This window comes from Lupinus angustifolius, chromosome LG01 (genome assembly GCF_001865875.1).
Source record: "Lupinus angustifolius cultivar Tanjil chromosome LG01, LupAngTanjil_v1.0, whole genome shotgun sequence".
NCBI lineage: Eukaryota > Viridiplantae > Streptophyta > Magnoliopsida > Fabales > Fabaceae > Lupinus > Lupinus angustifolius.
In genome coordinates, this window is record NC_032009.1 from 33,145,764 (window position 1) to 33,217,852 (window position 72,089).

The 72,089-nt window shown below is 31.5% G+C and overlaps 4 protein-coding genes across 5 annotated transcripts; 3 read left to right on the forward strand and 1 right to left on the reverse strand.

Annotated features, from left to right (window-relative positions):
- On the forward strand, positions 24,803 to 25,612 carry LOC109337006. The gene has a single exon (XM_019573889.1). It carries the CDS (start codon positions 24,803 to 24,805, stop codon positions 25,610 to 25,612), a length of 810 nt encoding a protein of 269 aa, XP_019429434.1.
- LOC109337070 lies at positions 41,658 to 42,467 on the forward strand. Its single transcript, XM_019573976.1, has one exon. It carries the CDS (start codon positions 41,658 to 41,660, stop codon positions 42,465 to 42,467), a length of 810 nt encoding a protein of 269 aa, XP_019429521.1.
- LOC109337142 lies at positions 46,770 to 47,579 on the forward strand. Its single transcript, XM_019574077.1, has one exon. It carries the CDS (start codon positions 46,770 to 46,772, stop codon positions 47,577 to 47,579), a length of 810 nt encoding a protein of 269 aa, XP_019429622.1.
- On the reverse strand, positions 57,122 to 60,355 carry LOC109361289 (probable trehalose-phosphate phosphatase J). Of its 2 annotated transcripts, none has more exons than XM_019606719.1 (12): positions 60,238 to 60,355; positions 59,894 to 60,144; positions 59,661 to 59,801; positions 59,468 to 59,539; positions 59,263 to 59,355; positions 59,100 to 59,162; positions 58,881 to 58,982; positions 58,703 to 58,780; positions 58,364 to 58,433; positions 57,959 to 58,029; positions 57,722 to 57,814; positions 57,122 to 57,497 (listed from the first exon to the last, which is right to left on the reverse strand). In XM_019606719.1, the coding sequence occupies exons 2-12, from the start codon at positions 60,137 to 60,139 to the stop codon at positions 57,435 to 57,437; spliced, it is 1,092 nt and encodes a 363-aa protein (XP_019462264.1). In that variant the 5' UTR covers positions 60,140 to 60,144; positions 60,238 to 60,355; the 3' UTR covers positions 57,122 to 57,434. The 2 variants fall into 2 exon arrangements, with proteins under 2 accessions (XP_019462264.1, XP_019462255.1); XM_019606710.1 differs by having other exon boundaries at positions 60,217 to 60,355.

Sequence of the window (72,089 nt, forward strand, 5' to 3'; positions counted from 1 at the left end):
GAAGCTCCGCTAGTAGTTGGGCCTACTTTTGGATAATTTGGCCTTGAGTTTGGACCAGGTAGAGGAGTTATTGGGTGGTGGGTGCTTCTGGGGTGATGTTTGGAGGATGACTTTGGCTAGCTTGAAGAGATGGTTGCACTATTGCTGGAGGTTCAATGGAAGGGGTGTCATGATTCGGGTTGGGTGGTTCTGCGTGGCTAGGTGGTTGAGCTTGGTTACGGGTGGTCGCCATGTTGTAGGTAAGCCAGAGACGGTGCCAATGTTCTTTAGTGTTAAGAGTGGATTATCGGGAGCTGAGGATGGATGGTCAAAAGTTGAAGATGGATGGTCGGAAGAGTATGTCCGGTGTAGTGTAGGAAAACAGGTAACTTGGTCGGATGATCTTCTGGCCCCACCAGGGGAGGTACCTGAAAAGGTTCTCCGACGATCAAGTTAATAGAGTATTCTAGAGAGAGAAAACGAGTAAATAAGAGAGAAGTTAGAGCAATAAATGTAGCAATAAATGAGAGGATGATAGATTGAATTATACTCTCTGTGTGATCTCTTCTATTTATAAATATTAGAAAATGCTGAGATGACATCTGGTCATTGGTCAGCATCTAACGGGTGTGAGGGATGCACTCTGGTCGTCCTTACTTGACCTGCAGATCTGTCCTTGTCAATTTGTCGGGGCAGGTAGAATGTTAAGGCGGCGTGACAGGTGGTCTATGGTCTGACACTAATAGTGAGCCAGCGGGGCATTAAATGTTATGTCAAATGTGCATTAAATAACATGTCAGATATTTTAATGTTGTGTCAGGAGCATTTGTTGCATATGTCATGGGTAGATCCATCTAGGCGAATGACAGGGACATGTGGAGTACTGCGCGAGATGTTCGGGTAAAAAAATGGGACAGGTCAAGGATGCTGCGCTAATAGATTCTTTTGAGGTTGGAGGTCCGGGTGAGACCGGACTGGATCAGTCATATATATTTTTTTTATTAATTTCATTTTGAAAATTTTAAAATAATTCTTAAATTTACAAATAAATCAGGTCTCTTTACAAAAATTTAATTGTAACTTGACATTTCCATATCAATGACTATTTTAACATATATGTAATTTTTAAAGCGGGTACTTATATAAATTTATAAGATATCTTTACTCAATCTTTTATTGATATATCTTTAATTTAATCCTGCCATTTATGATTTATGCAGGTCACGGGTACGTGCCACCAATGAACGTGTAGATCTAGAAGTTATTCACGTGTGAGGTTTAGCTGGCGTGAGGTTATTTGAACTCAATATAATATTTTTAGTTTGAGCATATAATAGAATGTAACTGTATTAAAATTTGGTGGAGAATACTTATCAGCTTCATGATCTTACTTGGCTCAAAACTGACTTTATTTTGGTATCCATTGAAGCATATATTCTGTTTCTAAAAATGTGTTACTCTATCTGTTATTTTTTTGATTAATCAAAAAACTATTTTATTATTAAATTTTAAATATATATTTTTCTATCAATTCCAACAAGTACCATATAAAATGACAATTCTTTTGATACAACTCTCATTACTCTTTCATGATTATGGTTGTCACATATGTAATAACCTATAAAAAGAGAATGTAATATTTTGTGTATTATCCATGTGAAAATAATAGTTATATTATATACTATTCATTTAAATTATTTTTTTAAAAGAGTTAATAATGATTAAATATAAATAATGAAAGAGTAGTAATAATATATAGAATTCTATCGTACATACTTTCTTTTCTCTAAAAAAAGTAGTGTGTTTTTTATTTGTTGGGTTGCTGTTTTATTGTTGAAAAAGGCATGTGTATTTGTATTAGTCAATATGAGTACCTCATGCGCAATTTATTTAAATACTAATTAAATGGCGTAAGATGCTCCTCCATGTGAAAATCAATACCTTATTTTAAAAATATTATATTCTCCCAAAAATAAGTCTACCAAACCTCATAATTATGTCATTTTCTACCTTATAAAGTTGACACGTGTGGACTTAAAATGAGACATAAGTTTTCTAATGTTAGAAGAATTTTGAGACTTGGTTTAGAATAATATGAACTACTCATTTATTTGCTTTAGTAAATTAAATTATTATCAATGAAGTAGTTGTCAACCATTTTGATCAACAATTCATTTAAAAAACAAATTAACATTGACCTAATTATCAACAGATTTTAGTCTAAGTGATAAGCAAGATTGGGTTGAATAGTTGAGCAGTTTCTGCAAGAAGTTTGAGCCCGGGAAAGGTACCCCAATTGGGCTTTTGCCAAAAAGAAAAGATATCTATAAGAGAAAAATTCAACAATTTCAAACGATATTAGTGGGACTCAAAATGTGTAGAGAACACATGTTTAAGAAAAAAGAAATAATGTGATCATTAGAATAAAGATAGACAATTACATGTACAACAAGGTCTTCAAAGATAGCTCAAAAATCAAATATCAACTCTTTGTATATATTGATTGCATATTCTTAATATTGCAAGATGAATATGATCACAATGCACTATAGAACAGCTTGATGTGCAATGACTCATATTCTCTAGATAACAGTAATACAAGTTATGAGCTTGAGCTGATGTAAAAGGATTGAGGTAGATGACTATGTATATTTATGTTATGTAAACCTAATATAAGAAGGAGAACAATAGCTAAACACAAATTCTAATTCTCTAATACATAGTAGTAATTTCTCAACGTTCTCAATGACGTAGACTCAATTGATCGAACCTCGTTACCAAATCCCTTGTGTTATTATCTTTTTCCTAATCTCTTTTACTCTTTGGTTGTTTGCTTGTTTCCACCAATTGGTATCAGATGGCTCTTAACCCATGTGCCAAATTCGAGGTGGGAAAGTTTGATGGAACTAATAATTTTGGATTGTGGCAAAGGAGGGTTAAGGATGTGTTGGCTCAACAAAGTCTAACAAAGGTGTTGCGTGAGAATAAATTAATGGTATGGACCAACTGGATTGGGAAGAGAGTTGAAGGAGAAGGCTACAAGAACCATATAGCTATGTCTATCAGATGATGTGATGTATCATGTTATGAATTTGACGTCATCAACAGAGGTATGTTAGACATTAGAGAAACGATTCATGTCCAAGTCTCTAACAAATAAGCTGTATTTGAAACAAAGACTATATGGCCTGAAGATGCAGGAGGGTGTTGATTTGCAAAAACATCTCAACACTTTTAATCAAGTGATCAATGACTTGCAGAAACTTGATGTGAAGGTTGATGATGAGGACAAAGCAATAATATTACTGTGTTCTTTGCCAAATTCCTATGAACGATTGGTGACAATATTGATGTACGGACAAGATTCAATCAAACTAGATGAGATCACATCTACACTTCTGTCACACACTCAAAGAAGACAAAATGCAGGGGAAGGGTCTTAAAGTGATGATCTGTATGTGAAATGTAGCCAAACGTGTGGGAGGAGACAAGGCAAAGGAGGTCATTCCAAAGGAAATTTTTTTCCAGGGGAAGGACACTAGTAGAGTGCTTTAAGTGCAAAAAAAGTAGGCATTACAAAAAGGATTGTCCTAATGAACGGAGTCCTACCAAGCCGATGAGGAAAGATGAAGTATCTATATATGCAAATATTGCATAGAAAGATGACTCTGGTTACAAGAGTGAAGTTGATCTAATATATGTATCATCAAATTATAGTGTAGATGAGTGGATACTTGACATGGTTGTTCCCACCATATGATGTCAAACAAAGAATGGTTCACCACATACAGGGCAGACAATTTTGGTTTCATGTATTTAGAAATAATAAAGCATGTGGAATTATTGGCATGAGAGAAATCAGAATTGTGATAGATGATGATGTAGTGAAGACGTTATGTAAGGTTAGACACATACCAGATTTGAAGAAGAATTTGATTTCTTTAGGGACATTGCAGACAAAAGGATTTAACTATAAAGATGATGGAGATGTTGATATTCTTCAAGTATGCAAAGGTGCTCTGACTATGATGAAGGATAAGAGGACTATTGGGAACACTTACAAGCTATCATGGAGAAGAGTTGTAGGTGCAGTTGTTGGAGTGGCTGAAGAGATTTCAGTAGATTCAGACTATGGTGCTACAAAATTATGGCACATGCGTATGGATCATATTAGTATGCATGACTTGACACAACTATGCAAAAGAGGACTGTTGAGGGGAGCCAACAAATGCAAGCTTGATTTGTGCAAGTATTATGTGCTTAGGAAACAAACACGACTTAGTTTCAAGGTTAACCAACACATGAGTCGGGGCATTTTAGACTATGTCCACATTAATGTATAGGGACCCACTAGGGAACCATCCCTAGGAGGTTCTAAATATTATGTTACCTTCGTTGATGACTTTTCTCATAAGATATGAGTATATTTTCTGAAGCATAAGTCAAAAGTCTTTGCCAAGTCCAAAGTTTGGAAGGTAAGCTAGAGAACCAGACTGGTAGAAAAATCAAATACATGAGGTCAAACAATGACATGGAGTACAAAGACTCACAATTTCAGAAATTCTGTGAGGTACATTACATTCAGAGGCACTTTTCAGTGAAGAACACTCCTTAGTAGAATGGTGTTGTAGATAGGATGAATAAAACTCTTACAGAGAGGGATAGATGTGTGAGACTAAATGCTGGACTTTCCAAAGGATTTTTGGGAGTGACACTTAGTATGGCATGCTATGTCATCAATAGATCACCACATGCTTCATTGGATGGTAAAGTTGTAGAAGAAGTATTGACATGTAACCCAGTCAATTATAATATGTTACACATATGTGGTTGTCTTGCTTATATACATGTACATAGTAATGAACGACCTAAACTTGATCCTAAGTCAAAGAGGTGTATCTTTATTGGATATACCAAAGGTGTGAAATGGGTTCAAGTTCTAGGATCTAGTTTCCATAAAAGTGGTGTTTAGCAGAGATGTAGTGTTTGATGAAGATTCCATGCTGAAACAATAGGCTTTGACAGAGGTGCCCATGCCAAATGGAGACACTTTGTGATCAAATACGATTCCAATGAGTAATGAAACAGTTCAGGTGAATAAAGTTAAGGAACCATGCACTAGTTCAAGTCAAGAACATGATGATTCTCAGGCGGAGAGTACAGGTGTGCATGAGTATCTACTTGCTAGAGACATGGACATACATCCTACCAAACCTCTAGAGATATGGCTTTGAGGATATGATTTCAGTTGCTCTCCATATCAATTTAAGATATCCATGTAGCTTTCAAGAGGCTATAAACAGACAGGAGAAATAACAATGGATGAGTGTCATGATGGATGATGGAGGAGATGGAGTCTCTACACAAAAACCAAATTGGGAACTTGTTCCATTGCCCCCAGGCAAGCATGCTATTGGGTGCAAGTGGGTGTACAAGAGGAAGCCAAAAGTATTAGAAAATGATGAGGAAAAGTTCAAGGCTAGTCTTATACAAAAAATGTATTTATAGCAGAAAGGGATCAACTACAATGAGATTTTTTCCCAGTGGTGAGACACACTTCTATCAGGGTAGTGCTTGCCTTAGTTGTCAGTCGGGATATGCACTTAGAACAAATGGATCTGAAGACTGTCTTTCTCCATGGTGAATTAGAGAAGAAAATTTACATGATACAGTCAGAAGGGTTGAGTGCAAGTGGATAGAGTCACCTAGTTTGCAAGTTGAAGAAGTATCTATATGGGTTGAAGTAGTCTCCCAAACTGTGAGTATGATTGTTGTATTTATGTGAGAAGTCTTGATGATGGTTCTTTTACTTTTATGATAGTTTATATGGATGATATGTTGATTGATGCTAATCATTTGATTGATATTAATGAGCTGAAAGCCATGCTAGGTAAGGAGTTATACATGAAAGATTTAGGGGCTGCTAGGAAGATTATTAAGATGAAGATTGATAGGGATAAAGGAGCTAGAAAACTATGGCTCTCCCAACAAAACTATATTGAAAAGATCTTATAGAGATTTGATATGAGCAATGCTAAAGTAGTGAGCACCCCATTGGCAAACCACTTCAAGCTTTCCCTAAACCAGTGTCCAAAGACAGATGAAGACAAGAAGTACATGTCAAAAGTTCCATATGCCAGTACAGTAGGTTGCTTGATGTATGTTATGGTTTGTACTAGACCAGACTTGGCACAAGCAGTTCGTCAAGTATGCTAGTACATGTCAAAACTAGGGAAGCAACATTGGGAAGCAGTCAAATGGATTTTCAGATATTTTAAGGGGACTACAGGTCTCGGTATCACATTTGACAACCAACAAAGTAAGCCTTTAGTTGTTGATTATGTTGCACTTTTAAATAATAACCAAATAAAATTGTTTTTCGTCCCAACACATAAAATTCAATCTCAACTTGAACTTCAAAAGGGGGTTTAAATGAATTCATTAACATTTAATGAAGTTTATTTCAATTCCCAAAATTGTTTCAAAAAATAAAAATAGAATTTTGAAAAGAATATTTAATGGTTGATCAATGACTACGTGATAACCTATATTCAATCCATTTTCGTTTTTTATTTAAAGTGAAATTTAAAAATAATTTTTAAGTGACTTAATGATCACTTATTAGTTGAAATCAAATTTAAAAGGTTTACCATGTCAAATGTCAATAATTTTCGTGTATGTGGTAAAAATAAGAAGAAAAAATATTTTTTACAACCATGCAAAAATAAAACAATGCTTTTATAATGGTTATATGAAAATTGAATTCAAAATCAAGTTTTTTAAGTCACTTTTAAGTAATATTTTAGAGTCAAAAAATTTATTATTCCTATACTCATGTAAGTTAAAATAATTTTAGAATTTTTAAGAAAAATTGTTTGGTTATTTTTTCCCAAAAATAACATTTTTTAAAGATCCCAAAAAGAATAAAATGATTAAAATGTGAATTTTGATTAATAGCTTTTATTAAATTTCGAATTTTAGTTATTAAGAGCCATAATCATGAAAATCAGGAATTTTGATTAAGGATTAAATGCATATATGATTGTCTTATAATTTTTTCCAAACCATAATAATAAAAATCAAATTTGAATTAAACAAATCTGATTTATTTCTCTTAATCTCCTCTAATCAATTAACAAGAGATATTCTCCTCATTAAATAGATGTGGTAAATCATAGTCTATAAATAGAGTTCTTTATTCACTAGAGAAAAAGAGATGTGCACACTAAAGAAATCCAAGAAGTACTCATACCATTTCACAACAAACTCAAAATCTCATATACACAATGACCCAAAAAATCATTTAACCATATCGATTTAAATCCTCAATATCCCAAAAAACACTCATACCATCCATCAAAAAATCATTCAAAAAAGTATAATCTTCCACAACATACAATAATCCACCCAATCAAAAAAGTTCATTCATCAATCATTTTCTACCATCAATATTATTTTTCACACACAACAATCCAAAATCATCCCACCAAAAACCTCAACAAAAAACTACAACCATCATCTACCAACACAAAAAATGTATAATGTCATTGAGCCGTATGAATAATTGTTGAACCATTGAAACCACACATAGGCCCAACGCATACATGGATGTGTTGAGTTGGTCCAGACATTCTCTCTAGCCGTGGGTCTTTATTCATAATTAATAGATGTTGATTCACGTGTGTTGGTAAGTTACAATTTATTTCATGTATATAATTTTTTATTCATTACCTCTACCTTTTCGTCTGTATGTATGATAAAATTTTGATAATGATAAGCCCTATAATTAATATATTCATAAAAAAAATTAAAATTACATTATCTTGGTTTTAAGGTATGATGCGGTGTCGGACATCAAGACTGCACTTCACTTTCTTAAAATTAATGGGAACAAATATTTTTTATTCAAAAAGATTTCTTTAAAATAAAATTATGAGATCTTAACTAATCAATAATATGAGATGTTGTATCAGACACAAAAGTTATACTTCACTCATTTTAATAGAAAATTAGTTAAGATTAATGATCACATTTTTCTAAAAAAATAATCATAACCAACAAACCTTTTTCAACTCAAAGAACTACGTAGTCTTGATTCCCAAATAGGAATACATAGAAGCAAGGTTTCATCTTGTCAGACACAACAAAAAATAAATAAATTTTGTCCTTTTAATAATTAATTAAATAACCAAATAAGTTTAAAAGTGTAATATAAGCCATATAATTTAGTGAACGGTAGAGCTTAAAGCGGGTGAATAGGGTGCTAATACCTTCCGTGTTCCAATACCGACTCCTGAAACTGGATATCAAAAATATAAAGCCCAATATGATTGGGCTAAAATATTTTTCTACATTTTTGACTCATAAAATGTAGTGGCGACTCTGAGTAGTAAAATATGATGGGACATTTTTTACGAGAGTGAGACCCATAATTGCTAATTGTATGGCTAATTATATTTTTTTAATTATTTGGTTATTTAATTTTCACTTCTTATAAAAAGCTCAAGTAGTAATTGTTTATAGCAAATAATTGTTCCCTTATTCTAACTTGTGACATATGTTATGGTATGAGGTTATAGGCTTCCCAACAAAATATATTGTACTAGCATATTGCACATACACATGTCCTAGACCCAGATATTAGATTAGATAGGATATCTGCTTTGTCGGTGTGGACTTGGGTCCCACTTGCACTGGCATGATGAACCACTCAGATTGTCACAAAGTATCACAAGCCTTACTAGTATGGACTACGAGTCCCACTTGTGATCCCTATAGTATTTGAGTTTCCTTTCTTTATGATTGAATACAATCTGACACCTTATAGGGAATCTAGATTTTTTTAATGCACCCACTATATCTTAGAACTCTACCCTAGGATATTGTTCCTTAAACATTACACAACCCTTGTAGGGTGTACGTATTCCAAAACCTAGAAGCGTATTGTATCATTTATCATGGCATAAGTTGGGACTCATGTCCCGTAAATAAAGTTACCCAAGTGTCACCTCAAGCCAACCCCAATATGAGGTTCATTACCCTAAGGCGCATGCATTTTGCATTTTTAGATATTTCATACATTAACAAAAAATATAATTAAAAAAAATCATCTATGCATGCATAAAAATATTTAGTTATACATTCATCATCCATTCAAAAAATTTCACCGATTCATTTAATTATTCATTCATTCATGCATTCAAAAACAAAAATTCATTCATTCAATTATGCACTCATTCATGCAGTTTACAAAAATAAACACATCATTCATACACACATCTACTCATTCATTTATTCATACATTCATAATAAAAATCATTCAAACGTGCTATTTCATGCATTATTATATCCTAAATTTTATTCTCATATCTCACTATATCATTTCATTCGTTGTCACAAACTCTCTCATCTCATCATAAAAAGAAAAAAAACATTACGTACATGTTCTCATAACCTTCATGCATTCAAAGTCTAATTGCACTTTTCTAAGAGTCTCATGCACTACAAAAATTACATGCGGCATCTCATGCATCAGATGCTTTAAAAATATTAGTCTTACATCATCCCAAAATGCATTTTTCATATACTTTTAAGTAGTATAGGTTTAAGTAGTATAGGTTAATGTTGACATACTCGCATTCCATGCATCAATTTTTAGTTATCGGTTGTATGTCAATACAAGAAATATAGACAAAAAAGTGTTCACTTCATGCATAAATAAAAATCATTTTTATATACATTTCATGATCTCATTGATAAGGGCACTCGTCACTCATCAGTTAAGAGTTTACTTTAAGATCACTTTTGTTGGACTCGATTGAGAGTAATCGTGGTTGAAGATTTAGAGATTCATGTTGTGAGATCAAGACAACACGGCTAAACCTATCGCACACGGTGATGCAGTGTCTCATACCAGTTGAACTAAGGGTCAATTTGAAAATTCTCCACATTTGGAGACTTCGGTCAAAGTCAATACTCACTTTCAAAGGCATATCTTTTTAAGGAGTATATACTAATTCATTTATCATGTAAAATTCACCACCTCATACCTCATCCTACCAACCATATTAACCTAACCATATGAACTGGGAAAACCCCACAAAGAAACTCAAATAAAATTAGTCAATTCATGCATTAATATGAGATATTTGATTCAAAATGGAGGATGATGCAAATGTAAGACAAAAAATGATGTATATCTTTAGTAATATCTTTTTGATGACACAAGACATTTTTTGTAATTCTTAAACACTAAGGAGATATCCGTAGTCACCCCATTTGAGCCTAGACATTATGAAAGGAAATAATTTTTGAATAACCCTCAATATGTCAATAGCCCGGGGAGGTTAGCTTTTTAAAAGTTTTCCTTTGCATTCAATTTTTAAAGAAAAAATTCATTCTTTCATACCATTCATGTGAATGAGGGATAAGAGAATACAAAGAGTGTTCCTAACTTAAAGTGGAAAAAGGTCCGCTGAGAATGCTGAATTGATATCTCAGGCAATAGTTAGGGCAAATGTGCAATATCATTGATCACAAAAGGAGTATTTCATAGCAAATTTCACCTACATCTTAGGTCATTCTTATTACAATATGGAAAACTCATTTAATTGTTGAATGTCATTTTAGAAAACTGTTGAAAGTAGGATAAACAAGAAAGGTGAAAGGTGAGTATGAGAAACACATATTTTTAATCCTCATATCCTTTTATTGAAAACACTTAGCCAAGCCATACACAAGCATGAAAAGATATTGTTGACGACTTATTTGCTTATTATGCGCATTATAACAAAAAATCGCTCACTCCACAATACTCATAAATTTTGACAAAAATATCTCATCTTTAATGCATAGGATAAAAAATCATTTTCTCGATATTATCTTCACCTCATCATTACTCACGACCTAAAACATAACTTAAATTATACCATCACCACCACCACCACGTCTAATGAAGCCCAAACCCAAATTAACTACTATCATCCCTACCATCACATCTACGCAATCCAAATCCAAATTAAATTTTATCATCACTACCACATCACCTTTCATAGCCCATACACTTGCCAAAGTTTGTATGATCATTGTTTTAGTATTTCTTTTTAAAAAAAGTCATGCATGAAATAATGAGCACTAAAAGCAAAGGAAAAGTGGAAGACTCTCAAATTGTGGCAGATTTTGAGATGATTCATGATCTAAAACCTTGTCCAAATATACCAGATCAATTTGAATTGAAGGATGGCTCTGAGTATTGTAAGACTAAGATGACATCTAAGAGGGGGGGGGGGATGGGTGAATTAGTTGTCTTGAAATTTTTATAGATTTTTCTGCAATTATCGAAGTTAGTAGCAGCGGAAAAGGTGATGCAGAAAAATATCGAACAAATTTAAAGAGATAAGGGAGAAGAAAGTACTCAAATATTTTTATATTGATTCACCTTCTTGTTTAGTGAAGGTAACGTCCAGTACTCTTGCAACACAAAAGATTTCTTTACTAGATATTAAGAGTAGCAATTATAATTTCTCACCCCAAAATTTCCTTGTACCTTACTCACTCTCTAATAAATATATCACTATTTGGAAAACACCATTTCCAAGTGACTCTATCCCCTTTCTTATCATACCATTGTGAAAGAAAGTAATTCAACAATTTGAGTGAAGAAAAGTTTAACTATGTCAAGGATTGCCTTTACAAGATTTGGAACTATGAACTCTTGCAATCCAATAACCCTTTATACACACTTAATAATAATGCTCAGAAAGTTTGAATATCTTTGAAAAACTACACTTGAAGCAACTTCAGAAAATATAATCTAAAAGTCAAGAACAAGTTGCAAAAATGTAAAACAAGTATTCCAGAAAAATTTAGATTGTATATATGAGTTGTTCTTTTGAGTTGTGAGTTTCAATGCCTTTAAATAGGCTTTCCAATCATCCATAGCACCTCTATGAAAATGTAGGAATTGATTGGAATGAAACCATTTCGTTTGGAGTGAAAGCTTATGCAGTTTGAATCATAAATTGGTGCAACAACTCTCAGTAATCGATTACAGCATTGACGTGATAGATTACCAAAACATTTTGTTCAACTGAGTAATTGATTATCACACAGTGTAGTCAATTACCCAAAGGTTGTAATTGATTACCTAAACATTCTGTCCACTGAGTAACTGATTGTCATACAATGTAATCGATTACTCATAGGATGTAATCGATTACCCAAGTATTCTGTTCAATTGAATACCTGATTACTGCAATGTGTAATTGATTATTCAAATGGGTGTAATCGATTACCTTGTTTAGTTTTTGTTGGGTAACTCGTTTCTCACTCATGTAACATGTTACTTAGTTCTGGTAACATGTTACTTAGATCTAGTAGTAGAAATATTTTCTTATGCATTTCTATTTCTCGTTTAGAGAATCTACACATAGAGTAGTAGAACTCTTTTCTATCATAGTTATCCCATTCACATGCAAGATCAACGTCTTTTATGTTTCCTTGATAGGGTATACATCATATTGAATTGAAGGTTTTAACATCTAAAACAATTTCTTTTCCTTTCACATTTGATGTTAAACAATTTCCTAAAGTTCAAGTTGCAATAAAATACTTTAACAAGTTCAAGATGATAGGCATTTAATCCTTCACAGAAATCAAAAAGATCTTGTTGCCTAAGTAGAATAGGGAAATGGAAACCTTCAAACTCAAAGTTACTTACATTGCCATACTTGGGAGCAAATATGGAGCTTCCAAGGAAATGTTTTGAGTAAACTTTACGTTGTTCATCATTGGCGAAAAGACATGCAAATCCATAGGGTTAGCTTCAAAAGATGAAGAACCTTGCTTCTTTTGAGACACATTGGTATGTTGCTTCTTAGCCCTTGATGATGAAGCCATTGGTTACTGACCCCAAAATTTCAAATTTTCGGGCATACTAATGCCTGATAATCGATTATTTACCAGGAGTAATCAATTATATACCCCAGAAATGAAAGTTTTAAACAAAATTAAGCAATTTTAAGTACAAGTAGGCATAAGATTAACACAATGAAGCAAACATATGATCATATACAAGCATTTAGGACAAGTAAGGTTCATCAAGAATGCCTAATTCTCGTCTAATTTTTATAAAAAGGTTCTTTTGTTAGGGGTTTAGTAAATATATATGATAGTTGGTCATGAGTATCAACAAATTCTATAGACACATCTTTCTTTTAGACATGGTCCATAAGGAAGTGATGTCTTATATCTATGTGTTTGGTTCTAGAATGCATTACTAGATTCTTTGTGAGATTTATAGCACTAGTATTGTCACATTTTAGGGGAAAGCAACATAAGTCTAAGGCATAATCTCGTAATTGTTGTTTACGTACAACACTTGGACACAAGAACTACCTGCCGCTATGTATTATGCTTCAACAGTACTTAGGACAACACAAGCTTGTTTTTTGCATGACCGTAAGACCAATGCATTTCCTAATATATGACAAGTACCACATGTACTTTTTCTCAGTTTTGCATCTAGCAAAATCTGAATATCCAACCAAATCACATATACTTCCTTTTGGATACCATAATCCAACATCAGTTGTGCCTTTTAGATATTTCATGATTCTTTTGGCAGCAACTAAATGTGATTCTTTTGGTTTTGATTGATAACGAGCACACAAACAGACATTAAACATTATATCAGGTCTACTGGCGGTTAAATAAAGTAGGAACCAATCATATGTCAATACTTTGATATGTCAATGCATTTTCCAGCTTCATCTATATCGATGTATGTACCAGAACTCATAGGAATGGCTATTGGCTTGCAGTCATCTATTTCAAATATTTTCAGAAAATCTCTGTAGTATTTAGATTGACTTACGAAAATACCATCCTTGAGTTGTTTGATTTGCAATTAAAGGAAGTAATTTAACTTCCCCATCATAGACATTTTAAACTATCCTTGCATCATTTTGCAAAAATCAGTACACAAAATCTCATTAGTAGAAGCAAAAATAAAATCATCAACATATATTTGAACAAGAAAAGTCTGATGATTTATTTTCTTAATAAAAAGTGTAGTGTCAACCTTTCCTTTGGTAAAACCTTTTTCAATTAGAAAGTTTGTTAGACTACCAAACACAAGGAGCTTGCTTTAAACTAGAGAGAGCTTTCTTTAGTTTATAAGCATGACACAGATGTTTATAGTCTTCAAAACCTGGAGGTTGTTCTAAAAACACTTCTTCTTGTATATAACTGAAAATTTAGAGAGCAAGCATATGCAAGTAATAACCGAATAACTTCAAGTCTAGCAACAAGAGTGAAGGTTTCATCAAAATTTATTCCTTCTTCCTAACTGTATCCTTATGCTACCAGTCTAGGTTTATTTCTAATGATAATTCCATTTTCATATGATTTATTATGAAATACCCAACGAGTTCCTATAACATGCCTATTTTCGGTCTAGAAATAAGTTCCCAAACTTCATTTCTCTCAAACTGGTTTAACTCTTCCTGCATAGCAAGAATTCAGTATTCATCCTCGATTATATCATCAATCTTGGAAGGTTCTATTTGAGAAATGAAGGTCATGTTTAACCAAAAATCATTTAAATTTAAACGAGTATTGACACCCTTACTTATATCGCCAATAATGTTGTCAGTAGGATGATCTCAATGAGTTATCAACTCTTTGGGTAAATCAGAATGAATATGCTCTTCTTGAGAAGATAGAGTATCATTCATTTTCAAATGCTTAGTATTGGTTGTTGCATTGGTAAAAGACTCTTCTGTTAAAGGGGAACTTAGCAAGTCCTCTTCATCAAGAGTTAACCCATCCTTTATTATAGGATTAGTTTCATCAAAAGACATATGAAAAAATTCATCCATAGCTAGAGTTATTTTGTTAAAAATTCTATAAGCTTTACTCGTAAGAAAGTAGCCTAGGAAGAGTCCTTCATCAGCTTTTGCATCAATCTTGCCTAAGTTGTCTTTACCATTATTTAAAACAAAACATGTACAATCAAATACATGCAAATGAGAAATATTTAGCTATCTACCTTTAAAGAGTTCATAGGGGGTTTTCTTAAGAATTAATCTTATAAGAACTCTGTTTGAAACATAACATGTTGTACTAACCGCGTCAGCAAAAATACTTTGGGAGGTTAATTTCATTCAACATTGTATGAGCAAATTCTTCTAAGGACCGACTCTTTCTCTCTATAACACAATTTTGTTGTGGTGTCCTAAGAGGAGAAAAATTGTGATTGACACCTAGATCATCACAAAATTCTTCAAAAAAAGCGTTTTGAAATTGTCTCTCATGATCACTTCTTATAGCAGCGATTTTCAATGATTTTTCATTTTGAACTCTTTTAGCATATTTTTTAAAGGCGTTGAATGCCTCATTCTTATGAACTAAGAATGGAGTCCAAGTATATCTTCAATAATCGTCTACTATAACAAGAGCATAGTAGTTACCACCATAACTTTTGGTCTTTGGGGTGCCAAATAGGTCCATGTGTAATAACTGCAATAGTCTTTCAGAAGAAACCATATGTTTAGGTTTAAAGAGGTTTTTGTTTGTTTACCCATTTGACAAAAACTATATAGTTTGTCTTTAACAAACTTAATTTTGGGTAAACCAACAACTAAATCTTTCTTAATCAGTTTATTCAAATGATCCATAAGAATATGAGCAATTCTCCTATGCCAAAGCCATGCGTCATGATCATTATTAGCAACTAAACATTTTATTGGTAAAGAAGAATCTATGTCAATCATATTTATATTATTTATTATCTTACCAATTAGTTTAGAGTTATTAGAATCATTAATTTCAATGATAAACTTTTCAGGGTAGAATGCCACATGAAATCCTTTGTTGCACAATTGACTTATGCTCAACAAGTTGTGCTTGAGTCCTTTGACATACAATACACATTTTATAGTTGTTGAAGGTGGCTTACTGATTCTACCAACTCCAAGTATTTTTCCTTAGTTGTTATTACCATATGTGACATAGCCTTTGTCCCTTGGAGTAAGGACAGACAACTTATCTTTGTCGTCCATCATGTGCTTTGAGAAGTTTTTGTCCAAGTACCATAGATTGCATACAGCTCTCAAATTATCCTGTAAAACAGGTTAAGTAGTATTATGTACCCAATTTTCTTTGGGTCCTACATGGTTAGCATATTTCTCAACCCATTTATAGTGACCTAAGGGCACACCATGTTTTCTAATCATGCAAGTGTTTGATGTATGTCCATGGTTCTTACAATAAGTGCACGTGGGATGATGTTTATGTATCCTAGATTTATTATTATTATAATTAAAAGCATGAATACTTTGTTTCTGAAAAATTATTTTTGTTGAGACATTCTGTTTCTTAGAAACCTGACTATTAGAATAGCCAAGACCTCTTCGGTCTATAGAATGTCTCTGATCTTTAATTATTTTGTCTAGATTTTTGCTACTCTTGTTTAGTTTATTAAGTTCAATACTTTGAAACTTTCTTTTCAAGAGTAATGCAATTTTGACATGACGAAGATGAAGGTTTATTCCTGAATACTTCTAACTCAATTATTTTGTTTTAAAAACAATTTAGTGAGTTTGACATATTCATCACGTAAATCATTAAATGCAAGTTGCAATTCAGAAGAAGAAAATAGATTAGTTTCATTTACCTCTTCATCATCAGAATGATGAGATGCCATTAGTGAGAGATGTGTTTGTTCTTCATTTTCTGGTTCAGAGACAAAACTAATATCATTGTATTCCCAAGCTATGTAGGCTCTTCGTCCAGTCCTCATTTCATTTTCACCTTTAAAGACATTCTTTTTCAGGTTTAGACAGTCCATCTTAATATGATCGGGCTTACCACATTCAAAATATGTGAAATTTTGGGTTGAAGTGGAGGCGTCATTATTCTTGGTGAATTTCTTTATTTCTCCAGTTTTAGAGCATTTGTTCCTTTTAAGGAACTTACTGAACTTCTTTACAAAAAGACTTATGTCTTCCATCTCTTCCTTTTCTAATTCATATCCCGATGAGTCTTATATATCTACCTTCGCTTTGAGAGAGATATTTTTCTTCTTCTTTTCTTACTCTTCATGTTGGTCATGTTGGTTGAGTTCCAATTCTTGTTCCTGCAATTTACCAAACAAAGCAGCCAATGACATTTTTGATAAACTTTTCTTTTCAGAAATGGATGCTACTTTTGGTTGTCATGTTCTGCTGAGTGATCTTAGAACTTTTAAGTTCAAGTTACTGTTTGATAAAGTTTGTCCAAGTGTAATAAGATGATTTGTAAGGTGAGTAAATCTCTTTTGTAAATCTAGTATTTTCTCTCCAGGCTTTATACAGGACATTTCATATTCCTGGGAGAGCGTGTTGAGTCTCGACCTTTTGACTTCCCCTGTTCCTTCGTGTGTAGTCTTTAGAGTATCTCACATTTCTTTAGCAGATTTGCAGTTTGATACTCTAAAGAATTCATCGATGCCAAATGCTGAAGTGAGGATGTTCTTTGCTTTGAGATCGTATTGCACCTTCTTTTTGTCTTCATCATTCCATGAAGATTTAGGCTTTAATTCCCTTACACTATTGACAACTGTGAAGGGTTCATAAGGTCCTTCCTCAATCGTATTCCAAATGTCCAGATGTTGAGAATCTATAAATATTCTCATTCTGATTTTCCAAAAGTCATAGCATTCTCCAATAAAGCTTGGAGGGTGATTGATGTTGGAACCTTCTCCCAAAAATGATCTTGTGGCAATCTTAGACACAGGTTCAGATTTGAGAATAAATTACTCAAAAAAGCTATAGTGCCAATTGTAAGACTGAGATAACAACTAATTTAGTAGCTGTGGAAAAGGTTATGTAGAAAAATATCAAACAAATTTAAAGAGATAAGGGAGAAGAGAGTACTCAAAGATTTTTATATTGGTTCACATTCTTGTCCACCAAATGTTATGTCCAGTACTCTTGTAGCATAAGAGATTTCTTCACTAGATATTAAGAGTAGCAATTACAATTTCTCACCCCGAGATTTCCTTGTATCTTACTCACTCTCGAATACCTATATTACTCTTTGGAAAACACCATTTCCAAGTGACTCTATCCCCTTTCTTATCACACCATTGTGAAAGAAAGTAATTCAAAATTTTAATGAAGAAAACTGTAACTATGGCAAGGATTGCCTTGACAAGATTTGGAACTATGAACTCTTGCAATCCAATAAACCTTTATACACACTTAATAATAATGCTCAGAAAGTTTGAATATCTTTGAAAAACTACACTTGAAGCAACTTCATAAAATATAATCTGAAAGTTAAGAACAAGTTGCAAAAAGTACATAACAAGTATTTCAGAAAAGTTTAGATTGTGTATATGAGTTGTTCTTTTGAGTTGTGAATTTCAATGCCTTTAAACAGGCTTTGACATCATCCATAACACCTCTATGAAAAGGTAGGAATTGATTGGAATGAAACCATTTCGTTTGGAGTGAAAGCTTGAGCATTTTGAATCATAAACTAGTGCAACAATTCTCAATAATCGATTACAACATTGACGTAATTGATTACCCAAACATTATTTTCAACTGAGTAATTGATTATCACATAGTGTAATCAATTACCTAAAGGTTGATTACCCAAACATTCTGTCCACTGAATAACTGATTGCATACTGCGTAATTGATTACTCATAGGATGTAATCGATTACCCAAATATTTTGTTCAACTGAATACCTGATTACTACAATATGTAATCGATTACTCAAATGGGTGTAATCGACTAACCTGTTCAATTTTTATTGGGTAAGTCGTTTCTCACTCATGTAACCTGTTACTTACTTCTGGTAACCTGTTACACAATATTTTGAAATTTGTTTTCATTTATACTTGTGGTGTTCAATTTTCTCTAAAAATACTTTTGAGCATTACTACTATTTGTATATAATAGAGTATAATGATAGAATTACTTAAAGACTTAGATTCTAATTCCTTGAAGCTTTATCTCCATTGTCTTTAAAATTATTCTTCATTTTCTTATTTACGTGATGTTGGTGTCTTCATCAAAACCGTGTCAAGGTCATGAGAAAAATCTTCTTCACAAGTATCTCAAACTAGGGCAATTTTAGATTGATCTCATTTTTCAAATAGAAAGTTACAAGAAGCCCAAAACTGTGGCAATTTTTGGGTTGATCCCATTTTATAGTAGAAAGATACAAGAAACCCAAAACTGGGGCAGTAATGAAGTTGCTTCTCATGGCTCCAGAAATTGAACTCTCTCAACCAAACAAGGAAAGACCTTAAGTTAATCAGCATCAAGAACAACTTTAGCAATGGCCCATGTAAGCCTTTTAATTCCTACCGAAGCAAGTCATCACATATGAGGGTGTTCACAAAAAAACAAAAAAAAACAAAAAGAAAAAGAGTGTTAGGTTGAAAACCCACATGAGTAACCTAAGAAAATGAGAGTGATTCTAAGTTGAAAACTTGTAAGTGAGGCTTTGTATCATAATAAAATGAGAGAATTCTCATCTGATGCATACATAAGGCATTATGGGCAAAGTTAGGGAAAATTAAAAGAACACCCTCAAGGTGAAGACTAACTGCTATACATCCTCAATCACCCAAACTAGGGCAAATTTTTTAAGAATCTAAGTTTTAGCCCTCTAAGTGAAGAGAAGAGTTCATAATAGGCACAATGTAGTAGTTTTTTGTTGTTACAAAAACATCAACACTTTTGAGAGAAATTCTATGCAAGCCTACACTGGGGCAATTTTATGGATTATCTTAAGAAAAAGGCGTCTTCAGGTAAATTGGGGCATATTTGGATAGGTGAAACGCTATAGTACCAATCAACAATAGACAACAACTGTCACTTCAGTCGACCCTATAAAATTTGATGAGTTCCACCCAAAAAATATAAAAATAAAACATGAGTGGTACGCTTGAACATTTATGAATGAGTCTTACCCCTCATTCCATTACATTTAAACAAAGATATAGTACTCATATCATACATGACATACATGCATTGCTTCATAACCATACTAATCAATGCATAGTAAAATACATATATTAACTATTATAGCTACAAACATCAACAAGAACATTCATAGCATACATAAACAACATTCATACAAAAGAAAAATATCAAATAGGTAAGAAACACATAGACAAAATACAAAATGAACATTCATAGCATACATAAAAAACATTTGTTTACTTTCATATAAAAAACAAATAGACAAAAAATCAAACCTTTTTTATCCAAGTTACAGCAGTGCACAAACCTACATCATTGGCCTCACTATTTTTCCCAAGTTTCGGCAGTACATAAACTTGTTTCCTTGTCTTTATCTTTGGGTCTCCAAGTTTCGGTAGTACACAAACCTACGTCCTTGGCTTTATCTTTGGGTCTCCAAGCTTCAACAGTACACAAACCTACATCCTTGACTTCACTTTTTCCCAAGTTTCGGCAACACATTAATATGCGTCCTTGGCTTTATCTTTGGGTCTTCATGTTTCAGCAGTATACAAACTTGCATCCATGGCTTCACCTTTTTTCCAAGTTTCAGCAACATACAAACCTATGTTGTTGGCTTTACCTTTGGGTCTCCAAGCTTCGGCAGTACACAAACCTGTGTCCTTGGCTTAATGTTTTTCCAAGTTTCGGCATCACACAAATCCGCGTCATTGGCTTCACCTTTTTCCCAAGTTTCAGCAGCACACAAACTTGCGTCCTTAGCTTTATCTTTGGGTCTCCAAGCTTCAAAAGTACATAAACTTGTGTCATAAGCTTCACCTACGTCCCAAGTTTCGGCAGCCCACAAACCTACATCCTTGGCTTTATCTTTGGGTCTCCAAGCTTTGGCAGTACACAAACCTACATCATTGGCTTCAACTTTTTCCAAGTTTCGGAAGCACACAAACATGCATTCTTGGGTTTATCTTCGGGTCTCCAAGCTTCGGCAGTACACAAACCTGCGCAATTGCTTCACCGTTTTCCCATGTTTCGGTAGCACACAAACCTACATCCGTGACTTTATCTTTGGGTCTTCAAGCTTCGGCAATACACAAACTTGTGTCTTCGGCTTCAACTTCTTCCCCAGCAGAGTCCCAAAACCTGCATCCTTAGCTTTATCTTTGGGTCTCCAAGCTTCGGTACTACACAAACCTGTGTTCTTGGCTTCAACTTTTTCCCAAGTTTCAGCAACACACAAACTTGCGTTCTTGACCAGACTTCATTCTCTATCACACGTCAACAAAAAGACTTTTTGGACCTCGACAAAATTAGCGTTCATTTCTTTACTAGTTATTTGTCATTATAGCACCCGAACCTCAGTCTGTGCACTACCTAGTAAGCAACAAGTGATTAGATGCAGATGTGAACACCCAATTTTGCCCAACCTAAAAATACTTCAAAACCAATTTTTCCATAAATAATTATTTGGTAAGATAAATTAATGATTGCAATATGGAAGATACAAATCTCTTCAAATCAAATAATTTTCATATGAATTTGATTAGGTTGCCTGAATTGTTTTAAAAAGAGTTAAATCTTTAAAAGATTCATTTTTACTCAAATTTGATCAAGGGTATAATTGAGGGATTGCAATCTCAAAATTTGAAAATTAAGTAAGTTCAATATTAAATTGATTGAGGTTGCAATTTTAAATAATAACCAAATAAAAATGTTTTTTTTCGGCCAAACACATAAAATTCAATCTCAACTCGAACTTCAAAATGGGGTTTAAATTAATTAATTAACATTTAATGGAGTTTATTTCAATTCCCTCACAAAAATTGTTTCCAAAAATAAAAAGAGAAATTTGGAAAAATATTTAATGGATGATCAATGACTTCATGATGACCTATATTCAATACAATTTTGTTTTTTATTTAAAGGAAATTTAAAAATGATTTTTAACTGATTTAATGGTCACTTGTTAGCTGAAATCAGTTTTAAAAGGTTTATCATATCAAATATCAATAATTCTCATGTATGTGGGAAAAATAAGAGAAAAAATAATTTTTTACAACCATGCAAAAATAAAACAATGCTTTTATAAGGGTTATACGAAAATTGAACGCCAAATCAAGTTTTTTAAGTTACTTTTAAGTATTTTAGAGTCAAAAAATTTATTATTCCTATACTCATGTAGGTTAAAACAATTTCAGACTTTTTAAGAAAAATTATTTAGACATTTTCTCTCAAAAATAACATTTTTTAAATATCTCAAAATGAATAAAATTTGAATTTTGATTAATAGCTTTTATTAAATTTCGAATTTTAGTTATTAAGGGTCATAATCATGAAAATCGGGATTTTGAATAAAGATTAAATTCAAATATGATTTTCTCTTAATTTTTTCCAAACCATAATCATAGAAATCAAATTTTAATTAAACAAATCTAATTTATTTCTCTTAACCTCCTTTAATCAATTAATGAGAGATATTCTTCTCATTAAACACATGTGGTAAATCCTAGACTATAAATAAAATGCTTTATTCACTAGATAAAAAGATAGGTACCCACCAAATGAATCCAAAATGTACTCATATCATCCACAACAACCTTAAAATCTCATATACACAATAACCCAAAAAATCATTCAATAAAATCGATTCAATTCCTCAACATCCCAAAAAACATCCATATCGTCCATCAAAAAATCATCCAAAAAAGTATAATCTTCCACATCATACAACAATTCACTCAATCAAAAAATTCATTCATCAATCATTTTATACCCTCGATATTATCTTTCAAATACGACAGTCCAAAATCATCCCACCAAAAACTACAACCATCATCTACCAACACAAAAAATCGTATGATGTCATTGAAATGTAGGAATAGTTGTTGGACCATTGGAACCACATATAGGCCCAATGCATACATGGATTTATTGAGTTGGATCTTTATTCTCAATTAATTGATGTTGATTCACATGTGTAGGTAAGTTCAATTTCTTACATGTATCTATTTTTTTTCATTACCTCTACCCTTTATCATCTATATGTATGATAAAAAAAATTATAATGATAAGCCCTATAATTAATGTATTCGTAAAAAATTTAAAATTAAATTACCATGATTTTAAGATATGATGCGGTGTCGAACATATGAGTTGCACTTCACTTTCTGAAAATTAATGAGAACAATTATTTTTTTCTAAAAAATCTCTTTAAAATGAAATTATGAGATCTTAACTAATCATTAATATGAGATACGATGTCAGACACAAGGGATGTACTTCACTCATTTTAATAGAAAATTAGTTAAGATTAATCATCACATATTTCTAAAAAAAAATTATAACCAACAAACTTTTTTCTACCCAAAGAACTATATAGTCTTGGTTCCATATTAGGGATACGTAGAAGCAAAGTTTCATCTTGTGATGCACAATAAAAAATAAATAAAATTGTCATTTTAATAGTTAATTAAATAACCAAATAAGTTTAAAAGTGTAATATCAGTCATATAATTTAGTGAGGGGTACCGCTTAAAGCAGACGAATATGGTGCTGATAACTTCCCTATTCCGTAACCGATTTCCGAACCTCGATATTAAAAATTCAAAGCCCAATGTGATTAGACTAAAAGATTTTTCTACATTTTTAACTGATAAAATGTAGTAACGACTATAAGAATATTGTATAGCCGAAAATCGGGACACGATAATATATTTTGTGCAAAATCTCACAAAAAAAGTGAGGTGTTACAAATAATATTTTAAAGTTATGTTTGTTAGTCTTGTTTTAGAGATGAAGGTAATATATATGTGTCCAATATATAAGAGGTGAAATTCAATCTTTTGAAAAATGAAATTACTTACTTTGCTTCCTTGAATAATAGCTTGAGGATATTTGTTAACAACTTTTCCTGCCTCACAAAAAAAGTGAGGTGTTATAAATAATATTTTAAGGTTATGCTTTGAGTCTTGTTTTAAAGGGGAAGAAGGTAATATATTATTTTGGAAAATCTCTTCCTTCTTTAAAAGTTAGATGAAAGAGTGGAATATTTTGAAGGGTTTCTAGAGCACTTTAAAACTATCCACATATTTATTTTCATAGTTATCTTAATTTGAGGTTTTTCTCAAGACAAAATGTCAAAATATCTAAATTATATAATTATATTATTGTCCATTTTTCATTGTTAATTATATTTTAAAAGGAAAAATAAAAATTATTCTTACATTATCATTACTTTCATCTCATCTATTTCTTATACTGCTAAACAATGAAGATGTTAACTTAATTTGCCTTCTTTTTTATTTCATTCGTCCCCTTCCTAACCACTTAATAATTCTCATTTCATTTATCTCATAATTTTCAAACATAACCTAAAATGATCATCTATGATGTGATATTTAAGGATCGATATTTTAAGTTTGTATAAGAATATATCATCTTTATATATTTTAGTCAGTAATTTTCACAAGCATGCTAATTACACTCGATTTAAGCACAAAATGGACAAAATCAGGATGAGACTCTAATAATAGACGTGTTTACTACACTAATTATGTGTCATTTTATTAATAACAAATAACAAATGAACACAGTTGTATTAGAACTCTTATTCCCTCAAAGTAAAGCTGTCTAAACTCTCCAGCAAAAGCAAAACCAAAATAACAAACTCTCATGAGTTGTCATGCTTTTGTTTTCCACGTTGTAAGCACCCAATTATTTTATTCTAAGACATCAAAGTTCCCAAATCATGTCATATTCCAATGCACGCAATCATTGAAGTTGTAGTTGCCTCATTCTATACACATTGCACCTAAGAGGTAGCGTCATTCTGCGGTTCCTCCCATGGAAGGGCAGACTCCACAGAATGGCACCACCATAAAAGAGGTTAGAGACGACCAGGCGGTGTCCTCACCAGTTCGACTGCTACCACCGCCTGGTCATCTCGACAACCATGAAATGTACATTGTTCAATTCCCTAAGGATCAAATCTACCGTATTCCCCCACGTGAGAATGCCTTGATCGTGGAAAGACACCGCAACCTACCAAAGGAGAAAAAAGCTCGTAGTTGTTGTTGCTCCACGCGCCTCTTGCTAACCCTATGTCTCATCCTTATCACCATTATTGCCATAGTTGGCATAACCTTGGCCGTCTTGTACTTCATCTTCAACCCAATGGGACCTACATTCTCAATCAACGATGTTATGGTCAACACAATTGGGAAATCTAAGACCCCACAATATGAAATTTCGTTAGGGGTTAAGAACCCTAATAATAGGTTGGGACTTGATTACGAAAACAATGATAATGTTGTTACCCTAATGTCCGAGGGGATTATGGTTGCAACAGGAAAGTTCCCAGCATTGGAACAAGGTCATGATGCTTCATCAAAAGTGATGGTTGAGCTAACAGGAACAAATGTTCCTTTGCCTAAGGTTATGGATATGAGCATGAATGATGTGAAATCAAATAAACCTATTTCTTTGAGTTTGAACATGAAACTTGGTCTGAGAGTTGTGACTGCTGGGCTCAAAGCATGGGTTATGAAATCTGATGTGGTGTGTGAGTTTAAGGTCAATGCTCTTAGGAACGACACGAAAATCTTGTCACAAATATGCGAAACCAATTTTAAAATAATGTTTAAGATTATTTGATTAGGATGGTTTGGTATTTACATATGTAAGTGTCTCAAAAGAAACCTCTCTAGTATTCTATTGGAGAGATAAGTTATGGGAGAAACTTCACTCTGGAAAAGTATCATTACATTGCATCTAACAAATAAAAATGTTAAATCATACAATTTTTTCCTTTTATTTTGTATGTATTTCCCTTTTCCAATACTTGAGAGGATACCCGTAAGTGTTATTATAGCAATAATTTCGTGATTACCAAAACATGGCAGCCACATCAATTAAAGTATTATGTGATCATCCTCATCTTTCTTTTTGGGTTGTATCCTTGTTTTATTTATTTTTTCGTGTCTTTAATTCTTATTGGTTTTTGTTTATTTATTTAATCTGAGCCTTTCAGGCACAACTTCATGCAGTTGTATTTTGTTTCTCTAAACCTTAGAAAGGAAAATTAATTTGTATTGTAAATAAAGAAGGCCAAGTGATACATAGAGAAGATGACAAATCTCAAAATGTCTTGTTTAACCAATACCGCAATATTATATTGGAGAGGATTTTTTTTCCAGTATTATATAGCACATCACTATTATTACACAATTCTTTTACCACTTCTTTTGAAGAAAATAAAAAGAGGGAAAGACCCACTTCAACACCATCATTGAATAAATAAAAAATCATCATAGAGCAGTTTTATCATAATTATATGATTTGTTCAATGAGATATTGTACATATTTATTCCACCATTGGCATATTTTCCTGCTTAATTAGCCAGCCACTGGGTAATTATTTTTCTGCGGAGTTTACCGAGAAGGACCTATCAATGTTAACTATAAGTATATATTGTCAACTAATCATATATACTCCCCATATGTGATTTTATGGTACTTGTTATGACAGTCATTTTCTCACCCACTATCTTTGACAAAGAGAAGAAAAAACATTGAAGGACTACAATGAACAAATACATTTAATTTGATGGATATTATAGGATTTATATACGAGTAGATTAAACTACTTATCTTAGAGATATAGTTTTATATGGTTTCAGTATCTGATGGCTAACAGATGCTTTTAAGCCATATGTAATTGTTTGTTGATTTTAGGTTCATTATTTAAGAATATGATTTATCCGCCTATAAAGTAAAAAAAAAATACATTGTGAATTCCACAAATCCATGTGTTAATAGTTACTTACTTTTGAGTATCAAATAAAATTAATATAAATGAATAGTGAATGATATAATAGTAATGTTAAATGATTTACATATAAAATATTAAATTCTCAGGTATTTTATGCATGTTCTTTGAAATCCTTCTCTGTCTAGGCTTGCTATGATTTGGAATTTTGGATCCTTCTACCTTAATGGTCTCTTACACAATTTGACACTAAAATAATACTTCAACTCAGACTATGTCCTATTTGAATTTTAAGATGCCTTTAGTCACTTTTCATTCATAAATGTTTAGGCTAGGCCCTATTTAGATGAGTCAATTAAGCCCGTGCATTTGAGCACCTATACACCAAGTTCATCATGTGGTTTAAAAGGGAATCTAAGCGAACAAGGTGTGATATACCCTGCATATTGGTCAATAATTGATAAGCTTATTGGGCATAGCTGTGGAGTATTCTCAAGGGCTTGGAACCAGTTTGGACCTCATGATTTAGAACACTCATAATAGAGGGATTCAACTAAGCTCATTGTCGCTAAGTGGATAATGATTCCAATAAAAACAATGTAGGCATGAGTTCTTCGGATTTGAAGTATAACTAATTAATCAGAAAACTTAGTTGGAGACAACTTCAACACATCACAGTTGGAGATGTTCAGTCATAAAGGGACCCATTTAATGATTTATCAAATTATGATTGAGTATCTCCAATATGATGTTTTAAGGTTATCTCCAACCAAGTTTCTCTCCTATTTTATACATGTCCACTCCGTTAATGTACCTCTAGCTGCTCAAATGGACTGGCTAGGCCCAATTTTGTTTAATCTAAATATTGGGTCTAGTCTAGGCATTTGTTCGTGGGTGGAAGTTGTAAGATCTATGCAACTTACATGTAGCCATTTTTTGCCGCATTGTGCGGCTCAATTGTTCACCTTCAAGGCTTCAGCATGGCATTCATTCTATTGTGGCTTTTTTGTGTCATCCATTTTACCCTATGCATTTTTTGTTGCCATTCATTCATTTTTTTCCTTCTAAAATCTCATTTTATTTTTTAGTGTCACAACCACAAATTCATAAAATGTCAAATAACCAACGAATAATATTTTATTACCATAAAATGATATAAACAAATTAAAACTTGGTCAAATAATATATGTATGTTTTAGTTGCAAATAAAATGCACATAAGTTAAAATTTAATTAAACAACTTAAGTGTTGCTAAAATATAAGTTAACAATTAACAAATATAATCACAAATAAATTAAAAGTTTTTTTCATCTTAAAACGAATCACCACATTTGAGACTTCAATCCACCAAGTTGAACCGAGTCATTCTGATTTTAATCCAAAATCGGTTAGATGAGAGGCTCGGACTGTTCAAATGTCTGGTTCCGGATTGAACTGGTTGGACTGACCGGTCTGGGCCGTGGTTGAAACTTTCAACAAAGTCAATTATTTATTGTTAAGTGAATTACTTAATAGTCCAATCAAAAACCCCTTATTAGTGATTACTGAGCATAACAAAGTGACTTACTTAAGAGAGTCCAATCAAAACCCCCTAATCAGTGATTAGTGAGCATGGACACAATAGAAAACTTGAAGTATTACAACGCATTGCTTACATGCATTTTAAATTGTCTTATATATTTGGTGAGTTTGATCATTGCTCTCTCCTCTTAACTTCATTTGCTTTTTCGTGGTTAAGGGTAAAGAGATGTTTTATGAGTTATTCGTGTTATAATTCATCTAACATGTAGATATCACAAAAATTATAAACAGTTTTTGAGAAGAATGAAATACCAAATTATGGAAGTAAGATTCCAAGGGAAGTTGTGGTTTTGTTTGTAATTATGTGATTACTCACTCTCTCCTGTAAATATTGTATCATTGGTATCTTATTAATATTATTTTTCTTATTAAAAAAAAGGATAAAAATAACATTTCATCATAATGATATAAATGTCATTATATTTTATATTTTCTTTGTTTTCCATCTCACTTCCCTTTCAAACATTTCTCTAGTGAGAGGATTCTGACTCGAAATTACGTAGCTCACAAATTTAATAAATATATAATAATATATTCTCATATTAAATTATTATACTCATAAATAAAGTGACATATATCAACAATTATAAATTAATGTTTAATAAATAAATTATCTCTTTATAAATGTCACATTCTTATGTATATAATAACTCAGGATGATTTAATAAAGCATATATCATTTTCCTTAATAAATACCCACATTATTATATAATATTCCACATTTTGACCAACTGAGTCGACACACGTGACTGTATCATAAGAAAATAGATGTTGTAAAAGAAAAATTCTTCCATGCACAAAAATACAAGGTGACATTATATTCTCAACCACTCCTCCAACATTTGCAGCACTCTCTCTGTGTATCAGTATCTCAGATTTCACAACACGCGTTAACAGTTTATAATTGGCCACACATTAATAAAACATCGTTATTTCTTTGCTCCCCGTTACTAGGGCATAATGGTGTGTCACATGGGTGACCCATGTGGCCAAGGAGTTTAGCATATCCAACAAGTACCTTGGAAAATAGTGGACATTTTCTATCACAAAAGTATATTATTTCATGTGTTATTATTTATAACGGGTCAAAAAATATTTAATTATTAAATTTTAATTTAAATATATTTTTCAAACCAATACAAAATAATAACACATAAAGTAAAATACTTTTGTGGATAACAACCGTGCTCTCTGGCTAAACCTAATAAGCACATATGTTTTTGTACAAATTATACCGCTCCATATGCTATGATACATAAATGATTGAAAAAATTATTTAATCTACATTATGCAACAAAAAATGTATTTCCATCAAATAATGTGGCTGCTCTCTTGGTAGTGGAGTCTCCCCTCAAGGCAGGACCAATTCCCCAAACCAACACGTGTAGAAAATTTGGATCTCTCCGTTGCATAATTGTGCCCATGTCCAAACACGTTGTACTTAGGAGTTAGTACTACATTAGCAACCAGCACACCTTATGACTAGTCGACTCATATCCAGGAGATGACAGTGAGATAAAAATATATATGAAAACTAAAAGATAAAGATATTATTATCCATTTAACTTATATTGAATTACATTTTTACCCTTAAATATATATCAAAAACTCCAACCAACCTCTCCAGTAATGGAGAGGAGTCTGATTTCCTTATGACCCCTTCATATATAGCAAAATTCATGCAAATGCCGCCATGGCATAAAAACCTTAATCTATCCCATGTTAATTTATTTCTATGTTTGATCAATCTGGATCATTCACAATAAATAAATAAATATAACTTATTAGATAAATGGGTGTGATATTGTTTATGTTGCTCCCATAATAATAGTGTTTGTGCAGTAGTAATTTTTACAATTTTCAATTTTAAGATTGGGGTTGGTGGGAGCAACATAGGTATATATTGGGTGGCTAAGAGGGAGAATGCTGCATCAAACATAGCAACACACATTTACCGATATTATTAATAAAATGGTACTTATATTCAATGACTATTATTTTTACTTCAAAGAGAAGAGAGGAAAGGGGAATAATATATTGGCAAAGTTATAGTTAATGAATAAGAAATAAGACAATTGACAGAGAAGTGATGTTCCACTATGATATCTAGCCAATAATTGAAACTTTAGGACTTAGTTTAATTCAGATATGACATTAATCATATAGATAAATCTAGTGGACTCTATCTTTCCACATCGGACACAAAAATTAACAGGTAGGTGTTGTCAAAGGTTGGAGCCATGTTCATGTCTCTATTCCAAATATCTGTTATTCCTCCTATTGATTAACATCACCTTTTGAGTGGATTCCAACTCTTCATTCAACCATACAGAGATACCCTATAATCAAGTGTTTGTTTCACTTTCTAATAACCTAACCAAAGGTTAGTTAAACCTTTCTCATTCAACTTTTGATCTCCTAATTGGGCTTGGATTGACGCAACTATCATGATGTAGCCCAACAATAACATTGATGTAGGGTTAGTCCTGACATATCAGAGACGCTCTATAAGGGAAAACATGGTCCCTCAATTTATTGAAAAATCGTAGACAAAGTTTTTATGGGAATAGAGAAAACTATGTTACTAAGACTCTCACACATCACAGTTGTAACCATGTGATGTTTTAGACACTATGCATAACTTAACATCAGAGTTTGAACAAAATATCATTTATAAATTTTAAATTTTGATGAATTATAAAGTTGTAATCATTTTATCTCTATTATCATATTTATCAAATGAAACTTAAGTAAAGCTTTTAAATATACTAAAATCATTATATGACTTATAAAAATAAATATACTAATAAAACAAAATACGATTTTTTTTTAAAAAATAGGACATTTATCATCATGGGCCCTTAAGGGTCATACTTGCTGATGATGATGATTTCCTATACTCATTGGGGTTCTAATAGTGTATCAAGTCAATCAAAATGTATTACCTAATTGATTTTTTTTATATGAAAATATAAATTAATATTTTTTTATTATTTTGGGAAATATTATTGGTTAAAGATATAAAAATATGGTCTTTTTGAGATAGAAGGAGCTTTGCATTTATCCATGAAAACACTCTACCTTCTCCTTTATTATTATATTCCCTTTTCACCCTCAATAGGGTTACTCAACAGCAACAACTTATAAAACAAATTAATAGCAACAGAAAAGTGGGTTCCTTCCAATTTAAGCACCCATTATTCTGGCACTCCTTTATTCTTTTGCAAACTTTGCTATACGCATAACACCTAGAATTTTGTTGAAGTTTAGGATGATAAAATTTGTTCAAATTTAAATATAGCAGAATAATTTATTATGTAAGCAAAAATCTCAATAAGATAAGTAACAACTCAAATCATAACATAAACATAATTTATGGAAAAATTTAAATAAAATGAATGTAACTAAATCCTAAATAAGATAATGATTTGTAAATTTAAGTATCATCTAACATACTCTATCAAGATAAAGTTTAGTAACATTTAAGTTTGTTACAAATAATTTATTTAAAAATGAAAATAACCAAATGATTGTATGGACTTCACAAAAAATCGCTAAAAATGTGTTGTAAATTACAAAGTTTGCAGATATAATCACCATTCAAATATCCGTCAATGAGAAAAAGAAGTTACTACTAATATAATTTATTAGTGGGGAAAGTGCAACTGGAATGGTCATTGGTGGGAAGAGAAATAAATGATATAATCATCATGAGAATGATCATCGATATAGGAAGAGAACAATTAGTATAATCACCATCAGGATGAGTGTCAATGGGAAAAGATGTCACTAGTAACATAATTCATCAATAGGAGAAAAAAACACTATTGGACGATTATCGATGAGAAGAGAGCTCAATGATCACTATCAATGGGAAAAAATGTCATTGCTAATATAATTCATCAATAAGAGAATAGGCACCACTAAAATGATCGCCAATGGAAAAAGAAACCATTAGTATAAACACTGTCGTAAAGTTCTTCGATAGAAAATAAGTTGACCGCTAATATAATTAATCACTGGGAGATAAGACAACCAAAATGATCATGGGTGAGAAGAGAAATGAATATATATATATAAAATGAAGAAAGTGAATCATTTTATTGGAGCCAATTTGTATATTTGGATAATTGTTGCATGAAATTTGGAATTGTTAGATTGAAGAAGAAGAAGAAAATGAATGAATACCAACGAGTATGTGACATGATAAAGGGAGATGAGTAATACGAGTTCTGAATTTTCGGCACCTCAGTAGTGAAATAATGACTAAACATGTCACACATGATGAAACCACTATAATATCATGTAGAAGAGTTTAAGATGATAATGTTTGGTCAAACTTAAATATGTATAAGTCTAAATAATTTATTATATAGACAAAAACTGTTATATGATAAGATAAATAACAAATCGAATAACAACTAACAATATATATAATTTATGGATAAATTTAAATAAAATATAACTAATTAATAATAATTTATTAACCCTAATACTCTCTAACAAATATAATTCATTTATCTATGCCCTTAGTATCTCGATCGTTGCATTATGGAGTAGCTTTGATGTGTGCTTCATGTTTCAAAGACACAGAGCACATCTTTTTGCGTCTGTATAATAATTGTTTAAGTTTTTAATATCTATTAGTCTAGGAAAGTGTTGTTATACATGTGGTGACAACTCACATTTCTACTTAAACAAAGCAACACTTGGTTCATAAGAAAGTGGACACCAAAAAATATATCGAATTATCCCAAAGTTTCCTTTAGAAAGAGATGTGCAGTGGTATTTATTTATCAATATGTAAAATGAAATACCTTTGGGGCACCAAATCTCCTTTTCCTAATTTAAAGCCAAGTTACATGTGCTTGATTTAGAATTTAATATATAACCTAGCATCTTTATATCAATAATTCGTTAGTTGGTGCCTACTTGCTCATAGTCACGTTCAATAACGGTTTAACATTATTGATCTAGATTCATTCAAAGAGTTCAGTTTATAATTGAAGTTACCAATCCAACCAATCAAATTTTTTAAACCATTTATTAATTAAATATTCTCTTGGCTTCACCAATTATTGATCTAGAACTAGAATCTAACCGCATTATATTAGGGTTGCAATCAAATCACAAAAATAACAATTTCCAAGAATCAAAGAAGTGTAGAAATGTCACTACACTGCATGACAAAGAGAAAGCTTTGGGTATGAATGTATCATGGCATGGACAAAGAAACATTGATTGAGACATTGAATAATGACATAGCATAGGAACAAAACTAATATCATTGTATTCCCAAGCTATGTAGGCTCTTCGTCCAGTCCTCATTTCATTTTCACCTTTAAAGACATTCTTTTTCAGGTTTAGACAGTCCATCTTAATATGATCGGGCTTACCACATTCAAAATATGTGAAATTTTGGGTTGAAGTGGAGGCGTCATTATTCTTGGTGAATTTCTTTATTTCTCCAGTTTTAGAGCATTTGTTCCTTTTAAGGAACTTACTGAACTTCTTTACAAAAAGACTTATGTCTTCCATCTCTTCCTTTTCTAATTCATATCCCGATGAGTCTTATATATCTACCTTCGCTTTGAGAGAGATATTTTTCTTCTTCTTTTCTTACTCTTCATGTTGGTCATGTTGGTTGAGTTCCAATTCTTGTTCCTGCAATTTACCAAACAAAGCAGCCAATGACATTTTTGATAAACTTTTCTTTTCAGAAATGGATGCTACTTTTGGTTGTCATGTTCTGCTGAGTGATCTTAGAACTTTTAAGTTCAAGTTACTGTTTGATAAAGTTTGTCCAAGTGTAATAAGATGATTTGTAAGGTGAGTAAATCTCTTTTGTAAATCTAGTATTTTCTCTCCAGGCTTTATACAGGACATTTCATATTCCTGGGAGAGCGTGTTGAGTCTCGACCTTTTGACTTCCCCTGTTCCTTCGTGTGTAGTCTTTAGAGTATCTCACATTTCTTTAGCAGATTTGCAGTTTGATACTCTAAAGAATTCATCGATGCCAAATGCTGAAGTGAGGATGTTCTTTGCTTTGAGATCGTATTGCACCTTCTTTTTGTCTTCATCATTCCATGAAGATTTAGGCTTTAATTCCCTTACACTATTGACAACTGTGAAGGGTTCATAAGGTCCTTCCTCAATCGTATTCCAAATGTCCAGATGTTGAGAATCTATAAATATTCTCATTCTGATTTTCCAAAAGTCATAGCATTCTCCAATAAAGCTTGGAGGGTGATTGATGTTGGAACCTTCTCCCAAAAATGATCTTGTGGCAATCTTAGACACAGGTTCAGATTTGAGAATAAATTACTCAAAAAAGCTATAGTGCCAATTGTAAGACTGAGATAACAACTAATTTAGTAGCTGTGGAAAAGGTTATGTAGAAAAATATCAAACAAATTTAAAGAGATAAGGGAGAAGAGAGTACTCAAAGATTTTTATATTGGTTCACATTCTTGTCCACCAAATGTTATGTCCAGTACTCTTGTAGCATAAGAGATTTCTTCACTAGATATTAAGAGTAGCAATTACAATTTCTCACCCCGAGATTTCCTTGTATCTTACTCACTCTCGAATACCTATATTACTCTTTGGAAAACACCATTTCCAAGTGACTCTATCCCCTTTCTTATCACACCATTGTGAAAGAAAGTAATTCAAAATTTTAATGAAGAAAACTGTAACTATGGCAAGGATTGCCTTGACAAGATTTGGAACTATGAACTCTTGCAATCCAATAAACCTTTATACACACTTAATAATAATGCTCAGAAAGTTTGAATATCTTTGAAAAACTACACTTGAAGCAACTTCATAAAATATAATCTGAAAGTTAAGAACAAGTTGCAAAAAGTACATAACAAGTATTTCAGAAAAGTTTAGATTGTGTATATGAGTTGTTCTTTTGAGTTGTGAATTTCAATGCCTTTAAACAGGCTTTGACATCATCCATAACACCTCTATGAAAAGGTAGGAATTGATTGGAATGAAACCATTTCGTTTGGAGTGAAAGCTTGAGCATTTTGAATCATAAACTAGTGCAACAATTCTCAATAATCGATTACAACATTGACGTAATTGATTACCCAAACATTATTTTCAACTGAGTAATTGATTATCACATAGTGTAATCAATTACCTAAAGGTTGATTACCCAAACATTCTGTCCACTGAATAACTGATTGCATACTGCGTAATTGATTACTCATAGGATGTAATCGATTACCCAAATATTTTGTTCAACTGAATACCTGATTACTACAATATGTAATCGATTACTCAAATGGGTGTAATCGACTAACCTGTTCAATTTTTATTGGGTAAGTCGTTTCTCACTCATGTAACCTGTTACTTACTTCTGGTAACCTGTTACACAATATTTTGAAATTTGTTTTCATTTATACTTGTGGTGTTCAATTTTCTCTAAAAATACTTTTGAGCATTACTACTATTTGTATATAATAGAGTATAATGATAGAATTACTTAAAGACTTAGATTCTAATTCCTTGAAGCTTTATCTCCATTGTCTTTAAAATTATTCTTCATTTTCTTATTTACGTGATGTTGGTGTCTTCATCAAAACCGTGTCAAGGTCATGAGAAAAATCTTCTTCACAAGTATCTCAAACTAGGGCAATTTTAGATTGATCTCATTTTTCAAATAGAAAGTTACAAGAAGCCCAAAACTGTGGCAATTTTTGGGTTGATCCCATTTTATAGTAGAAAGATACAAGAAACCCAAAACTGGGGCAGTAATGAAGTTGCTTCTCATGGCTCCAGAAATTGAACTCTCTCAACCAAACAAGGAAAGACCTTAAGTTAATCAGCATCAAGAACAACTTTAGCAATGGCCCATGTAAGCCTTTTAATTCCTACCGAAGCAAGTCATCACATATGAGGGTGTTCACAAAAAAACAAAAAAAAACAAAAAGAAAAAGAGTGTTAGGTTGAAAACCCACATGAGTAACCTAAGAAAATGAGAGTGATTCTAAGTTGAAAACTTGTAAGTGAGGCTTTGTATCATAATAAAATGAGAGAATTCTCATCTGATGCATACATAAGGCATTATGGGCAAAGTTAGGGAAAATTAAAAGAACACCCTCAAGGTGAAGACTAACTGCTATACATCCTCAATCACCCAAACTAGGGCAAATTTTTTAAGAATCTAAGTTTTAGCCCTCTAAGTGAAGAGAAGAGTTCATAATAGGCACAATGTAGTAGTTTTTTGTTGTTACAAAAACATCAACACTTTTGAGAGAAATTCTATGCAAGCCTACACTGGGGCAATTTTATGGATTATCTTAAGAAAAAGGCGTCTTCAGGTAAATTGGGGCATATTTGGATAGGTGAAACGCTATAGTACCAATCAACAATAGACAACAACTGTCACTTCAGTCGACCCTATAAAATTTGATGAGTTCCACCCAAAAAATATAAAAATAAAACATGAGTGGTACGCTTGAACATTTATGAATGAGTCTTACCCCTCATTCCATTACATTTAAACAAAGATATAGTACTCATATCATACATGACATACATGCATTGCTTCATAACCATACTAATCAATGCATAGTAAAATACATATATTAACTATTATAGCTACAAACATCAACAAGAACATTCATAGCATACATAAACAACATTCATACAAAAGAAAAATATCAAATAGGTAAGAAACACATAGACAAAATACAAAATGAACATTCATAGCATACATAAAAAACATTTGTTTACTTTCATATAAAAAACAAATAGACAAAAAATCAAACCTTTTTTATCCAAGTTACAGCAGTGCACAAACCTACATCATTGGCCTCACTATTTTTCCCAAGTTTCGGCAGTACATAAACTTGTTTCCTTGTCTTTATCTTTGGGTCTCCAAGTTTCGGTAGTACACAAACCTACGTCCTTGGCTTTATCTTTGGGTCTCCAAGCTTCAACAGTACACAAACCTACATCCTTGACTTCACTTTTTCCCAAGTTTCGGCAACACATTAATATGCGTCCTTGGCTTTATCTTTGGGTCTTCATGTTTCAGCAGTATACAAACTTGCATCCATGGCTTCACCTTTTTTCCAAGTTTCAGCAACATACAAACCTATGTTGTTGGCTTTACCTTTGGGTCTCCAAGCTTCGGCAGTACACAAACCTGTGTCCTTGGCTTAATGTTTTTCCAAGTTTCGGCATCACACAAATCCGCGTCATTGGCTTCACCTTTTTCCCAAGTTTCAGCAGCACACAAACTTGCGTCCTTAGCTTTATCTTTGGGTCTCCAAGCTTCAAAAGTACATAAACTTGTGTCATAAGCTTCACCTACGTCCCAAGTTTCGGCAGCCCACAAACCTACATCCTTGGCTTTATCTTTGGGTCTCCAAGCTTTGGCAGTACACAAACCTACATCATTGGCTTCAACTTTTTCCAAGTTTCGGAAGCACACAAACATGCATTCTTGGGTTTATCTTCGGGTCTCCAAGCTTCGGCAGTACACAAACCTGCGCAATTGCTTCACCGTTTTCCCATGTTTCGGTAGCACACAAACCTACATCCGTGACTTTATCTTTGGGTCTTCAAGCTTCGGCAATACACAAACTTGTGTCTTCGGCTTCAACTTCTTCCCCAGCAGAGTCCCAAAACCTGCATCCTTAGCTTTATCTTTGGGTCTCCAAGCTTCGGTACTACACAAACCTGTGTTCTTGGCTTCAACTTTTTCCCAAGTTTCAGCAACACACAAACTTGCGTTCTTGACCAGACTTCATTCTCTATCACACGTCAACAAAAAGACTTTTTGGACCTCGACAAAATTAGCGTTCATTTCTTTACTAGTTATTTGTCATTATAGCACCCGAACCTCAGTCTGTGCACTACCTAGTAAGCAACAAGTGATTAGATGCAGATGTGAACACCCAATTTTGCCCAACCTAAAAATACTTCAAAACCAATTTTTCCATAAATAATTATTTGGTAAGATAAATTAATGATTGCAATATGGAAGATACAAATCTCTTCAAATCAAATAATTTTCATATGAATTTGATTAGGTTGCCTGAATTGTTTTAAAAAGAGTTAAATCTTTAAAAGATTCATTTTTACTCAAATTTGATCAAGGGTATAATTGAGGGATTGCAATCTCAAAATTTGAAAATTAAGTAAGTTCAATATTAAATTGATTGAGGTTGCAATTTTAAATAATAACCAAATAAAAATGTTTTTTTTCGGCCAAACACATAAAATTCAATCTCAACTCGAACTTCAAAATGGGGTTTAAATTAATTAATTAACATTTAATGGAGTTTATTTCAATTCCCTCACAAAAATTGTTTCCAAAAATAAAAAGAGAAATTTGGAAAAATATTTAATGGATGATCAATGACTTCATGATGACCTATATTCAATACAATTTTGTTTTTTATTTAAAGGAAATTTAAAAATGATTTTTAACTGATTTAATGGTCACTTGTTAGCTGAAATCAGTTTTAAAAGGTTTATCATATCAAATATCAATAATTCTCATGTATGTGGGAAAAATAAGAGAAAAAATAATTTTTTACAACCATGCAAAAATAAAACAATGCTTTTATAAGGGTTATACGAAAATTGAACGCCAAATCAAGTTTTTTAAGTTACTTTTAAGTATTTTAGAGTCAAAAAATTTATTATTCCTATACTCATGTAGGTTAAAACAATTTCAGACTTTTTAAGAAAAATTATTTAGACATTTTCTCTCAAAAATAACATTTTTTAAATATCTCAAAATGAATAAAATTTGAATTTTGATTAATAGCTTTTATTAAATTTCGAATTTTAGTTATTAAGGGTCATAATCATGAAAATCGGGATTTTGAATAAAGATTAAATTCAAATATGATTTTCTCTTAATTTTTTCCAAACCATAATCATAGAAATCAAATTTTAATTAAACAAATCTAATTTATTTCTCTTAACCTCCTTTAATCAATTAATGAGAGATATTCTTCTCATTAAACACATGTGGTAAATCCTAGACTATAAATAAAATGCTTTATTCACTAGATAAAAAGATAGGTACCCACCAAATGAATCCAAAATGTACTCATATCATCCACAACAACCTTAAAATCTCATATACACAATAACCCAAAAAATCATTCAATAAAATCGATTCAATTCCTCAACATCCCAAAAAACATCCATATCGTCCATCAAAAAATCATCCAAAAAAGTATAATCTTCCACATCATACAACAATTCACTCAATCAAAAAATTCATTCATCAATCATTTTATACCCTCGATATTATCTTTCAAATACGACAGTCCAAAATCATCCCACCAAAAACTACAACCATCATCTACCAACACAAAAAATCGTATGATGTCATTGAAATGTAGGAATAGTTGTTGGACCATTGGAACCACATATAGGCCCAATGCATACATGGATTTATTGAGTTGGATCTTTATTCTCAATTAATTGATGTTGATTCACATGTGTAGGTAAGTTCAATTTCTTACATGTATCTATTTTTTTTCATTACCTCTACCCTTTATCATCTATATGTATGATAAAAAAAATTATAATGATAAGCCCTATAATTAATGTATTCGTAAAAAATTTAAAATTAAATTACCATGATTTTAAGATATGATGCGGTGTCGAACATATGAGTTGCACTTCACTTTCTGAAAATTAATGAGAACAATTATTTTTTTCTAAAAAATCTCTTTAAAATGAAATTATGAGATCTTAACTAATCATTAATATGAGATACGATGTCAGACACAAGGGATGTACTTCACTCATTTTAATAGAAAATTAGTTAAGATTAATCATCACATATTTCTAAAAAAAAATTATAACCAACAAACTTTTTTCTACCCAAAGAACTATATAGTCTTGGTTCCATATTAGGGATACGTAGAAGCAAAGTTTCATCTTGTGATGCACAATAAAAAATAAATAAAATTGTCATTTTAATAGTTAATTAAATAACCAAATAAGTTTAAAAGTGTAATATCAGTCATATAATTTAGTGAGGGGTACCGCTTAAAGCAGACGAATATGGTGCTGATAACTTCCCTATTCCGTAACCGATTTCCGAACCTCGATATTAAAAATTCAAAGCCCAATGTGATTAGACTAAAAGATTTTTCTACATTTTTAACTGATAAAATGTAGTAACGACTATAAGAATATTGTATAGCCGAAAATCGGGACACGATAATATATTTTGTGCAAAATCTCACAAAAAAAGTGAGGTGTTACAAATAATATTTTAAAGTTATGTTTGTTAGTCTTGTTTTAGAGATGAAGGTAATATATATGTGTCCAATATATAAGAGGTGAAATTCAATCTTTTGAAAAATGAAATTACTTACTTTGCTTCCTTGAATAATAGCTTGAGGATATTTGTTAACAACTTTTCCTGCCTCACAAAAAAAGTGAGGTGTTATAAATAATATTTTAAGGTTATGCTTTGAGTCTTGTTTTAAAGGGGAAGAAGGTAATATATTATTTTGGAAAATCTCTTCCTTCTTTAAAAGTTAGATGAAAGAGTGGAATATTTTGAAGGGTTTCTAGAGCACTTTAAAACTATCCACATATTTATTTTCATAGTTATCTTAATTTGAGGTTTTTCTCAAGACAAAATGTCAAAATATCTAAATTATATAATTATATTATTGTCCATTTTTCATTGTTAATTATATTTTAAAAGGAAAAATAAAAATTATTCTTACATTATCATTACTTTCATCTCATCTATTTCTTATACTGCTAAACAATGAAGATGTTAACTTAATTTGCCTTCTTTTTTATTTCATTCGTCCCCTTCCTAACCACTTAATAATTCTCATTTCATTTATCTCATAATTTTCAAACATAACCTAAAATGATCATCTATGATGTGATATTTAAGGATCGATATTTTAAGTTTGTATAAGAATATATCATCTTTATATATTTTAGTCAGTAATTTTCACAAGCATGCTAATTACACTCGATTTAAGCACAAAATGGACAAAATCAGGATGAGACTCTAATAATAGACGTGTTTACTACACTAATTATGTGTCATTTTATTAATAACAAATAACAAATGAACACAGTTGTATTAGAACTCTTATTCCCTCAAAGTAAAGCTGTCTAAACTCTCCAGCAAAAGCAAAACCAAAATAACAAACTCTCATGAGTTGTCATGCTTTTGTTTTCCACGTTGTAAGCACCCAATTATTTTATTCTAAGACATCAAAGTTCCCAAATCATGTCATATTCCAATGCACGCAATCATTGAAGTTGTAGTTGCCTCATTCTATACACATTGCACCTAAGAGGTAGCGTCATTCTGCGGTTCCTCCCATGGAAGGGCAGACTCCACAGAATGGCACCACCATAAAAGAGGTTAGAGACGACCAGGCGGTGTCCTCACCAGTTCGACTGCTACCACCGCCTGGTCATCTCGACAACCATGAAATGTACATTGTTCAATTCCCTAAGGATCAAATCTACCGTATTCCCCCACGTGAGAATGCCTTGATCGTGGAAAGACACCGCAACCTACCAAAGGAGAAAAAAGCTCGTAGTTGTTGTTGCTCCACGCGCCTCTTGCTAACCCTATGTCTCATCCTTATCACCATTATTGCCATAGTTGGCATAACCTTGGCCGTCTTGTACTTCATCTTCAACCCAATGGGACCTACATTCTCAATCAACGATGTTATGGTCAACACAATTGGGAAATCTAAGACCCCACAATATGAAATTTCGTTAGGGGTTAAGAACCCTAATAATAGGTTGGGACTTGATTACGAAAACAATGATAATGTTGTTACCCTAATGTCCGAGGGGATTATGGTTGCAACAGGAAAGTTCCCAGCATTGGAACAAGGTCATGATGCTTCATCAAAAGTGATGGTTGAGCTAACAGGAACAAATGTTCCTTTGCCTAAGGTTATGGATATGAGCATGAATGATGTGAAATCAAATAAACCTATTTCTTTGAGTTTGAACATGAAACTTGGTCTGAGAGTTGTGACTGCTGGGCTCAAAGCATGGGTTATGAAATCTGATGTGGTGTGTGAGTTTAAGGTCAATGCTCTTAGGAACGACACGAAAATCTTGTCACAAATATGCGAAACCAATTTTAAAATAATGTTTAAGATTATTTGATTAGGATGGTTTGGTATTTACATATGTAAGTGTCTCAAAAGAAACCTCTCTAGTATTCTATTGGAGAGATAAGTTATGGGAGAAACTTCACTCTGGAAAAGTATCATTACATTGCATCTAACAAATAAAAATGTTAAATCATACAATTTTTTCCTTTTATTTTGTATGTATTTCCCTTTTCCAATACTTGAGAGGATACCCGTAAGTGTTATTATAGCAATAATTTCGTGATTACCAAAACATGGCAGCCACATCAATTAAAGTATTATGTGATCATCCTCATCTTTCTTTTTGGGTTGTATCCTTGTTTTATTTATTTTTTCGTGTCTTTAATTCTTATTGGTTTTTGTTTATTTATTTAATCTGAGCCTTTCAGGCACAACTTCATGCAGTTGTATTTTGTTTCTCTAAACCTTAGAAAGGAAAATTAATTTGTATTGTAAATAAAGAAGGCCAAGTGATACATAGAGAAGATGACAAATCTCAAAATGTCTTGTTTAACCAATACCGCAATATTATATTGGAGAGGATTTTTTTTCCAGTATTATATAGCACATCACTATTATTACACAATTCTTTTACCACTTCTTTTGAAGAAAATAAAAAGAGGGAAAGACCCACTTCAACACCATCATTGAATAAATAAAAAATCATCATAGAGCAGTTTTATCATAATTATATGATTTGTTCAATGAGATATTGTACATATTTATTCCACCATTGGCATATTTTCCTGCTTAATTAGCCAGCCACTGGGTAATTATTTTTCTGCGGAGTTTACCGAGAAGGACCTATCAATGTTAACTATAAGTATATATTGTCAACTAATCATATATACTCCCCATATGTGATTTTATGGTACTTGTTATGACAGTCATTTTCTCACCCACTATCTTTGACAAAGAGAAGAAAAAACATTGAAGGACTACAATGAACAAATACATTTAATTTGATGGATATTATAGGATTTATATACGAGTAGATTAAACTACTTATCTTAGAGATATAGTTTTATATGGTTTCAGTATCTGATGGCTAACAGATGCTTTTAAGCCATATGTAATTGTTTGTTGATTTTAGGTTCATTATTTAAGAATATGATTTATCCGCCTATAAAGTAAAAAAAAAATACATTGTGAATTCCACAAATCCATGTGTTAATAGTTACTTACTTTTGAGTATCAAATAAAATTAATATAAATGAATAGTGAATGATATAATAGTAATGTTAAATGATTTACATATAAAATATTAAATTCTCAGGTATTTTATGCATGTTCTTTGAAATCCTTCTCTGTCTAGGCTTGCTATGATTTGGAATTTTGGATCCTTCTACCTTAATGGTCTCTTACACAATTTGACACTAAAATAATACTTCAACTCAGACTATGTCCTATTTGAATTTTAAGATGCCTTTAGTCACTTTTCATTCATAAATGTTTAGGCTAGGCCCTATTTAGATGAGTCAATTAAGCCCGTGCATTTGAGCACCTATACACCAAGTTCATCATGTGGTTTAAAAGGGAATCTAAGCGAACAAGGTGTGATATACCCTGCATATTGGTCAATAATTGATAAGCTTATTGGGCATAGCTGTGGAGTATTCTCAAGGGCTTGGAACCAGTTTGGACCTCATGATTTAGAACACTCATAATAGAGGGATTCAACTAAGCTCATTGTCGCTAAGTGGATAATGATTCCAATAAAAACAATGTAGGCATGAGTTCTTCGGATTTGAAGTATAACTAATTAATCAGAAAACTTAGTTGGAGACAACTTCAACACATCACAGTTGGAGATGTGGATTTTGAATAAAGATTAAATTCAAATATGATTTTCTCTTAATTTTTTCCAAACCATAATCATAGAAATCAAATTTTAATTAAACAAATCTAATTTATTTCTCTTAACCTCCTTTAATCAATTAATGAGAGATATTCTTCTCATTAAACACATGTGGTAAATCCTAGACTATAAATAAAATGCTTTATTCACTAGATAAAAAGATAGGTACCCACCAAATGAATCCAAAATGTACTCATATCATCCACAACAACCTTAAAATCTCATATACACAATAACCCAAAAAATCATTCAATAAAATCGATTCAATTCCTCAACATCCCAAAAAACATCCATATCGTCCATCAAAAAATCATCCAAAAAAGTATAATCTTCCACATCATACAACAATTCACTCAATCAAAAAATTCATTCATCAATCATTTTATACCCTCGATATTATCTTTCAAATACGACAGTCCAAAATCATCCCACCAAAAACTACAACCATCATCTACCAACACAAAAAATCGTATGATGTCATTGAAATGTAGGAATAGTTGTTGGACCATTGGAACCACATATAGGCCCAATGCATACATGGATTTATTGAGTTGGATCTTTATTCTCAATTAATTGATGTTGATTCACATGTGTAGGTAAGTTCAATTTCTTACATGTATCTATTTTTTTTCATTACCTCTACCCTTTATCATCTATATGTATGATAAAAAAAATTATAATGATAAGCCCTATAATTAATGTATTCGTAAAAAATTTAAAATTAAATTACCATGATTTTAAGATATGATGCGGTGTCGAACATATGAGTTGCACTTCACTTTCTGAAAATTAATGAGAACAATTATTTTTTTCTAAAAAATCTCTTTAAAATGAAATTATGAGATCTTAACTAATCATTAATATGAGATACGATGTCAGACACAAGGGATGTACTTCACTCATTTTAATAGAAAATTAGTTAAGATTAATCATCACATATTTCTAAAAAAAAATTATAACCAACAAACTTTTTTCTACCCAAAGAACTATATAGTCTTGGTTCCATATTAGGGATACGTAGAAGCAAAGTTTCATCTTGTGATGCACAATAAAAAATAAATAAAATTGTCATTTTAATAGTTAATTAAATAACCAAATAAGTTTAAAAGTGTAATATCAGTCATATAATTTAGTGAGGGGTACCGCTTAAAGCAGACGAATATGGTGCTGATAACTTCCCTATTCCGTAACCGATTTCCGAACCTCGATATTAAAAATTCAAAGCCCAATGTGATTAGACTAAAAGATTTTTCTACATTTTTAACTGATAAAATGTAGTAACGACTATAAGAATATTGTATAGCCGAAAATCGGGACACGATAATATATTTTGTGCAAAATCTCACAAAAAAAGTGAGGTGTTACAAATAATATTTTAAAGTTATGTTTGTTAGTCTTGTTTTAGAGATGAAGGTAATATATATGTGTCCAATATATAAGAGGTGAAATTCAATCTTTTGAAAAATGAAATTACTTACTTTGCTTCCTTGAATAATAGCTTGAGGATATTTGTTAACAACTTTTCCTGCCTCACAAAAAAAGTGAGGTGTTATAAATAATATTTTAAGGTTATGCTTTGAGTCTTGTTTTAAAGGGGAAGAAGGTAATATATTATTTTGGAAAATCTCTTCCTTCTTTAAAAGTTAGATGAAAGAGTGGAATATTTTGAAGGGTTTCTAGAGCACTTTAAAACTATCCACATATTTATTTTCATAGTTATCTTAATTTGAGGTTTTTCTCAAGACAAAATGTCAAAATATCTAAATTATATAATTATATTATTGTCCATTTTTCATTGTTAATTATATTTTAAAAGGAAAAATAAAAATTATTCTTACATTATCATTACTTTCATCTCATCTATTTCTTATACTGCTAAACAATGAAGATGTTAACTTAATTTGCCTTCTTTTTTATTTCATTCGTCCCCTTCCTAACCACTTAATAATTCTCATTTCATTTATCTCATAATTTTCAAACATAACCTAAAATGATCATCTATGATGTGATATTTAAGGATCGATATTTTAAGTTTGTATAAGAATATATCATCTTTATATATTTTAGTCAGTAATTTTCACAAGCATGCTAATTACACTCGATTTAAGCACAAAATGGACAAAATCAGGATGAGACTCTAATAATAGACGTGTTTACTACACTAATTATGTGTCATTTTATTAATAACAAATAACAAATGAACACAGTTGTATTAGAACTCTTATTCCCTCAAAGTAAAGCTGTCTAAACTCTCCAGCAAAAGCAAAACCAAAATAACAAACTCTCATGAGTTGTCATGCTTTTGTTTTCCACGTTGTAAGCACCCAATTATTTTATTCTAAGACATCAAAGTTCCCAAATCATGTCATATTCCAATGCACGCAATCATTGAAGTTGTAGTTGCCTCATTCTATACACATTGCACCTAAGAGGTAGCGTCATTCTGCGGTTCCTCCCATGGAAGGGCAGACTCCACAGAATGGCACCACCATAAAAGAGGTTAGAGACGACCAGGCGGTGTCCTCACCAGTTCGACTGCTACCACCGCCTGGTCATCTCGACAACCATGAAATGTACATTGTTCAATTCCCTAAGGATCAAATCTACCGTATTCCCCCACGTGAGAATGCCTTGATCGTGGAAAGACACCGCAACCTACCAAAGGAGAAAAAAGCTCGTAGTTGTTGTTGCTCCACGCGCCTCTTGCTAACCCTATGTCTCATCCTTATCACCATTATTGCCATAGTTGGCATAACCTTGGCCGTCTTGTACTTCATCTTCAACCCAATGGGACCTACATTCTCAATCAACGATGTTATGGTCAACACAATTGGGAAATCTAAGACCCCACAATATGAAATTTCGTTAGGGGTTAAGAACCCTAATAATAGGTTGGGACTTGATTACGAAAACAATGATAATGTTGTTACCCTAATGTCCGAGGGGATTATGGTTGCAACAGGAAAGTTCCCAGCATTGGAACAAGGTCATGATGCTTCATCAAAAGTGATGGTTGAGCTAACAGGAACAAATGTTCCTTTGCCTAAGGTTATGGATATGAGCATGAATGATGTGAAATCAAATAAACCTATTTCTTTGAGTTTGAACATGAAACTTGGTCTGAGAGTTGTGACTGCTGGGCTCAAAGCATGGGTTATGAAATCTGATGTGGTGTGTGAGTTTAAGGTCAATGCTCTTAGGAACGACACGAAAATCTTGTCACAAATATGCGAAACCAATTTTAAAATAATGTTTAAGATTATTTGATTAGGATGGTTTGGTATTTACATATGTAAGTGTCTCAAAAGAAACCTCTCTAGTATTCTATTGGAGAGATAAGTTATGGGAGAAACTTCACTCTGGAAAAGTATCATTACATTGCATCTAACAAATAAAAATGTTAAATCATACAATTTTTTCCTTTTATTTTGTATGTATTTCCCTTTTCCAATACTTGAGAGGATACCCGTAAGTGTTATTATAGCAATAATTTCGTGATTACCAAAACATGGCAGCCACATCAATTAAAGTATTATGTGATCATCCTCATCTTTCTTTTTGGGTTGTATCCTTGTTTTATTTATTTTTTCGTGTCTTTAATTCTTATTGGTTTTTGTTTATTTATTTAATCTGAGCCTTTCAGGCACAACTTCATGCAGTTGTATTTTGTTTCTCTAAACCTTAGAAAGGAAAATTAATTTGTATTGTAAATAAAGAAGGCCAAGTGATACATAGAGAAGATGACAAATCTCAAAATGTCTTGTTTAACCAATACCGCAATATTATATTGGAGAGGATTTTTTTTCCAGTATTATATAGCACATCACTATTATTACACAATTCTTTTACCACTTCTTTTGAAGAAAATAAAAAGAGGGAAAGACCCACTTCAACACCATCATTGAATAAATAAAAAATCATCATAGAGCAGTTTTATCATAATTATATGATTTGTTCAATGAGATATTGTACATATTTATTCCACCATTGGCATATTTTCCTGCTTAATTAGCCAGCCACTGGGTAATTATTTTTCTGCGGAGTTTACCGAGAAGGACCTATCAATGTTAACTATAAGTATATATTGTCAACTAATCATATATACTCCCCATATGTGATTTTATGGTACTTGTTATGACAGTCATTTTCTCACCCACTATCTTTGACAAAGAGAAGAAAAAACATTGAAGGACTACAATGAACAAATACATTTAATTTGATGGATATTATAGGATTTATATACGAGTAGATTAAACTACTTATCTTAGAGATATAGTTTTATATGGTTTCAGTATCTGATGGCTAACAGATGCTTTTAAGCCATATGTAATTGTTTGTTGATTTTAGGTTCATTATTTAAGAATATGATTTATCCGCCTATAAAGTAAAAAAAAAATACATTGTGAATTCCACAAATCCATGTGTTAATAGTTACTTACTTTTGAGTATCAAATAAAATTAATATAAATGAATAGTGAATGATATAATAGTAATGTTAAATGATTTACATATAAAATATTAAATTCTCAGGTATTTTATGCATGTTCTTTGAAATCCTTCTCTGTCTAGGCTTGCTATGATTTGGAATTTTGGATCCTTCTACCTTAATGGTCTCTTACACAATTTGACACTAAAATAATACTTCAACTCAGACTATGTCCTATTTGAATTTTAAGATGCCTTTAGTCACTTTTCATTCATAAATGTTTAGGCTAGGCCCTATTTAGATGAGTCAATTAAGCCCGTGCATTTGAGCACCTATACACCAAGTTCATCATGTGGTTTAAAAGGGAATCTAAGCGAACAAGGTGTGATATACCCTGCATATTGGTCAATAATTGATAAGCTTATTGGGCATAGCTGTGGAGTATTCTCAAGGGCTTGGAACCAGTTTGGACCTCATGATTTAGAACACTCATAATAGAGGGATTCAACTAAGCTCATTGTCGCTAAGTGGATAATGATTCCAATAAAAACAATGTAGGCATGAGTTCTTCGGATTTGAAGTATAACTAATTAATCAGAAAACTTAGTTGGAGACAACTTCAACACATCACAGTTGGAGATGTTCAGTCATAAAGGGACCCATTTAATGATTTATCAAATTATGATTGAGTATCTCCAATATGATGTTTTAAGGTTATCTCCAACCAAGTTTCTCTCCTATTTTATACATGTCCACTCCGTTAATGTACCTCTAGCTGCTCAAATGGACTGGCTAGGCCCAATTTTGTTTAATCTAAATATTGGGTCTAGTCTAGGCATTTGTTCGTGGGTGGAAGTTGTAAGATCTATGCAACTTACATGTAGCCATTTTTTGCCGCATTGTGCGGCTCAATTGTTCACCTTCAAGGCTTCAGCATGGCATTCATTCTATTGTGGCTTTTTTGTGTCATCCATTTTACCCTATGCATTTTTTGTTGCCATTCATTCATTTTTTTCCTTCTAAAATCTCATTTTATTTTTTAGTGTCACAACCACAAATTCATAAAATGTCAAATAACCAACGAATAATATTTTATTACCATAAAATGATATAAACAAATTAAAACTTGGTCAAATAATATATGTATGTTTTAGTTGCAAATAAAATGCACATAAGTTAAAATTTAATTAAACAACTTAAGTGTTGCTAAAATATAAGTTAACAATTAACAAATATAATCACAAATAAATTAAAAGTTTTTTTCATCTTAAAACGAATCACCACATTTGAGACTTCAATCCACCAAGTTGAACCGAGTCATTCTGATTTTAATCCAAAATCGGTTAGATGAGAGGCTCGGACTGTTCAAATGTCTGGTTCCGGATTGAACTGGTTGGACTGACCGGTCTGGGCCGTGGTTGAAACTTTCAACAAAGTCAATTATTTATTGTTAAGTGAATTACTTAATAGTCCAATCAAAAACCCCTTATTAGTGATTACTGAGCATAACAAAGTGACTTACTTAAGAGAGTCCAATCAAAACCCCCTAATCAGTGATTAGTGAGCATGGACACAATAGAAAACTTGAAGTATTACAACGCATTGCTTACATGCATTTTAAATTGTCTTATATATTTGGTGAGTTTGATCATTGCTCTCTCCTCTTAACTTCATTTGCTTTTTCGTGGTTAAGGGTAAAGAGATGTTTTATGAGTTATTCGTGTTATAATTCATCTAACATGTAGATATCACAAAAATTATAAACAGTTTTTGAGAAGAATGAAATACCAAATTATGGAAGTAAGATTCCAAGGGAAGTTGTGGTTTTGTTTGTAATTATGTGATTACTCACTCTCTCCTGTAAATATTGTATCATTGGTATCTTATTAATATTATTTTTCTTATTAAAAAAAAGGATAAAAATAACATTTCATCATAATGATATAAATGTCATTATATTTTATATTTTCTTTGTTTTCCATCTCACTTCCCTTTCAAACATTTCTCTAGTGAGAGGATTCTGACTCGAAATTACGTAGCTCACAAATTTAATAAATATATAATAATATATTCTCATATTAAATTATTATACTCATAAATAAAGTGACATATATCAACAATTATAAATTAATGTTTAATAAATAAATTATCTCTTTATAAATGTCACATTCTTATGTATATAATAACTCAGGATGATTTAATAAAGCATATATCATTTTCCTTAATAAATACCCACATTATTATATAATATTCCACATTTTGACCAACTGAGTCGACACACGTGACTGTATCATAAGAAAATAGATGTTGTAAAAGAAAAATTCTTCCATGCACAAAAATACAAGGTGACATTATATTCTCAACCACTCCTCCAACATTTGCAGCACTCTCTCTGTGTATCAGTATCTCAGATTTCACAACACGCGTTAACAGTTTATAATTGGCCACACATTAATAAAACATCGTTATTTCTTTGCTCCCCGTTACTAGGGCATAATGGTGTGTCACATGGGTGACCCATGTGGCCAAGGAGTTTAGCATATCCAACAAGTACCTTGGAAAATAGTGGACATTTTCTATCACAAAAGTATATTATTTCATGTGTTATTATTTATAACGGGTCAAAAAATATTTAATTATTAAATTTTAATTTAAATATATTTTTCAAACCAATACAAAATAATAACACATAAAGTAAAATACTTTTGTGGATAACAACCGTGCTCTCTGGCTAAACCTAATAAGCACATATGTTTTTGTACAAATTATACCGCTCCATATGCTATGATACATAAATGATTGAAAAAATTATTTAATCTACATTATGCAACAAAAAATGTATTTCCATCAAATAATGTGGCTGCTCTCTTGGTAGTGGAGTCTCCCCTCAAGGCAGGACCAATTCCCCAAACCAACACGTGTAGAAAATTTGGATCTCTCCGTTGCATAATTGTGCCCATGTCCAAACACGTTGTACTTAGGAGTTAGTACTACATTAGCAACCAGCACACCTTATGACTAGTCGACTCATATCCAGGAGATGACAGTGAGATAAAAATATATATGAAAACTAAAAGATAAAGATATTATTATCCATTTAACTTATATTGAATTACATTTTTACCCTTAAATATATATCAAAAACTCCAACCAACCTCTCCAGTAATGGAGAGGAGTCTGATTTCCTTATGACCCCTTCATATATAGCAAAATTCATGCAAATGCCGCCATGGCATAAAAACCTTAATCTATCCCATGTTAATTTATTTCTATGTTTGATCAATCTGGATCATTCACAATAAATAAATAAATATAACTTATTAGATAAATGGGTGTGATATTGTTTATGTTGCTCCCATAATAATAGTGTTTGTGCAGTAGTAATTTTTACAATTTTCAATTTTAAGATTGGGGTTGGTGGGAGCAACATAGGTATATATTGGGTGGCTAAGAGGGAGAATGCTGCATCAAACATAGCAACACACATTTACCGATATTATTAATAAAATGGTACTTATATTCAATGACTATTATTTTTACTTCAAAGAGAAGAGAGGAAAGGGGAATAATATATTGGCAAAGTTATAGTTAATGAATAAGAAATAAGACAATTGACAGAGAAGTGATGTTCCACTATGATATCTAGCCAATAATTGAAACTTTAGGACTTAGTTTAATTCAGATATGACATTAATCATATAGATAAATCTAGTGGACTCTATCTTTCCACATCGGACACAAAAATTAACAGGTAGGTGTTGTCAAAGGTTGGAGCCATGTTCATGTCTCTATTCCAAATATCTGTTATTCCTCCTATTGATTAACATCACCTTTTGAGTGGATTCCAACTCTTCATTCAACCATACAGAGATACCCTATAATCAAGTGTTTGTTTCACTTTCTAATAACCTAACCAAAGGTTAGTTAAACCTTTCTCATTCAACTTTTGATCTCCTAATTGGGCTTGGATTGACGCAACTATCATGATGTAGCCCAACAATAACATTGATGTAGGGTTAGTCCTGACATATCAGAGACGCTCTATAAGGGAAAACATGGTCCCTCAATTTATTGAAAAATCGTAGACAAAGTTTTTATGGGAATAGAGAAAACTATGTTACTAAGACTCTCACACATCACAGTTGTAACCATGTGATGTTTTAGACACTATGCATAACTTAACATCAGAGTTTGAACAAAATATCATTTATAAATTTTAAATTTTGATGAATTATAAAGTTGTAATCATTTTATCTCTATTATCATATTTATCAAATGAAACTTAAGTAAAGCTTTTAAATATACTAAAATCATTATATGACTTATAAAAATAAATATACTAATAAAACAAAATACGATTTTTTTTTAAAAAATAGGACATTTATCATCATGGGCCCTTAAGGGTCATACTTGCTGATGATGATGATTTCCTATACTCATTGGGGTTCTAATAGTGTATCAAGTCAATCAAAATGTATTACCTAATTGATTTTTTTTATATGAAAATATAAATTAATATTTTTTTATTATTTTGGGAAATATTATTGGTTAAAGATATAAAAATATGGTCTTTTTGAGATAGAAGGAGCTTTGCATTTATCCATGAAAACACTCTACCTTCTCCTTTATTATTATATTCCCTTTTCACCCTCAATAGGGTTACTCAACAGCAACAACTTATAAAACAAATTAATAGCAACAGAAAAGTGGGTTCCTTCCAATTTAAGCACCCATTATTCTGGCACTCCTTTATTCTTTTGCAAACTTTGCTATACGCATAACACCTAGAATTTTGTTGAAGTTTAGGATGATAAAATTTGTTCAAATTTAAATATAGCAGAATAATTTATTATGTAAGCAAAAATCTCAATAAGATAAGTAACAACTCAAATCATAACATAAACATAATTTATGGAAAAATTTAAATAAAATGAATGTAACTAAATCCTAAATAAGATAATGATTTGTAAATTTAAGTATCATCTAACATACTCTATCAAGATAAAGTTTAGTAACATTTAAGTTTGTTACAAATAATTTATTTAAAAATGAAAATAACCAAATGATTGTATGGACTTCACAAAAAATCGCTAAAAATGTGTTGTAAATTACAAAGTTTGCAGATATAATCACCATTCAAATATCCGTCAATGAGAAAAAGAAGTTACTACTAATATAATTTATTAGTGGGGAAAGTGCAACTGGAATGGTCATTGGTGGGAAGAGAAATAAATGATATAATCATCATGAGAATGATCATCGATATAGGAAGAGAACAATTAGTATAATCACCATCAGGATGAGTGTCAATGGGAAAAGATGTCACTAGTAACATAATTCATCAATAGGAGAAAAAAACACTATTGGACGATTATCGATGAGAAGAGAGCTCAATGATCACTATCAATGGGAAAAAATGTCATTGCTAATATAATTCATCAATAAGAGAATAGGCACCACTAAAATGATCGCCAATGGAAAAAGAAACCATTAGTATAAACACTGTCGTAAAGTTCTTCGATAGAAAATAAGTTGACCGCTAATATAATTAATCACTGGGAGATAAGACAACCAAAATGATCATGGGTGAGAAGAGAAATGAATATATATATATAAAATGAAGAAAGTGAATCATTTTATTGGAGCCAATTTGTATATTTGGATAATTGTTGCATGAAATTTGGAATTGTTAGATTGAAGAAGAAGAAGAAAATGAATGAATACCAACGAGTATGTGACATGATAAAGGGAGATGAGTAATACGAGTTCTGAATTTTCGGCACCTCAGTAGTGAAATAATGACTAAACATGTCACACATGATGAAACCACTATAATATCATGTAGAAGAGTTTAAGATGATAATGTTTGGTCAAACTTAAATATGTATAAGTCTAAATAATTTATTATATAGACAAAAACTGTTATATGATAAGATAAATAACAAATCGAATAACAACTAACAATATATATAATTTATGGATAAATTTAAATAAAATATAACTAATTAATAATAATTTATTAACCCTAATACTCTCTAACAAATATAATTCATTTATCTATGCCCTTAGTATCTCGATCGTTGCATTATGGAGTAGCTTTGATGTGTGCTTCATGTTTCAAAGACACAGAGCACATCTTTTTGCGTCTGTATAATAATTGTTTAAGTTTTTAATATCTATTAGTCTAGGAAAGTGTTGTTATACATGTGGTGACAACTCACATTTCTACTTAAACAAAGCAACACTTGGTTCATAAGAAAGTGGACACCAAAAAATATATCGAATTATCCCAAAGTTTCCTTTAGAAAGAGATGTGCAGTGGTATTTATTTATCAATATGTAAAATGAAATACCTTTGGGGCACCAAATCTCCTTTTCCTAATTTAAAGCCAAGTTACATGTGCTTGATTTAGAATTTAATATATAACCTAGCATCTTTATATCAATAATTCGTTAGTTGGTGCCTACTTGCTCATAGTCACGTTCAATAACGGTTTAACATTATTGATCTAGATTCATTCAAAGAGTTCAGTTTATAATTGAAGTTACCAATCCAACCAATCAAATTTTTTAAACCATTTATTAATTAAATATTCTCTTGGCTTCACCAATTATTGATCTAGAACTAGAATCTAACCGCATTATATTAGGGTTGCAATCAAATCACAAAAATAACAATTTCCAAGAATCAAAGAAGTGTAGAAATGTCACTACACTGCATGACAAAGAGAAAGCTTTGGGTATGAATGTATCATGGCATGGACAAAGAAACATTGATTGAGACATTGAATAATGACATAGCATAGGATGATAGGATTGATTTATTTTGAGCACCAAAAAAGTCAGCTACTTTTGAGTCAGCTTAAGATGTAGGATAATAAGGTAGTTTGATAAGGAGCCATCTTTTACCTGAATATCTTAGTATCCAAATCATTGATATTTTTTATCATCTTATCTCTCAACTTTAAGGTTATATTATTGAGATGCATAAAGTCCAATTGGAAATTAATATTTAAAGGATAATATGGGAAAGTGAAAGACTTAAAATACATATTCTGACATAGCCTTGGAGCATTTTCTTTTCATTTTCTCAACTCTAAAATCTAACTTGGAAACATATCCATAATGATTTGTTGTTGCGACTTGTGCACTGCAACCAGTGGTCCTAGGCACCTCACAAGTGGATGATTATTTTTGGGATAAACAGAGTAATGCATTGGATACTCAAATTACCAGATTCATACAATACTACACACTTACATTAGTATTCTAAATATTAATTCCAGGGCGTGAGAATAATAAGTCACAATCACACGAGATGCCACACAATATGGCTGTGCATATTGCAGCTAGCCTACAATGAAACAAATATTATAGACATTTGACCCACAACAGAATTTTTTTAGCATATTCTAACTTATTTTTTTGAAGCAGATTATTGAGTTTAAATCAAAAGTTAGAAAGTGTATCTTGTTTGAAATATGTTATTATTTTAGTTTCACATTGTTTAATAATGAGATAAAGTAAAGTGATTAATATTATATAATTGACTGAAGTCTATTATTATAATATGCACCAAATAAAAACATAAGTAGAAACACTCCCTCAGCAATTTGGTCTATGTGTATTAGAATTTGTAATCATTATTTCTCTAATAATATATTGGTAGTTGTTTAACGCTTTCGGGGATGTAGGCACTATTGTTAAAATCCAATTATCAAATTTTCTTGTTTCTCTTGTGTCTCTTATTTGATTGATTATGACCCATATTTATGACAATAGCTTCGGCAATGGTGAATAATTGCCGTTGCCACTAAAGAGAAGCTTCAATTTGCGTTTTTTTTCCTGAAGCAACTGATATGATAGATGTGAAATGAATTACCATTTTCACTTCTTGCCCCAAATGCCAAAAGACTATGACTGCATTCACTTATTCAACATGTCATAATCTGTTTATTTCTTTGACCATGTTTTTTCCAATTCTTTTGAACAAGTGGTGTTAAAGACTGTATTTTCAATGTTGTTTTTTTTGCCACAAAATAATAAATCAATTCGTACTTAGTATAGATGTTATATATACACTAAAAATTATATTTATCATTGACACTGGCATTTAAGAAAAGAAAAAGGAGAGAAACCAAAATGTACAAATCTATCATTCTTCCTTTTCTTTCAGTAAAGAAAAAGTGTTAATGGTGAATGTCAACCTTTGACTAAGAAATAATAATATAATATCTATGTATGGTTAATTGTATTATATTTTTTTGATGAGTTGACATAATGAGAATAAATGAGGAATAATAGACTAATAGTATATAAAACTCTTACACTGTCAAAACATTCATTTTTTTTCCTAACATTATTATAAACCTAAATGTATATTAATATAATACATATTGATAGGAAACTTTATAATATATATGAATAGGACAACATTACTCCATTCAGACTTACATCTGATGCTACATAGATCTTTTCTCTGCACTACTTGTCTAATTACATCAACCTAGACGTGATTCAAACTCAGAAAGACACTTATGTCTTTCTTTTTCCATACAATTTTTTTCTATGTTCTAATAATCTGAACAAAACATACCCAAAAAATCAAAAAAGTCCTATATATATCCTACCCTAGCTCTACTTCATTTTTATGGCAGAAGGGTAGGGATGTAAATAGTCATTTGAGGTATTCTTTATTACACCCGGGAACGTGTTCTAACTTGTTTCCACTCAACCAAACGCTGAAGGAAATCCATCACCTGCATGAAATAAATAAATAAGAAAAGAGCTAAAAATGAAAAAAATATCATTTTTCACATTTTTTGAGTTATGTCTTGAACTTTTTATTTAATATGGCACAACTTCATGACTGATACCATATTAGAATAATCGAGGGCCTAACCTTATTGATGTTTTTGTAAATATCATACCAAATTAATCAATGATGATGTAAAAATAGATGAAATAAGGAAACTATACTTGCCTCATTTGGTTCTTGTAAAGAGTATGATGCACTAGTGTCCTTGGGAAATTTTGAAACAATAATTCCAAGACCTTGTCCTCTGTCTATTAGTTTCTGCTCATGACAAAACAATTGAAACCCCATAGTTAGTTCAAATCAATAGTTAACAACAAACATACTTGGTCTCCAAATTAAGGATAAGCAATATTCTTTAACAAAAATTGGACAAAACAATTATCTAATAAAACCATTGTATACCTCAAATGCATCTTCATCTGTTTTATCATCACCAATATAAATAGGAAAGACATCGGTAGAGTTGGCAAATCCTATTGAAAACGATTTATTAATAAGAAATTGATGGACAATTAACAATTACTAGTATTATATATTAAGAAGCCCACAGATAAAAAATACAATCTTGAATGAAGGAATAAATTAATCACACAAAGTATAGGTCCTTTTAGTTGTTTGTAATTATCAAAATCCTGGAAGAATTCTTCCAAATTATATATATTAATTATTTTTCTAAACAGCATTGGCTTATATATGATTGTGTTATACTTATGTTGCAATACATAATGCATTCTACCAAAGGATTATAATGCAAGTTTCATAGTATATAAACCTAATCAAAACCCACCATTCTAGATGAAAACTCACCAAGTGACTCTAACAAAAATTCCAGGGCCTTCCCTTTGTCCCATTTAATAGTGGGACGAACCTCCAATACCTATATCATGGAAATGGCATTGAAAGTGAGACATCTCTCATTTATGAATCTTAATGTCAAAATCACCTTTAAACACCTCCATCAGAAAAACAAATATAGATAATTAAAAAAAGAATTTAATATTTATGCACTATTAGTATAAATATTTATACACATTTGATATATCATCTGTCACTCATTTGTATTATTAGACATGAATAATAGATGAGGCATTGACAGTTTCGTTGCATACACTTTTTCTATTTAAAAAAAATAGAACAATGACCCACCTTTTTTCCTTGTGTGAGACGAAGCTTTGGGTACTCCTTTAACACTGATCTCACTTGTTGTGCAAGTTCACTCCATTTCTGGTTAAATTGCATTTGAGTTAGAATATTTTTTCATGAAAAAAGAGCAATATTGTAAATAAGAAGTGTAAAATGGATTATGGCTTTATAGAATATGTACCTTTTGATCAACACAACGAAAATGGACCGAGGCACAAAATTTATTATTCTCAACCCTGGCTCCAGCAGTTGATTTAGTTTTCTCAACCAATTCTTGGTACACCTAAAATTTTTGCACACACACAAAAAACCAATTATTTTTCAATGTTCTAACTTCTAAATTTTACTCTTAGTATAAATTTTTGTACGATGAAAAGTAAGAAAGAAAGAAACTACTAACCTCAGCTATCAATGGAAGAAATTCACTGGCAGGTTGAAAAAGAATTTCCTCAGATTTTTTATCCTGTAAAGCATAACCAAATAATAACCAATGCAGAAATTAGATTCTCCTTAGAATTAGTGAAATTTATGACCTTACTATAATATATTAATATGAAACTCACTTTGTTGAATTTGAAGCTCGTTGATGGTCCTTTAATATCCATACCATGGCATCCAGCATAATATAGCTCTGCCAACTGAACAAAATTGTATACCTAGAGTTTGTAAAACAACACCAAATTAATATATACCTTCTTTAATATTTACCAAATTAATAAAAAAAATTGAAAAAAATGAAAAAAGGGCTGAATTGACATAAAAGTGTACCTTCTCTATGCATCTACCAGTGACTATGGAAGTGGGAAAACACCTTGCAAGATTCCTCACTGTATTTCTCATCTGATATGTGATAAATGACAATAGACTAAATTATACATGATTTTATAATCCAAGAGAAAGGGTTGAAAAAGGATGAAAACATGGACAACATAATAGTAAGAAAAATTAATGAAATACTAACAGAATCAGACATGAAAGCACAATCAGGATCATTGACTATAGGAGACAGGGTTCCATCATAATCCAGGAACATAACAATTTGCTTTCCCTGTGAAGCTTCCACAATTTGTTCAAACATGTCTAATGCTGAAGGGTGTCTAAGCTGTTTCACAAAGGAACATATAGATCAATTTCATATCAACTATTTTTCAGAATCTGAGTAGTTTATATAATTACTAAGAATGGTTTTCTCACACTCCAAGAGGTGTATTGTTCTTCAGCCAAAGAAAGATTGGATTTTGCATGAGTTGGAGAAGAGGCTCTCATGGAATCAACCCATGTATCAATTCTTTGTTCTCCATTGATTTCAAGGTTCTTCAAAACCCTCCTACTCATTGGATATGAATATTGAATGTACCTTCCTGGCACCGCTAGAGGCTTTTGTGAAACCCTTTTGATTCTTGGTTTTGTATCAGACACTACCACATTCTGCTGTGTCATCTTCACTGCATAACAAATTAAACTTTTATCATTATTATTATTATTATTATGAACACATACATAGTAGACATGATTTAAAGTAAGTTACTGAATTGAACCTTAAGGTTGTTGCAGAGCAAACTATGTGTATGTTATGGTATAGTTGCTTGTTTTTGGAGAAGAATGAAGGGAAGATAAAAAGGCTAAGAAGGGAAAAAGATGAGAAGATGAATGAGAAGGAAGAGAAAGGAAAGGAAGACTCGAATAGAAGAGAGTGTAGCCGTGTAGGTGTAGGTGAATAAACACAACAACCCCAGCCTTCGATTTTATAGTTAGAAACTCATTGGTGGGACACACTATTTTGGAAAAGGAATATGAACTATGGAGACTCGCATTAATTTTCTCCCACCAAAGTGTAATGGACCACTTGTATTAAAAAGTTCACGTTTTCTTATTTCAATTCAATCAAATTCCAATATGTAACATGTAAAAATTATTTTATATTTTTACTATTATTTTTTTAATTACATGATAATTTTTAATTGGATTGGGACACCATTAAGACATTTAAAATTGATAAGTGATCTTCATTCTCCATATATCTATTAGGCACATTAACAAGGATTATTTGTCCCCCAATTTTTTTGTCCCAATTTAATATTTATCACGTAGGAATTAATATCTTTTTAGTATGTAATTGTTCTTCCCAACAAATATTATTTTTGAGAATTGATTGACCATTTAATATGATATATTAGGACTAAAATCAATATAAATCGATGTGTTTTTACATATTTTAATATGAGTGGGGATTCACTTACTTTAAGAGTAAGTTAAAAACTTACTAATTTAAATAATTGAATTTCCCTAAAATTGATAGCAACAATGAAGAGTAAGTTTAAAAAATTTATTTTTGGAGTAAGTGAATACCTCTTCATTTAATATAAATCGTGGTTTATTAAGTTTCTATGAGTTTAATTTAATTGGTTTTGTATTAAAATGATGGGTATGGTGAAAAGATTAGAGGATTGGTTACTATTTTAGTATTTTTATAGGTTTTTTCTACTTATAAATTATTTTATTTCTCCTTTCATATCCAATATGAGACTACATACTTCACTAAACTAAATATATGGAAGTCAAAGAGATATCACATATACTTATACTAGCTGATTTGACATATAAATTTCGTTTAAATTATTCCTATCACTATCTTATGGTCCACCTCCTCTTTCAAATCTTCTTTGTTATACAGTTCCCACATGGGATTGGTGGTTCCATAATTGCAATTCAAATCTTATGTACTAATTTTACTCACCAACTGAGAATGGCAACCAGTCATCAACTTTCATTCATAAAGTAACCCATTTCTCTTTTCACCCTCTAATGTCCTCTTCCTTTTCTCTTTTTCTACTACAAATTAAAATCACTCCACGTGGCCAACATCCCTGACCAGATTCATTCATACGGCTTTCTACCAATGGAGACATTATCAATACTTAATAACTACTTATAATTACATGCCAATGTGCAAAACAAGTATTTCTATAAGACAAATAGAGGATTTTGGTTGGAGTGTATTTTTTACATTGCCGTCTCAATCACAATTATCGTACATTTACCGTAATTATTACAAAATTTGTGCATTAACTATATAACAGTCTTAGCTTGTTGAATTTTTGCCTTATATGGCAGCATCTTGATATGCTGTACATATGTCTTGTTTCTAGAAATATATCATGGGACACCCATTGAAAAAATGAAGGAAAGGAAATATATGTATTATGGTGTATGAGTTCTATATACTATAATTGCATCATATATGAGTTTTATTTACTGTTACTATATTATATATTATTTATATTTAACTGATTGATTAAAAAAGTAGTCCAAAGAAATGATAAATAATATATTAAATATATATAAATTTTTATATTGATAATGCATAGATATTACATCATAAAAAAATAAATATTTAGCAATACAAGTCTCCTCCTAACCATCAGGAGCATCACCTTTATTCTTTGCGGAATATTTGTATCAGAAATATTTTTATACAAATTCATCACAGAAAGCTGAGGCCAATAAATTAAATAGTATCCATTGATTAATTAATTCAGTATTTTTTTGTCTTCCTAATGTTTGAGACATGGTTTACTTACATATTGATAGACCCTGCACCATATGACCAGACTTACTTACGTATATTAACATGTCCCAAACGATGTCTCATTCCTCGTCTCAAGCAATTATTTATTAACACATGAATAAAATAAAATTTTAAAAGCAAAAAATAATAAAATTAAACACTCTGATTAAGACATGGAATGAGACACTCTTTAAGATTGGTGACCTCCATCCCTTACATAATGATGTGATGAGATAAGAATGAAGTATAAACTAATTTTTTTTTGTATTATTTAAGTTGGTAGAGTCATTGCACTAGACAAAGCTTTCCCTATCAAGAATTCAAACATAAAATATCTAATTAAATTAAAATAATTTTGTGTCATTTGATCTACGCCTTGATGATAAATATAAACTAATATATTAAACTATAATAATATGATATTAATTACATGTAAATAATATATATATCTCTTAGTTTATGCAACTAACTTCCATAAAAAATGAGATAAAATTTGGGAAGTTAACATTTTCATGTAATGTATTTCTGTCGTTTAGGCTACAGGTCAATTTTAGATGCGTTGGACTGCATTAATGATGACTCGATTTAGAAAATAAAAATCATTAACTATTAAATACCTACATAAATTATAAATGATTGCTGTCTTGCTTTATATTTTTTAATTAAATAGTATAATTTTCATTGACACAAGACTTTTATATTAGTGTGGATGGACAAAAAAGTTTAGGTGGATCTAGGGTCACCAAGGTGGATGCATAATTCTTCCCAATATGAATACTTATCAATAATATTCTTAATCAGTAAGATGATTTGATTTCATGACCTTGTAAATTATGAGTTATTCTTTACCAACTAGACCATCTTTTATTGACTGAATACAAGATTTTATTAATTTAGTACGTTTAATTGGAAAAAATTCACTAAATTAATAAAAGTACAAGTACAAGTGACACATGTTAATATTAGGAAAAAAAACTATTGCCATTTAACAACAAGAATTATTATAAAATTTTATTTGATTTCATGACATTGTGAATTATAAAACATTTCAATGCTGATTTTAATAAATATAGGATCATTTTTTTACATTAATGATAAGAAGAATGTTAATGACAGTAACTTGCAACGATTCTAAATGACACGAAATAATACTTACTCGCTGAATCACGATCAAGTCACTCTCTTTAAGACGTTTCGTGTCACTACCCAAAATGTACAAGCAGACAATCAACCACGTCGTCCCTAGGATAAAACAACTCAAATCTCTATTATCGAATTCTTACTACACTGTAAGAACCGATCTCGAATACACCTATCACAATATGGTAATCAATGTCAATTCTCGAAATGCCCAAAGTATGGCTACCCGTGTCAATTCTTTTCTCCCACAATCTGACTACTAGTGTTAGTTCTCGAAATTCCCATAATTTGGCTACATGTGCCAATTCTTAGTGTCACAGAAAGAAAGAGGAGAAATTTGTTGGAAATGCATTGTAAGAGAATACGAGGGAGAAAACAAAAGTTGAATAAAAGTGCATTCAATTTAGGGCAAGAAAATATGAAGGGAAAAAACTTCAATTTATAACATCAGATTTTTTCCAAGTTCCTCTTCTCTCCTATGTAGGACTTGAGAGTTATTTTTTCAAAACTCTTCTATGTGGGACTTGAGAGTTTTTTAGATTTCACAACCAAAAGTTCTCACTAATGGCTTCTAGCAAACCAAGTACCAACAATCTCCCACTTGAAATTAAAGAATGATTTTCGAGAATTTTTGTGGTCTCGATAAGATAGTGCATAAACAAAGGTGTCATGCGACTTGAACCTTTGTAGAGTGAGTAAGATCCAAATTTTATTAGAGTGACTCATAGTCTTGAACTCTATCTTTGGCATCAAACCATACATAATATTTTCAAAAGTGCATTCTTTAAAGCCTGTGCGTTAAAGGTCGTGCACATTCACATAGGTGAGTCTATCAAGAGTACTCTTATAGCCTAGGTACTCCACTCCAATTGGTGTATAGATCTCATTAAGAGTTTAACTCATCCTTACATATACTACAAGAATCAAGCGTCTCATAATTTTATAGCATATTCATTCTCATATCACTTCACAACTTATTATTACATATTGAACCTATTTCTTGGGATCTCTAGTCAGTTAGGTCGGGTAACCATCATAAGTGATCCTCGTTGTAAGGGCAATAGTCTCATACTCTTAGAAGTATTATAGACTTTCTCTCTACTATCATAAGGATCTGCTAAGTTATTCTTATTACGTACATGATTCACTCTAGCAGCTCCTATAGAGGGTAACTGTGCAATGGTGTTGTGCTTATGACGTGTTTGTCATTTCTTACTGTTATAAAAACGGTTCTCAATTTTTGCAATGATTGTGGTACTATCACAATGAATCAACACAACTAGTATCGGTTTTTCCCATGAGGGAATATCTACACGCAAACTTCTCAACCAACTTGCTTCTTCACTAGCTATTGTTAGTGCTATCATCTCAACTTTCATAGTGGATTGAGCTAAAATATAGTGTTTCTTGTTAGACCCTAGATAGTCTATCTCATCATTTATGTCTTCTTATCACAAATCAACATCCAAAGAAATCAAAACTTTTTGTAGAGTTATTCTCCTCCAATATATAGACCATATAATCAAGTCTATACTCTCTAGCAATTTTTCTTACTTCTTTTAGGTTCTATTTTAAACCTTTCATTTTTTATCATTATCTCTAATCACAGGTATGTGACTAGTTGATATGCCCTCACTATTTATCAATTTAAAAATGATTTTCTTTTCGTTGAAGTCAGTATCGTTAGACTCAATAATCACTTTTGCATTAAGGTCATAAAACATGTACGCCTTCTTTTTATAGCATACCCAATGAACACACATTCATGGGCTCTACTTGTGAGTTTAATTCTCTGGGAGCATACTTACAGAAATGATTTCATGAATAACTCTATATTTCATTGGACTAAGACTATACTAATTTATCACCAGTCACATGATACTTGAGGTAACGACTAATAACATACTTTTTAGTCTCATCTTTATGAGTATCATATTTGTCTATCAAGTGCATACCAAATTATAGAGATCATCAGACACTCATTTAGAATGAAATTCTTACAAAAATAATCGTTTTCATTTCACATAGCTATACCAATAGCTAGTTTATCTATTTCTTTTTTTAGCTTTTTCCGACAACACTAAGACATTAGTTTTCAGAACATGGTCAACTTTTCTCACACTGGGGAAAAATTCTATCTTATGTTCTCACCGTTTGAAATTTCTCTCATCAAACCGAAATGTTTTATTAAGGTCATAGTTGTTCGGTCCAATAATATTATCTATGAATGTCATTGCAGTAGAAATATATTAAAATTGTTGTTACCGTAGCTTGCAATGATTCTAAATGGCATGAAATAATACTTACTGTCCGACTCACGACCATGTCGTTCTCTTTAAGACGTTTCGTGACACTTTCCAAAATGTGCAAGCAAATTATCAACCACGTCGCCCCCAAGATAAAACAGCTCAGGTCTCTGTTATCGAATTCTTACTGCATTATAAGAACCGATCTCGAATACACCTACCACAATATGGCTCCCAGTGCCAATTTTCAAAATGCCCACAGTATGGCTACCCGTGCCAATTCTTTTCTTCCATAATCTGACTATCAGTGTCAGTTCTCAAAATTTTCACAAATTGGCTACATGTGCCAATTCTTACTGCCACGGAAAGAAATGAGGAGATATTTGTCATAAATGTATCGGTAGAAAATATGAGGGAGAAAGAAAAAGTTGAATAAGACTTTCAACTTAGGGCAATAAAATATGAAGAGAGAAGACTTTTATTTATAACATGGGATTTTTTCCAAGTTCCTCATCTCTCCTATGTGGAACTTGAGAGTTGTTTTTTCAAAACTCTTCTATGTGATATTTAGGAGTTTTTTATATTTCACACCCAAATGTTCTCACTAGTAGCTTCCAGCAAACCAAATTCCAACAGTCAAAATTTCCTTTATTATCGTAATAATTTGATACTATTATATTTTTTTCACTTGCTTTCAACTCTCTTTACATAGTCCTAATGAAAATACATAAGTAAAGAGAGTTGAAAGCAAGTGAAAAAAATTCCTACCTCTTTTCATATTCAAACTGCACAACTTTAACCCCAAATGAAATGCTATCATTCCAATCAATTCCTACCTTTTCATAGAGGTGTCTTGGCTGATTGGAAAGCCTATTTAAAGGCATTGGAACTCATATTTCACAACACAATTCACAATCTAAATTTTCTGAAACACTTTTTCTACAACTTGTTCCTAACTTTCAGATTAAATTTTCTGAAGTTGCTTTAAGTATGGTTTCAAAGATTTTCAAACCTTCTGAGCATTATTACTAAGTGTATAAAGAGTTACCGGATTGCAAGAGATCATAGTTTTCAAATCTTGTAAAGCCAGTCCTTGTCATTGTTAAAAGTTTTCTTCATTCAAATTGCTAAAATACTTTCTTTCACAAGGGTGTGATAAGAAAGGGGATATAGTCACTTGGAAATGTTGTTTTCCAAAGAGTGACATAGGTATTAGAGAGTGAGTAAGATACAAGGAAGTCTCGGGGTGAGAATTTGTAATTACTACTCTTAATATCTAGTGAAGAAATCTCTGGTGCTGCAAGAGTACTGGATGTAACCTTCAGTGGACATGAAGGTGAACTAGTATAAAATTTCTGAGTACTCTCTTCTCCTTTATCTCCTTAAATTTACTTGATATTTTTCTGCATAACTTTTCCGCTGCTACTAACTCTGTAAATTACAGAAAAATTTGTCATAGATTTAAGACAACTAATTCACCCCTCCCCCCTCTTAGTTGTCATCTCAGTCTTACAATTGGCACCAGAGCTTTTTTGAGTAAATTATTCTCAAATCTGATCTTATATCTAAGATGGCCTCAAGATCATTTCTGGGAGAAGTTTTCAACATCAATCGTCCTCCACGTTTTATTAGAGAATGCTATGACTTTTGGAAAATCAGAATGAGAATCTTTATAGAATCTCAAGATCTGGATATTTGGAATTCAATTAAGGAATGATCCAATGAACCATTCACTGTTGTTAATGGTGTAAGGGAAATGAAGACAAAATCCTCATAGAATGATGAAGACAAAAAGAAGGTGTAATACAATCTCAAGGCAAAGAACATCCCCACTTCAACACTTGACATTGATGAATTCTCTTGAGTATCAAACTAAAAATATACTAAAGAAATGTGGGTTACTCTAGAGACCACACACGAAGGAACTGAGGAAGTCAAAAGGTCGAGACTCAATACTCTCTCCCAGGAATACGAAATGTTCCATATGAAGCCTAGAGAGAACATGACAACCAGAAGTAACAACCATTTCTGAAAAGAAAAGTTTATAAAAAATGCCATTGGTTGCCTTATTTGGTAAATTGCAGGAACACAAATTGGAACTCAGCCAACTTCAACAACATGAAGAGCAAGAAAAGAAGAAGAAAACTATCTGTATCAAAGCAAAGGCAGATAGATATGAGTCATCCAGAGATGAATCATAAAAGGAAGAGATGGAAGACATAAGTCTTTTTGTAAAAAAGTTCAGCAAGTTCCTTAAAAGGAATAAAGGCGCTAAAACTAGACAAATGAAGAAATTCACCAAGAATAATGACGCCTCCAATTCAAGCTAAAACTTCACATGTTTTGAATGTGGCAAGCCTGATCACATGAAGATGGATTGTCCAAACTTGTAAAAGAATTCCTTCAAAGGGAAAAATGAAATGAGGAGTGGACGAAGAGCCTACATAGCTTGAGAAGATAATGATACTAGTTCTGCCTTTGAACTAGAAAATGAAGAACAATCTCATCTCTCACTAATGGCATCTCATCACTCTGATGATGAAGAGGTAAATGAAACTAACCAATTTTCTTCTTCTGAATTACAACTTGCATCTAATGACTTGTATGATAAATATGTCAAACTCTCTAAAAACTTTTTAAAACAAAAACTGAGTTAGAAGTATTCATAAATAAACTATCATCTTCTTCATGTCAAAACTGCATTACTCTTGAAAAGAAAGTTTCAACATTAAATCTTGAACTTAATAAATTAAACAAGAGTAGCAAAAATTTGGACAAGATACTTAAAGATCAGAGACATTCTACCGACCGAAGAGGTCTTAGCTATTCTAACAGCCATATTTCTAAGAAACAAAATATCTCAACAAAAACAAAATTTCAGAAACAAAATATCCATGCAATTAATTGTAGTAACAATAAAACTATGATACGTAAGCATCATCCCATCATTCATGGTGCTATATAGGATTGAGGGTGTGCAAATGCACACCCTGGGTTTAAAAATAGTAATTAATATACTACATACAAGGCATTGGAAAAACATTTGAGAAAGGAGAAATTCACAGGCAAGCATTGAATCAAGAAACTAGTCTCAAACGAGATGTTAATATTCGTTGGGATTCATATTATGTAACTTTGATAAAGTTGACATTGATGGATTTTACTATATGTGATTTTGTTGAAATATCACATAAGAGTATTCCTCCGGGAAAAAAGAGTTGAGGCCCAAGGTATCTTACCTTTGACATGACATTTTGAATTTACATTCATGTTGCACATAATGAAAATATCTTGGGTGTTTTAAATGAAGTATCACAAGCAATGCAAAGGAAAGATCAAGATGTCATTAATGATACGTACTTGGTTAAAATCGCAAAGCAACAATTAGAGACTACGATGGATGATGGATGAGAATCTTTATTACAAGAAGTAATCTTCTACTATATATATAAGAATGCATTGGGCTAGCATCATTACCATATTGGCCATCTTCCTTTTTTGCCACTTGGATTTTTAGAGGACAAAATTGTAAAACCAAATTTGTTCCTTTAAAATTTTTTTGAGAAAGCAAATTTGAAAACATATCATTTCGAAAGTCTTTTTGCATATTTATTCATTTATAATAAACACATTTTTGTCTGCCACACCTTTCCACCTTTCAAGGTTATAATAAATATCTTTCATTTCTTTTCATTTTAATAATAATAACACACATTTAAAGCATACTTGAAATTTGTGTGTGTCGTAAACATGTTATGTGGTTTTGCAGTGTCATTAATCAAGTCTGCCACGTTACCTTCTTTTCTTCCAATCTGCTGTCAAGGCCATTCATTTCTTATGCTTCTCTTCCCAGGCTTACTACTTCCAAGGCTATTCGTTTCTTCTTCTTACTCTCCGAACTGCATATGTCTTAACTACTATACAGATTCATGTACATCTTCACTACTCTACTTAAGGTAACTGAGTTTCATACTTACATTTCTTATTTCAAACGTTTTACCTTTGAAATACCAATGTTGTATTTGCAAAGGGTTTACCTTTCATGAACATGCATTCCAGATCCAAAGTTCTTCATTTTTTTTCATTTTTATGTATCATCATCTTACTTTTTCCATTTTTCAGATCCGAAGTTCTTCCTTATTTTGTGTATCGTTATGTTACTTGCGTTTATTTCACCTTTGATCAACATGCGTTCTAGATCTAAAGTTCATCATTTCTTTTTGTGGATCTTCATTTTACGTTTTCAGATCCGCTCTACATTCATTTTTTTGTTAAAAATGTTAAATTTAACTTTTTGAACATACCTTTGTTTTGTGCATCATTATGTTACTTTTTGAACATGCGTTTATTTTACCTTTGATGAACATGCGTTTATTTTACCTTTGATGAACATGCATGCGTTCCAGATCTAAATTTCGTCCTTTCTTTTTTTGGATCTTCATCTTACGTTTTCAGATCCGCTTTACATTAAAAAATTTTGTTAAAAATGTTAACTTTAACTTTTTGAACATGCGTTTGTTTTGTGCATTGTTATGTTTGTTTATTTGTTTCTTGCTTTTTTGTGATCTTGAATATTTGTTTCATGAAAGTATATTTGTTTCTTCCTTTTCCAGAAGTGATGATACTTTCATTGTAACCTAACTTTTGTCATCTTCTTCCTTTTGTAGCATTGATGATACTATTGTTGACCTTAAAAATGTTAACTTTAATATTTTTTGGTGTTTAATATATATTTGCTATATTTTTGGTATTTGTCTTTTGTATGTTTTTGGGCTTCAATGTATATTGTTGATTTGTTTTTCCTAAGGTTAATATATATATTTATGATATTTGTTATATATATTTGTTTATTTCTGGTGTTTTTGGGCTTCATTATTTATTTGTTATATTTTTGATATTTGCTATATATTTGTTTATTTCTGGTGTTTTTGAGCTTTATTATTTATTTGTTATATTTATGATATTTGTCTTTCATATTTTTTTGGGCTTCAGTATATATTATTTTTGTTTTATTTTCTGAAGGACATTGTTTGATGACTTTTTTTAGTTGTTTCTCATATTTATTTCTTTGAAGATGAGATATTGAATATATATTTCTTACATGCATTAGTCTTCGAAGATCATTTTAAGATGACGTTTGTCATCTTCTTTCTTTTCCAGCAGTGATGATACTTACACATCATTAGCCTTAAAAATTTTAACTTTAAGGCTTCTTGGTTTTGAATATATATTTTTTGAATATAAATTTTAATTGTCCCTTATATTTAATTCTTTGAAGATGAGAAATTGAATATATATTTCTACATTGAACCTTTCGAAGGTCATTGGTCATATTTATTTTTTGAAGATGAGATATTGAATATATATTTACATGGATTTGTAACTCACCTTTATGAAACTGTTTCTGAAATTATAAATTGCATTTGTAATGACTTATTATCAATTATCACTTTTACTGCATTATATTTTTAATTTTTTTTGTTCATTTCTTTACTGTGACTACCTTATATCTATCAGGTATGTTGTAGTTAATTGACGAAGTTCATTTTCAACATGTCCATTGTTGGTTGGTTATCATTATTTTGTATGTTCTAAGTTAAATGTGTTTCTTTTATTTAAAGAGGTTTACTAACAATATATTTCTAAGTTAATTAACTGCCATTTTTTATAAAGATGCAATATCTTTGCCTAATAAACAGTGTCTAAAGTATTAGGTAATATAATTGAATACAATAATTGAGTACTATCTTCAATTATTGCTTCTTGATTCTCCATATTGTAAATAGTTTACTCTTCTTGACTATTGTTATTACTATCTTCTTTGTTTTAATATACATTTTCTAAAGCATTAGTTAAAAATCAATTGAACCTTTTTTTTTACTATTCTTTTCAAAATTGAGCTTCTCTAATTTCTAGTTTATAAATAGTTGAGTAGTATGCTGAGAGTCATATCTTCAATAACAAATAAGGTCATGCATAATATATGGTAGCATACTTATTACCTCACCTCTGCAAAAAAAAATGACCTTAACAATTTTTATTGTACTAGATTTTCATTCTTTCATGAATTGAGACTCACGTTTTCAATTTATTTTACTTAGCTGTTGTTGTTAGTTTTTGTGTGGCTTAATGTTTTTGTTTGTGGTGGCTTAATCTTTTCATAAGTTAGTATTTGTTATGTTAATGTCAATATCACGCCCGTTCGAGCTGGTAATGGATTTGAATGACTCAAAATACCTGTGGAAGATATCTGTTAGAATTACAGAAATTTGGTATATTCAGCTTCCACCTAAACCCGGACATCTAGAAATGATATTGATGGACTTCAAGGTAATATTACATAGAAAAACATTTATTTCTTACAATTTCAATTACTAACTATCTCTGTTTTTAAGGAGACAAGATCCAAGTTTCAGTGAAAAATGAAGAATTCAAT

Coding starts and splice junctions, on each gene's coding strand:
- LOC109337006 (XM_019573889.1), top strand. CDS start 24,803: ATGGAAGGGCAGACTCCACAGAATGGCACCACCATAAAAGAGGTTAGA.
- LOC109337070 (XM_019573976.1), top strand. CDS start 41,658: ATGGAAGGGCAGACTCCACAGAATGGCACCACCATAAAAGAGGTTAGA.
- LOC109337142 (XM_019574077.1), top strand. CDS start 46,770: ATGGAAGGGCAGACTCCACAGAATGGCACCACCATAAAAGAGGTTAGA.
- LOC109361289 (XM_019606719.1), bottom strand. CDS start 60,139: ATGACACAGCAGAATGTGGTAGTGTCTGATACAAAACCAAGAATCAAA. Junction 59,802..59,893: donor AACAATACACCTCTTGGAGT/GTGAGAAAACCA, acceptor TTTGTGAAACAG/CTTAGACACCCTTCAGCATT. Junction 57,498..57,721: donor CTTTACAAGAACCAAATGAG/GCAAGTATAGTT, acceptor TATTTCATGCAG/GTGATGGATTTCCTTCAGCG.